Source organism: Citrus sinensis, chromosome 5 (assembly GCF_022201045.2).
Source record: "Citrus sinensis cultivar Valencia sweet orange chromosome 5, DVS_A1.0, whole genome shotgun sequence".
Lineage (NCBI taxonomy): Eukaryota > Viridiplantae > Streptophyta > Magnoliopsida > Sapindales > Rutaceae > Citrus > Citrus sinensis.
In genome coordinates, this window is record NC_068560.1 from 24,048,821 (window position 1) to 24,120,909 (window position 72,089).

The 72,089-nt window shown below is 33.3% G+C and overlaps 2 protein-coding genes and 2 pseudogenes across 2 annotated transcripts; 3 read left to right on the forward strand and 1 right to left on the reverse strand.

The window, feature by feature from the left end:
• Nucleotides 1–1,397: 1,397 nt before the first annotated feature.
• LOC102615685 (uncharacterized) lies at nucleotides 1,398–9,113 on the forward strand (annotated as a pseudogene).
• A 1,996-nt stretch (nucleotides 9,114–11,109) lies between these two features.
• On the reverse strand, nucleotides 11,110–14,153 carry LOC127902064 (uncharacterized). The gene has a single exon (XM_052440483.1). The coding sequence runs from the start codon at nucleotides 13,820–13,822 to the stop codon at nucleotides 11,111–11,113; it is 2,712 nt and encodes a 903-aa protein (XP_052296443.1). The 5' UTR covers nucleotides 13,823–14,153; the 3' UTR covers nucleotide 11,110.
• Nucleotides 14,154–14,252: 99 nt separating this feature from the next.
• LOC112497650 (importin subunit alpha-1a-like) lies at nucleotides 14,253–18,013 on the forward strand (annotated as a pseudogene).
• A 12,321-nt stretch (nucleotides 18,014–30,334) lies between these two features.
• Nucleotides 30,335–38,180, forward strand: LOC127902125 (disease resistance protein At4g27190-like). Its single transcript, XM_052440738.1, has 5 exons — nucleotides 30,335–33,074; nucleotides 35,121–35,210; nucleotides 35,801–36,235; nucleotides 36,684–37,502; nucleotides 37,669–38,180. The coding sequence occupies exons 1-5, from the start codon at nucleotides 30,678–30,680 to the stop codon at nucleotides 37,738–37,740; spliced, it is 3,813 nt and encodes a 1,270-aa protein (XP_052296698.1). The 5' UTR covers nucleotides 30,335–30,677; the 3' UTR covers nucleotides 37,741–38,180.
• The last annotated feature ends 33,909 nt before the right edge of the window (nucleotides 38,181–72,089 follow it).

Below are 72,089 nucleotides of genomic sequence, written 5' to 3' on the forward strand. Positions count from 1 at the left end.
ATTTATGTTAGAGCGGTGTATATCATCAAAATTTTTCAACAAAAAAATATAAAAATATAAATTTCACTCTTATTAATTAATGAGCACGAAGACTCAATTTATACAAGTATTTAGAATATGGAAAAGGAAACGATACAATTAGCATAATTTGAGAATAATGATTGATTATCAAAGATTGAGTCAATCAATCTTTCTTAATAACTAATTAAGATAGAGACAATTAATCATTTGATTAATTGTTTTGACTCCATCAATATTGCTTGATTCTTATCATATCAAGCATTGGATGAAATGCCCAAAAGACATGAAAGACCATCCTCTTCTACTACCGGTTTATATCCTATTATTTTATTGAGGTACTATAATTTTAAAGTTGCAGTTGCTGTAACTATAAAATAAAAGTTAATAGTATGTGGTAAAATATAATTTCTAAGTAATAATTTTAACAAAAATAATAAATATGTTAAACATTTCTCATCATAGAAGTGGTTGATCAAATCAACTTAACTTCTAAACTACAAAACTAGTGTTTGACAGACAAGGCCATAGTCTTATTCCTATATAGACCTTTTTTTAATATTTTGATTTGGTTAAAATCAAACATAAATGGTTCATTGATTAGCAATTCATGCAGCTGTGTTGATCAGTTGACCAAACAGAGTTTCCACATCCTCCCCCGCGTATAAATATTACAGATATATACAAAGCTTGTTGACTAAGAAATGCTTGCAAGAAATCGACCCACAATACAAACACGGTTTTAGCATATTAGCCTGCTTCATCTTCCACGCTTACTTTTCCTTAGAGGGAAGCAATGGACATTTAAAGATTCGCGTTTGGACAAGATGTTGGAAAATTTTCAAAATAAATGTGTCTTATGGTAAATACATGTCCTATTAATTGTGCCTTATAGAAAAGGTACCTTTAACTAAAGACATGTCTAATTAAATAATGTCTTATTGTAAGGACATGTCCATTTAATTGTGTCTCCTAGAAAATGTATCTTTTTACTAAATGATATAACTTTTCATGGCAACATTTCACTTAGAGATGCATCATTTCATGGTGACATTTCATTTGAAATAGTGATGGTTCAATTTGGACCATTGATTAAAATCAAATCTAGATCTAATGGCCATGAATGAAGGGGTATCATGAAAGATGACAACCCAAATGAGGGAGCACAAGCATATCTATAAATAGGGGTCATGTTTAAGCCATTTAGATATGAAATTAATGATCACACACCACTCTTTTCTTAGCATTCTTTTCTAGTACGAATTTGTTGTAAACATTACTTTACGTAATAAAGTTTCACCATTATTGTTGTATTTCTCTACATTTGCCATTCCCCACAAATTTACCACCAACAATCTTAAGACGTTATTACTGCAACAATGGCACCAAGTTCATGTTTTCGACAATTCGCAGTAGATTTTGTCAAATTGGAGTGGTTCGATGGTGGCAACTTTATTCGTTGGCAGAAAAAGTTGCATTTCTTGTTGACAAGCCTCAATGTGGTCTATGTTCTCACAACACCAAAGCCTCAAGAACATAAGGATGAGACATTAGGGGAAACCAGAGTGCGACATAAGTGGGAGCAAGATGACTACGTGTGTAAGGGACACATTTGCAATGCCATGTCTGATACTTTGTTTGATCAATATCACAACAAACCTACAGCAAAAGAGATATGGGACTCATTAGAGGCTAAGTACATGATGGAAGATGCCACAAGTAAGAAATTCTTGCCTTCTAAATTTTTTAATTATAGAATGGTTGATAATAGACTTGTGGTTGAACAATATAATGAGCTTTTTCATATTCTTGATCAATTCAACCAACATAACATGAAAATGGATGAGTCTATTATTGTCTCTTCAATTATTGATAAACTTCCTCCCTCTTGGAAAGATTATAAGAAAAGTCTTAAACATAGCAAAGAGGAAATTAGTCTGGATGGCTTAAGCTAAAGTCTTCGTATTGAAGAGGAACTCAAGCTTAATAGTCTTGAGGATCAGACTACTACGTCCTCTAAAATTAATATTGTAGAGGAAGGGAAGGAGTTTAAGCATTCTAATCACCCTAAGAATAATCAAAAGAGAAATTTTGATTCCAAAGATAATAAAAACAATAAGAAGAAAAAGAAGGGTACATGCCACCACTGCAGAAAACCTGGCCACTTCCAAAGAGATTGTCGACTTTTGAAGAAATAAAAGGAAGTTTCGAACACAAATTTTGTGGCCATGATATCTGCGATTAATGCTCTTGAAGATGATAATGCATGGTGGATAGATTCTGGTGCAACTAAGCATGTATGCAAGGATCGTAACCTTTTCAAATCTTATAAAGCAATGGATGATGGAAGTGTTCTTTACATGGGAAATTCCTCCACTGCAATAGTTAAAGGAAAAGGCAATGTGCAACTAGAGTTTACTTCTAGAAAAACTTTAACTCTTACTGATGTTTATCATGTTCCTGAAGTTAGGAAAAACCTTGTATCTGGTAGCCTTCTTAATAAGTTTGGCTTCAAACTTGTTTTTGAGTCAAACAAATTTATATTATCTAAGGGTGGTACCTTTGTTGGGAAAGGATACATGTATGAAGTAACGTTTAAACTCAATATCAATAATATGAATGTTTCTTCTGCTTATATGGTTGATTCATTATCTTTGTGGCATAATCGTTTAGGACATGTGAATATTAGAAGATTGCATGATATGGCTAATTTATAGTTAATTCCTAAGCATGAAAATGATATGCATGAAAAATATAAAGTCTGTACATAGACTAAAATCACAAGATCTCCTTTTTCAAAAATTGAAAAAATATCTTCTTTATTGCATTTAATTCATAACGATGTGTGTGATATGCATAGTAATCCTTCTAAAGGTGGTAAAAAATATTTTATAACATTTATTGATGATTTTTCAAAATATTGCTATGTGTATTTATTACATTCTAAAGATCAAGTGTTAGAAAAATTCAAAACTTATAAAAATGAAGTTGAGAATTTTTGTGATACTAAAATTAAATGCCTTAGAAGTGATAAAGGAGGTGAATATGCTTTTTCTGAATTTTGTGAATCTGTTGGCATTGTACATGAAACTAGCACTGCATATACTCCACAACAAAATGGTGTAGCTGAAAGAAAAAATAGGACATTAATAGAAATGGTTAATGCTATGTTTTTTAATGCTGGGCTTGGTAAAGGTTTTTGGGGTGAAGCTATTTTAACTGCATGTCATATCTTAAATAGAGTGCCTAATAAGAAAACAAAGGTGACCCCATATGAATTATGGAAAAAGAGAAAGTCTAATCTTTCTTATCTAAGAGTTTGGGGTTATTGAGCTATTGTAAGACTACCAAAACCTAAGATAAAGAAATTAGGAGAAAGGGGCATTGAATGCATATTCTTGGGATATGCTAAGCATAGAAAAGCTTATAGGTTTCTTGTAACAAAACATAATAGCTTTATTGAGATCAATACTATAGTGGAATCTAGAAATGAAATATTCTATGAAAATAGATTTTCCATTATACCAAAAAGTATTAATTCTCAAGAGAATGATAAACAAATAGAAATTGGTCAAAAGCGTGATGCTAATAATGAGCAAAATCATTTGAGAAGAAGTAAAAGAATAAGGACTATAAAATCTTTTGGACCAGATTTTAAAGTCTATTTAGTTGAAGGGACAAGATATTCACAATCAAAACAGACCATGATCACATCTACTATAGAGTCTGATCCCCTCACCTATGAAGAGGCAATGAAGTCTCAAGATGTTGCTTTTTCGAAAGAGGCCATTAATGATGAAATGCACTCTATTGTGGGTAATAAGACTTGGAAATTAGTTGATTTACCACCTACCTCTAATCCTATAGGTTGTAAATGGATTTTCAAAAAGAAGAAGAAAGTTGATGGAACAATTGAAAGATTTAAAGCAAGACTAGTAGCAAAAGGCTTTACACAAAAAGAAGGCCTTGATTATTTTGATACTTATGCACCTGTTGCAAGAATTGCTACTATTAGAGTCTTGATTGTTTTGGCTTCAATTTATCAATTTGAAATCCATCAAATGGATGTAAAAACAGCTTTCTTAAATGGAGAATTAGATGAGAAAATTTACATGAAACAACCAGAAGGGTTTGTTATGCCAGGACAAGAACATAAAGTTTGTAAACTAGTCAAGTGTTTATATGGTCTTAAACAAGCTTCAAAGCAGTGGCACGAAAAGTTTGACAAAGTGATTGTCTCAAATGGATTTAATATTCATGAATCTGATAAATGTGTCTATAGCAGATTCAATGGAAATAAATGTGTGATGATTTGTTTATATGTAGATGACATGTTAATTTTTGGTATTGATAGTGAGAGCATTGAACTCACTAAATCATTATTGTCATCTAATTTTGATATGAAAGACGTGGGACTTGCTGATGTGATTTTGGGGATTAAAATTATAAAAAAGGAGAATGACCTAGTATTGACCATTGAGAAAATTTTAAAGAAATTTAATTATTATGATTGTAAGTTTGTGTCAACACCTTTTGATTCAAACATAAGACTATATCCTAACACTGGCATATCAGTATTCCAATTAGAATATGCACGTATTATTGGGTGTCTTGTGTATACGATGACTTGTACTAGGCCTGATATTGCTTTCTCTGTTGGAAAGCTCAGTAGATATACTAGTAATCCAAGCCAACATCTTTTTGCTAATAGGATATACAGCAATAGCATCCATTGATGATTTGTTAATGTATGGTATGGGAATGGGTTTATTTCAAGGTGTGAATAAGATGCAAGTAGCACGAGCTCGAGCACACGGATTGGTGCACAAACTCAAAGCTTGTTGCATGTTTTCCATGCATGACGTCGTTCGCGATGTTGCCATTTCAATTGCATCTACTGAACAAAATGTTTTTTCAGCGACAGAAGAGCAGGTTAGTGGTTGAAGGGAATGGTCGGACGAAAGTGCAATAAAGCTATACACTTCAATAGTCTTACATGATGTCAAGACTAATTTGCTTCTTGAAGTAGTGGAATGTCCTCAACTCGAACTTCTTTTTATATGTGCTGATAAGGAATCTTCATCATTAACAATTCCAAACAAATTTTTCGAGAGGATGATACAGGTCAGAGTTATAAACTTCAGTTACATGAATCTACTGTCACTGCCTTCATCACTTGGTCTCCTGTCAAACCTTCAAAACCTGAGTTTGTATAATTGCAAATTGCTTGATATAACTGTTATTAGAGACTTGAAGAAACTAGCGGTTCTTTGCCTACGAGGTTCTGATATTAAGAGGTTGCCTGTAGAAGTAGGTGAATTGACTTTGCTAAGGTTGCTTGATCTGAGAGATTGTATGGAACTAGAAGTTATCCCACCAAACATTTTATCAAATTTATCCCATTTAGAAGAACTATATATGGGTCCTAGAAGCTTTGACAAATGGGAGGTGGAGGTCGAAGGGGTCAAGAATGCTAGCCTACATGAGTTGAAGCATTTGATCTCTTTAGAATTACAAATCCAAGATGTCAACACTTTTCCGAGAGGCTTGTTCTTGGAGAAGCTAGAAACGTTCAAAATACTTATTGGAGGTGTTTGGGGATGGGAGTACGCCGACATCTGGTGTAGAGAATTCAAAATCGATCTGGATTCCAAGATTCGATTGAAGGATGGGCTGATCCTGAAACTAGAGGGAATTGAAGATCTTTGGTTATCTTATTTGGAAGAGCAAGATGTCAATTATTTCGTTAATGAATTAGTCAAAGTGGGTCCTTCACAACTCAAGCATCTCTATATCAGGGGTTCCCACCTCACCCTCAATCCGGCAGAGTCAAATGTATGATCATTCCTAATTTAAATAATTGATATGAGAGGATTCTTTTGGTGTGTGTTTGTGTGTAGATACATGTGTGAGTGTGTGTCTATGTCTGTCCGTGTGTCTGTGTCGGTGTCTGTGTGTCTGTGTTTGTGTCTGTCTGTCTGTCTGTACGTACGTACGTTAGGCTAAAGCTAGGAATTTCTAGTGCATCACAGTATTTACTAGTAATTAACTTTGAAAAGTCTTCAAATATTACACCATCCTCATTTTCAAAGTAAACAATTTTGAAAAATCTTTAATGTTCGCAATTTAATTAATATTTTAATTTTTTAGCTTCATAATCATACCACTTTAATCTTTTAGCTTCAGAATCTACCTCCCTACAAATAACATAATAGCCCTTGTACTGCATGAGCTTCATGCTTTATAATATCCTTTTTCTCTTTTCTCTCAATAAAAATATATCTATATCTAAAATTAATATTAAAAAATGTGAAATTAATGGTCTTATATATTCTCAACACTCTTACAATGTCATATTAAAGAGCATGACCAAGTAATTTTCAAATAGTTGTGTTTGCATAACCACCTCAGTCTGAATCTTAAGGAAAGTAATAGAGTAATTAAAAATAAATAAATTTAGGCTTTGCCCATTCCCTTGCCTTGAAAAAATTATTAAGAGAATATTCATTATTTATCTAATTTAAATCCATAGTTAGAGGTTTAATTTTTCATATTTAATTTTTATTTTGAAATTAACTCTATTAAATTTTTATTAAAAAATCTGAATTATGGAATCCAAAATATCAAATTTGAATCTAATGCTAAACTAATTGTACTAAGTTTTAAAGATCTTCTGTCTATCCTTTAAGATTATGCTCACAATTAAGTTTATCCCTAAAATTGCGACACCTTCAATGTCAACAGACACAGGAAGAATCAACAAATGATATGTGGTCACATGAAATCATCTTGGAGGACAATGTCAATAGTTCTAATACACTTTTCATTGAGAAGGTCAGTTATTAATAACCCAATGGTTTTGATAATTCTCTATAAACTTTTTTTGTTTGGTATATTCCTGTTTGTCAGCAAATATGACAAGAGTGATTAACAATTATATTTAACAATTATTCAGAAGTTTTCTTCAAAGTGTTGTAGGGTGTAACAAATACATTCTCAAAGAAAAGAAAAGGTACTTGACGCAACAAGTAAATTAATAATAATAATAACAACAACAACATCATCATGTTACGAAATACTAAACGTGTTGTAATTACTAAATAAAAAACTTTGGCCAATAAATTCATTCATACTATGACTTGTCATTTTCTTTAATATATATGTCTTTAGAATACATATGTCGATTTAGTGAGGAATAATTTGGAAAACTTGATTAACGGTTGTTTGTACGAAAGACTGAAAAGAAATTTGACAAGAGAAAGCGTAATTTTATTGATTGTCTGTCAACAGAAATGATTGTTACTTGTAATTAACAAGTTAATTTTTTTTGTCGAGCAGGTTGCATTACCAAATTTAGAGAACTTGGAGTTGCATTCAATAAACGTTGAAAGGATTTGGCAAAACCAAGTTGCAGGCATGTCTTGTGGTATTCAGAATTTAATGCACTTGGTCCTATACAACTGTGTAAATTTAAGATGTCTATTTTCACCTTCTATAGTTAGCAGCTTTGTTCGACTCCAGCGTATTGAGATAGAAAAATGTCGCGTCTTGGAAGAGTTAATAGCCATGGACAACCAAGAAGAAAGGAAGAATAATATTGTAATATTTCCTCAGTTACAATATCTGAAGATGTATGATCTTGAAAACCTCACAAGCTTCTGCACAGGAGATTTAGATATTCTTGAATTGCCATCCTTGAAAGAATTACGGATATCTAGATGTTCTGAATTCATGGTGAGATGTACTAATATCTTGACAAAAAAGGTACGTACAAGAATTTTATAATCAATGTTTCAATTCTTATGCACGTACGGTGAAATTTATGTTATATAGCTCAGAGTTAAATTGCCCATTGTCTTCATCGCATGGTTTCTTCCTGAAAGTCAAATTCTCAGCAACGTAACTCTCATATTAGTATACAACATTCATTCATGATTGTAATTATTCTGCATGTTAGCTGTATTATTATTATTAATTTGTAAAAGGTAAAATTTATTGAATAAATATATTGCATAAGCCAGTTGCAACCTATAATTCCCTTCTATTTTTTTAAATTTCCTTCAAAGTGTATTGTATTAATTATTTGAATTGATCCTTCTTCTTCTTCTTTTTTTTTTGGTACGGATTGATTGCCCAGGTTTTCTCCAATTTAGAAGAATTGATAGTTGATGCAAAGCATATAGTAACAAACAAAAGTGTATTTTCAGAAGACTTACTTTGAAAACTTAAATGTCTTGATGTCGAGTTTGTTGATGAGTCAACTACTATTTTATCACTTGATGATTTCCTCCAAAGACTTCACACCATGAGAGTCCTCCAAATAGAAGGATCTGACGCTTGGTTGTCAAAAGAAATGGTTGAAAATGGGATGGAGGTAATCATAAGAGAAGCAAACAAGTGTTGCGATCTGAAGCACATTTTGAAACAAGAGTTCTCCATTTTAAACAACTTGGTTATTCTACGTGTAAAGTCGTGTCCATTTGATCAATCTAGTCCCATCCTCGACTTCCCTTCAGAATCTTGCAACTTTGGAGATATCGTATTGCAATGGATTGAAAAACCTATTAACATCCTCAATAGCTAAGACTCTGGTGAGACTCAGAGAAATGACAATAGAATCATGCGTTACGATAACAGAAATAGTACTGGCAGAAGATGCAGCGAAAGATGAGGTTGTTGCTTTTAGTGAATTGAGGGAGTTGAAGCTTTTAAAAATGCAAAATCTGACAAGCTTCAGCACTGGCAATTATGTCTTCAAATTCCCATCTTTGGAAAGATTACTGGTGGATGATTGCCCCAATATGAAGATTTTCTCTGGAGGAGAATTGAGCACACCCATGTTACACAAAGTGCACCTGAGAATTTGGCATGAAGAACATTGGATTTGGGTGCACGACCTTAATACAACCATAAAATACCTATATCTTAAGAAGATAGGTGAATTTCTTCAATCCCAGCAGTTTCCAATTTCTACTCCTGCCGCAAGTCTTAATCTCCAAACTGAGTTGGAAATTTTGTGGTACACTTTACAGCTAGAATTCAGAAATTGTACCAATGATCGAGCACTCTTCGAGCGAGTGACGGCTCCAAAATAAGAAAAAAGAGAATAAGACAGAGGTGAAAAAGGAGAACTTTTCATTCATCCAAAACATGCCTTACACAATATTCCCTTTTACATATATATCTCGTGACTCCTCTAGAGTATTCTAAGGCTAAAAGACAAATACGAGCTGGCAATTGTAAAGTAGCTAAATTATAATAACAGAATTCAGATAATTGTTAAGAGAAATTATCCATCCACCCTTGCTGTCCTGGTTCACGTGGCATAGTCCTTCATCCAGCTTGGCTGTTTCTTGGCTCTCTCGGGTCTAAAGTGGAGCTGTTGTTTTGCTTCCGTGAATTCATCATTAGGTTCCTTAGTCACGGTTTTGGCTCCTTCATCCTCTCTTGGCAAATTGTCCTTTGCATCCAATTCAATTGGCAAGCCTGTATCATTTCCCCCCTCTTGGAAACTAACCTTGTCCTCAAGGTTGAAAGCAGGATATTGTTGACAAAAAGCACCAAAATTTTCCCAAGTGGCGTTTTCAGGAGCACCATCTGTCCACTACACCAAGACTTGTGGAACCAATTTTCCTTGCTGGAACACTATGCGAGTAGCACAAATTGCTGCTGGTAAAGTCAAGGGGTGATTATCAATGCTATATTCTGGGAGTGGAGAGATTTCTTGAGGAGTGGAGCCATGAAATGGCTTAAGTAAGGAAACATGAAAAACATGATGAATTTTCGATGCCGGGGGTAACTCAAGCTTATAAGCAACAGGACCTATGCGAGCGATGACTACAAAAGGCCCATAATAGCGCTTGGCCAATTTATGACAGGAACGTGAAGCTACTGTATACTGGCGGTACGGTTGGAGCTTGACTAGTACATTATCTCCGACAGAAAATTGAACTTCCCGGCGATGAGTATTAGCTTTTTGGGCCATCCGATGCTGAGCTTGACGCAAGTTATCTTACAAGGATTTCAGCAGCTTATCACGCTCGAGCAGGATTTCATCCAAAGCTTGGATTGAAGTAGAGCTCTTCACATATGGAGGAATTATGGGCGGGAGTCGACCAAACAAAGCCTGATATGGGGTCATTTTCAAGCCACTATGGTAGCTGGAATTGTAACAGAATTCTGCCCAACTGAGAAGTGAAACCCAAGTTTTCGGCTTGTCTTGTGTGAATGCACGAAGATATTGCTCAAGACTACGATTGACAACCTTCGTCTGGCCGTCCGTTTGCAGATGATAGGCCGTACAGTGGTGTAACGATGTGCCACTAAGAGTTAACAGCCGATTCCAAAACTGACTCAAGAACACAGAATCGCGATCCGAAATAATAGAGCTGGGGAAGCCATGAATTTTAACCACAATTTCGACAAATAACTCTGTAGTTTTATGAGCTGTGAAGTTACCTGGTAATGGTCCAAAATGGGCTGATTTTGTTAGCCTATCGACCACAACCAAAATAGCCGAATAACTGCGAGACAAGGGCAAGCCTGTGATGAAATCCATAGTGATTTCGTCCCAAACCAAACTTGGGATATGTAACGGTTGAAGGAGACCAGCAGGGGCTTTAGTTGAATATTTTGTTTGTTGACATATTACACACTCTGTGACAAATTTCTCAACATCCCGTCGCATGTGAACCCAAAAAAAATTTGCTGACAATCGAATGTAAGTTCTATGGATGCCAACATGCCCGGCCAGTGGAGTTGAATGAAATTCCTTTAATAAGATTGTTTTCAAGGAAGATTCAGCACTTATAAAATATTTTCCTTTGTAGAGATGTATTCCATTATGAATAGAATAGTCAGCCATGAAATGCCCGGAAGAAACTTGGTGATGAAGCTTGAGAATATCATGACAAGTTGAATTTTCCCGTAATAGTTCCGTAAGGAGATTGAAGGAAGGGCTACTGTGAAGAGATAAACAAAAAGAGCTCGTGTACGTGCTATCAATTGGCTCTATTTCGTCATAAGCTGCATGGACTCGGGATAAAGCATCAGCTGATCGGTTTGTATGCCCCGGTTTATACTCAATCCGAAATTAAAAACCAAGTAACTTCCGTAGATAAACCTGTTGATCAGGAGTCTGAATCACTTGCTGTAGTAGTTCCTTGATGCTTCGATGGTCTGTGCGTATTACAAAGAACCTACCCAAGAGATATTGCCGCCATTTAGAGATTGCTTCTACGATAGCGTGCAATTCTTTTAAGTAAGTGGATGAAGCTTTTAGTTTGGGCCCAATTTTTTTGCTGAAATAAGCCACGGGATGGCCTTGTTGCATAAGTACTGCTCCAATCCCCATGTTACTGGCATCTGTTTCAATTACAAATTCAGAATCAAAATCTGGTAGTTTGAGCACCGGAGCTTGAACCATTGCTTGCTTCAGAGATGCAAATGCTGTTGTGGCTTCAGAATTCCAGTGAAATGCATCTTTACATAGCAAGTCAGTTAAAGGGGCAGCCAATGAAGCGTATCCACGAATGAACTGCTGGTAGTATCTCGTAAGGCCTAATAAACCTCTCAACTGCTTGGTACTTTGCGGCAGTGGCCACTCGAGCATGGCAGTCACCTTTTGGGGATCCGCTTGTACTCCCATAGCAAAAATAATATGGCCAAGATATTCAATACTTGGCTTACAAAAGAGGCATTTGCTCAATTTAACAAAGAATTTATGCATTTGCAAACATAACAATACCTGTTCAAGGTGAACTAAATGGTCAGCCATGGTAGCGCTATAAACCAAGATGTCGTCGAAGAAGACGATCACAAATTTTCGAAGATATGTAGCAAAGATCTGATTCATAGCGGCTTGGAAGGTCGAGGGTGCATTCGTCAAACCAAACGGCATAACCAGAAATTCATAATGGCCTTCATGTGTCCGAAATGTGGTTTTGTAAATGTCTCGAGAGTGGACCCGAATCTGATGGTAACCAGCCCTCAAATCCAATTTACTGAAGACCGTAGCCTTGCCAAGTTCATCAAAGAGTTCGTCGACAGTAGGAATTGGAAATTTTTCCGGTATTGTAACCGCGTTTAGAGCACGATAATCCACACAAAAACGATAAGTGCCATCTTTCTTTTTTACTAAAAGCACTGGGGAAGAGAAAGGGCTTTGGTTGGGTCTGATGATTCCCTGGTCAGACATCTCTTTAATTAGTTTCTCCATTTCATTCTTCTGGAAGTGGGGGTATCGGTAGGGTCGCACATTGATAGGGGAAGTGTTAGGGAGGAGGTGTATTTTGTGGTCTATAATTATGTGTGGTGGAAGTGTTGTGGGTGATAAAAATAGATGATGATGTTGTTGGAGAAGGTCACGGAATTGGGGTGGTAAATCAGTTGGAAATTCTAAATGGGAGAGAAGTGTTTGGCTTGGAGGGGGCTCTGTTGGTAGTGAAGGTAACGGTTGAAGAGCACAAAAACTTGAAATCGCAACGCGGTGGATCAGAGCCCGAAATTGGTTATAAGTTACTAAAGTCGGAGATGTGGACAAGTCACCTTGAAGAGTAACTGATTTTCCATTAAAAGAAAATTCCATGGAAAGAGCCGAATAATCATGTGATACCCGTCCTAGTTGTTGCAACCACTGTATTCCAAGAACAATATCAGCTCCTTCAATGGGCAACACAAAAAGGTCCATGGGAAACTCCGTGCCTTGCAATGTTAATTGAACGTGCTGGCAAAATTGAGTGCACAACAAAAAATCACCATTTCCTATGTAGACGCGAAACGGAGTTGTGGGCTGAATCGCGACGCCGGCACGTTCCGCCATTGATGGTTTGATAAAGTTATGAGTACTGACGCTATCAATTAATATTTGGAATGTTTGGGATCCAATCTTGCCCTGTAAACGAAGGGAACGAGGATTTGCTTGTCCAGCGAGAGCATTCAGACTTGAAATATCACCAGTGATAGCGGAGTCTTCCTCGTCTGGTGGTTCCCCTTCATTGGCTGGATCTAAATGATCATCTTCAGCTTCGATAAGTAACAAGAACCGACGATTGCAACGGTGATTGGGGCTGTATTTCTGGTCACAAGAGTAACAGAGACCTTTCTCACGTCTCTCGTGTAGCTCAGCAGGGGACAACCGACGAATAGGCAAATTTGGTGTAGAAAGAAGTGCGGGTAAAGTGTTTGTTTTAGTGTGAATGGGAGGTGGTGGAGGTTTTGATGATGGTGGGTTAGCACTTATGGTGGAGGAATGTGAATGGGAAAGCAGGGGTAAAGGAACGTTTCTGGTTTGTGTTGTTGTCATGGAGGGAAATGTGGATTGTGGCTGCCATTTAGACCAGGAGCGAGTGTGTGGTTTAGTGTCATTAAATTTGGCTTCGAGTGCTCGAGCCATAGCAAAGGTGGCCATGAGTGTTGCTGGCCGATTAAAGAGGAGTTCTCTCCTGATGTCTTGCTGCAGGCCATTTATGAAAAAACTGATGAGAAGTTGCTCGGAGACGCCATTAACTCTGTTCATGAGTTCTTCAAAAGCCGACTGAAATTCAGCAACAGTGGTGGTTTGGGTGAGTTTAGACAGTTCACCTTGTGGATCATCATAAAGAGTAGTGGCAAAACGATACTTCAGATTAGCCAAAAATTCTCTCCAAGTGGTGAGTAAATTGTTGGATTTCATCCACTGATACCAGCCAGCTGCTCGACCCTCCATGTGAAAGGAAACGATACGGAGGCGTTGGTTTTCTAGAGTACCATGAAACTCGAAATAACTCCTCCACTCGAAATACCCAGCCGTGTGGATCAGAACCATCAAAACGTGGAACTTCCATCTTCATGGATTTGACCATCGGAGAGAGATCTCGCCCATCGGATGGGCTAGATGAAAGTGGTGGCACTGTTAATGGTTGTTTCGAAGAACTAGGCACGTTTGTTGGAGTATCAAGTATTTTAGATCGAATTTCATCAAAACGGGCATCTACTGCAGTCATAAATTGCTGCATCATCTGGTGAAAAGATAAGGCTTGTTTGTCAATTTTCTCACTAAGTTCCTTTAATGTGCTGCTCTCATGAGAATCGGCCATGGCAGGAATCAATGAAAGCACCAATGGTACACTTTACAGCTAGAATTCAGAAATTGTACCAATGATCGAGCACTCTTCGAGCGAGTGACGGCTCCAAAATAAGAAAAAAGAGAATAAGACAGGTGAAAAAGGAGAACTTTTCATTCATCCAAAACATGCCTTACACAATATTCCCTTTTACATATATATCTCGTGACTCCTCTAGAGTATTCTAAGGCTAAAAGACAAATATGAGCTGGCAATTGTAAAGTAGCTAAATTATAACAACAGAATTCAGATAATTGTTAAGAGAAATTATCCATCCACCCTTGCTGTCCTGGTTCACGTGGCATAGTCCTTCATCCAGCTTGGCTGTTTCTTGGCTCTCTCGGGTCTAAAGTGGAGCTGCTGTTTTGCTTCTGTGAATTCATCATTAGGTTCCTTAGTCACGGTTTTGGCTCCTTCATCCTCTCTTGGCAAATTGTCCTTTGCATCCAATTCAATTGGCAAGCCCGTATCATTTTTCCCGCGATGGTTGCCGGGGTTTGGTCAGATGACAACAACTTGCAGCTGGAAGCAACTACTCTGTTCCGAAAACTGCTTTCATTTGACAGGAATTCACCAATTGAGAAAGTCATACAATCTGGCGTTGTCCCGCGCTTTGTTGAGTTTCTTTTGAGGGAAGACTATCCACAACTTCAGTTTGATGCTGCTTGGGCTCTTACAAACATTGCTTCTGGAACTTCGGAGAATACTAAGGTAGTGATTGACCACGGTGCTGTTCCAATATTTGTGAAGCTACTTGCTTCTCCAAGTGATGATGTCCGCGAGCAGGCTGTTTGGGCATTGGGAAATGTTGCTGGTGACTCGCCTAGATGCCGTGATCTTGTGCTTAGTCAAGGGGCTTTGATTCCATTGCTGGCAGAGTTAAATGAGCATACAAAGCTTTCAATGCTAAGAACTGCCACATGGACATTGTCTAATTTCTGCAGGGGCAAGCCACAGTCACCATTTAATCAAATAAGGCCAGCTCTTCCGGTGCTTGCACAGCTTATTCGTTCAAACGATGAAGAGGTCTTGACTGATGCCTGCTGGGCACTCTCGTATCTTGCTGATGGTACGAATGACAAAATTCAAGCTGTGATCGAGGCAGGTGTCTGTCCGCAACTTGTTACGCTCCTTGGTCATCCATCAACCTCAGTGCTCACTCCTGCCCTGCGGACGGTTGGAAATATTGCGACGGGGGACGATTTCCAGACTCAGGGTATAATTAACTGTGGTGCACTGCCATACTTTTTGGACATGTTGGTCAATAATCAAAAAGAGAGCATCAAGAAGGAAGTATGCTGGGTTATTTCAAATATCACAGCTGGAAACAGGGAACAGATTCAGGCGGTAATTAATGCTGGCTTAATTGGTCCCCTTGTCAATCTGCTTCAAAATGCTAAATTTGATATAAAGAAGGAGGCTGCTTGGGCAATTTCGAATGCTAGCTCGGGTGGTACTCGTGAGCAAATCAAGTACCTTGTGAGGAAGGGGTGTATAAAACCATTGTGTGATCTCCTTCTATGCCCTGATCCAGGGCTCGTCGCTGTTTGCCTAAAAGGATTAGAGAACATTTTGAAGGTTGGGGAAGCTGAAAAGAATATGGGTACAGCCATTGGAAATGTTAATCAATATGCCCAGTTGGTAGAGAAGGCTGAGGGATTAGAAAAGATAGAAAATCTACAAATTCATGACAACAACGAGATCTATGAGAAGTCGGTAAAGATTATTGAGACACACTGGCGTGGCCGAGTGGTTGGAAGAAGACGATGATACAGTCAGCTGCAGGTTTCCCGCATGCAGGGAATGAGGATCAAGGAGGAGGAGGGAGATTCACAGGGCAATGATGCGATGACTAATGGTAAGGTCTATTAATTATTATTATTATTACTTCGACCAGGCTTTCAGATTGTAAAAGCAACACTCATGATCTTGTTTCTTTCACTTGATAATTTCAGGTTCAATGGTGGAACAGTCCCCTATCCATGTCGTTGCAGGATATACGGTAGCCAGATTCATTTCTTAGCATTAATTGTATTACCAAATTTCAATTTGTAGGCACCCCAAAGACTTTTCAAGTACCATTTTTAAGTTGAGATGCATGTGTAGTGTGAACCAATAATCATGCTTGTTAGAGTGTTTCGGTTGTTAACTTGTTATAATGAGGAAACTAGCCATCAAATGAGCTTATAATCATTCTAATCATGCAATCATTTTTCACAAAGATATTTTAGTATTTTAATAGTAAAATTCATTGAAGTAGTATTCGAACATTATTAGCGTCATTGCACTAGAAATTACATGAATGATAACCATTACATATTTTTTGAAAAAAATTAATTTCTTTCCAGCTATTTTTTATATAAATATGAATTAGAATATAAGAAATTAAAATTTATATTTAAAAACTAATATATTTCTTTCATCTATTAATTTAGAACATTATTATATGCATGAACTAAAAACAAAAAAAAAATTATTAGATGTTATATTATTTTGCATTAATTATATACAATCCTTACTATCTACACTCGAAATAAAAAGGACGGGGTGATAAGAATTTGTTGTACATATGATGGAGTGCTCCTTTGATACAAGATTCTAGACTTTCTTAAATTTTGTGAAAATTGTTACTCCACATTGTCACACAATATGGCGTAACACCTTTTTTGAGCTCTAAGAAAGTCTAAGTTCTTGAATTGGATAATTTTGTGAAACTTGTTACTCCACACACACAGAGGAGCGCATGCGCGCACACGCGCGCCCACCTCTTATTTGGGGGTAAGAGGTGGAGGTACAAATCCTAGCCCTCACGAATTAATTAGAAAGAAAAGAAAGAGCAAAGGAACGGAGGGCAGTTTTTGGAATTATTGTTGTGCCATTGGATTTTTTATAACTTTTTAATATTTTTTATGGGGTATCTTTAGGATACTGTCTTAATAAGGAAATTTGAGGTGTCTATACATACATACATACATATATTCATATTTTCAGGTATGGATGTACTCTTTTTTTTTTTTAATTGCGGACACACTCAAAGCCATGGGTTTTAATAGCCTTATTTTTTAGAGTTGGACTATTGGCACCCCTTCATTAATCTTATAAAACCCCTATGACAGAAATAGTGGCAGATGATGATGGTGCAGCAAAAGATGAGATTATTGTTTTCAGAGAATTGAAGGAGTCGGAGCTTATTTAGAGAGCCCGACAAGTTTCTGCTCCGGCAATTGCGCCTTCAAATTCCCTTCTCTGGAAGTATTAATTCTGGTAAATTGCCCCAATATGAAGATTTTCTCTGGAGGAGAGTTAAACCCACCCAAGTTACACAAAGGGCAGCTAGACGAGTATGTGAAGAACGTTGGACTTGGAAGCGCAACCTGAACACAACTATACAACAGCTATATATATCTTAAAACAAAGGTACGTATACATTCGTTAAGTTACTAATTAACTGAGGGACATTGATTGAAATTTACAACTTCTGTTTTGAGTCTTGCAGCTGCCTGACTTCATATGTTTGATGATGGTAAAAATTAGGAAGATGGCAATAAAGAAGGTAAGATAATTAATGAAGTGAAGAGCGAAGATCAGAACATGCACAAGGCAGTGATAACTAATGGTAAGGTCTATTATTATTATTATCTCGAATCGGCTTTCGGATTGTAAAACACAGCACTCATCTTTTAATTTCTTTCACTGACGATTCAAGGTTGAATGCTGGAAAAGTCTTTCATCCAGGTCTTTGCAGTATATAATAATGTGTTAACAGAGCTGCCGTGCACATTTCAATTTGCAGGCACCCCCAAAAGACTATGTGTGAATGAATAACCATGCTTGTGCTTAAATTTGTATTTGATTTGTGACGCGTATCGGTAGTTATAACGATGAAACGTGTAGTCATTAAATAAACTTATAATCATTCCAATCATGCAATCTCTTTTCATTAAGATCAATGAGTATTTTAGACTTTTAGTAATAAGTTCATTGAAGTAGCATAGTAGCATTCGAACATTAGTATCAATGTGCTAGAAGTTCAATGTACACGAATGATACCTATTTCAGTTAAAAAAAAACAAAATCTTTCCAGCAATTTTTTTTCATTTTTAATATAAGAATTAAAAATTAATGTTCAAAAACTAATCCAAAAGAGAACTAAAAACATTTAAAAATTTACTTTCCCTTTGCTAACTATTAAAAAAAGGGTCTTAGTAAGTCACGTCATCTGTAATTTATATTAACTCAAAATTAGGTTTTTTTAATTATTCAATCGTTCTTTGTCAAAAAACTAGGCGGTCATAAAAAGTATTTTTGGGTCAACTTTAACTTTTTAATAATGTAACTTAGTAGCTGCCCAAAAAAAAAAAATCTAAATATCTTAAAAATTTTAAAACTTTGGGCATAGATTAAGCCAATTCAGCATTTTAATTCCATCCCTACTTATGCTAAGGTATATGTATTTAGATTTGAACAATTATTCTTATTCTCAAAATTAGATTTTGAAAAACTATTTTTTCATATTTTTCAAAGTTATTTGTAAGATAAGGTGATTTTGTATCATTCTAAACCTTCTCAACTGTATCCCCAAGTGATCTTTAAGTACAAGTAAGAAACTAAGTTTAAAACTACGTATATGAAGTATGTATAAAACTGAATTAGATCCAATTTATTGATTTATCATTTATGTCTAGTAATATAAGAGTATCTTTTTATTTTATTTTGGTCTGATCCACATAAAGAAAAATAACCTTGCTTAATTAATCTGTGTAGTAAACAATATTATGATAAAAAATGAAAAAAAAATTATGAATGTCCTAAAATGATTAAAGAATTTATAGTTAAACCAATTCAATAACACTTATTCCAATTGTTTTCGATGCAATTTTTCTTTTCAATTGATGAATGGCTTTTTTCTTCATTTAATTAAATTAAATGAATAATCCATTTTTTGTTTAATGAAATTTTAGTATTGATTTACAAGTTTTATATTATTTGTACAAGTGTTTGTTCTATTTGTAATTTTAAAATATCAATTTGTAACTCTTATATTAGTTTACTTGTTTTACCTTCCATAATTTTTTGTGTAATTTACAAAATGTATATTTATCACAACATTGATACAATAGTTTTTATCATGGAATCCTAAAATTTTCTACAAAGATAAGTATATTTGCATATAAATAAATTTATGCTCAAATTATTTGGTAATTATCATTACATAAACTTGAAGAATTTCGAGCTTTATCAAAATAAAAATATTGGAAAAAGGACATCTATAACCCCACAGTTTGGAAAATGGTCATCAACACCCCCAAGTTTTCAAAGAGGGACACCAAGATCCCCTTTTGACGGTTATACCCTTTACTTTATTATCCCAAAAGAATTGACTCTAATATTTTACAATAAATAGAAATATAATATTAAATAGATGTAATAATATATACATTTTAAAATAATTTCAATATTTAAAAAATATTTTAATATTTTATAATCTATTAGATATATTTCTTTATACTAAAGTAAATGTTGAGTAATGAAAAATACCAGCTCGGCCATGTCCTCATCTCTCAACCTGAGGTGAGTCCCCTCAGCTGAGTGGTACGAGCAGAGTCCTGGTGAAACATCGTAACATCGTGTACGGGCGCGTACCGACCAGAGATATATGCCGGCCAAATGCTCATCACCCAAAGAAAAGACACACGATCTCACGAAATTGCGACAGTTTCGCTATGTCCCGAACCATTGGGAAGAACATGGCATTCCATGTTTACCCACGATCTAGTGGTTGGAGACCCATGAGAGTCTGTCATCACCCGAAAATGGGGGGCATGAAGAATACGCAGAAACGTGGGGCAACGGCTATAAGAAGCCAGGAGACCGATGAAGAAAGGGATAGAAAAATTGAGAGTAAAGGGAAAAGTTTGCCAAATTGAAACTAAATTACATTCCATACAAATTCTTGAGAGCATTACAAGAAATCACACAATGTAAATTACATAGTTTTCCTGTAAACACCTTGTGCTAACTTAAGCATTGGAGGGTTTACGCCAGTAAAACCACCGGCGTCTCTGATCTATTTTTTGTGAACATAGGCTTAGAAGTGATTCCAACCCCAGGGACTCAAGCAATCGTTGAAACAGAAAGAATGCAACATTTTCTCTATTGACCACATAAACGTTGGTGAAAGGATCTGGTCGGGTAAAGGGTGAGCAGATTTCAGCACCAACATTTTGACGCCGTTTGTGGGGACACGGTGCAAAAAGCCAAACTTTTATCTCTGTCACAGCGAAGGAGGAATATTATCATGCACGAATTAGAGCAAGTTTGCAAGCTTCAAATCGGTAATTTCCTTCAATTTACTTATCTATATGCGTGATTTATTGTATTGAATGATCAATTTCGTATCTCACAGTCTTGGTATTGCTTAAATTTATTTCTCCATGAGTCTAATGAGGATTAATTTTATTTTAATTCTTGGATTCAATTGTGCCATTCCAAGAGCTGTTTGTTTAAATCGTAAATTTGGTCAATTTAAGCATGTTGACCGATTAAACAAGCATGCATGCATTTAGTCAATGCACTTAGTCAATGAAAGTCATGCAATCGCCTTGGTTTTCTTGATTGGTGGGACTGAATTACAGTTGATCTATTCCACAGTAGATAATCAAATGGAACAATTAGCTTGAGTTTGCTTAATTTATATGCATGAATATAGTAAAATCTGTGGATTAACATGATACTAATTGGAGAAGTTCGGTGTGCTTCTTACCATTCCAATTTATGATTTCATTTACGTGAGCATGAGAAATTGATTACAGAGCACAAGTTTAAAATAAACATATATTGAATATATGAAATCATATCACAAACTAGTGCCCACATGCTTATTGCTGTATAGGCAACTTTTGGTCATGTGCTTGCCATTAAAGTTTTGCATAAGTTCCAAGTTTAGATGCTAAGATCTCATCCAGTTTTACAATTGGATTATGCCATGGTTTCAGCATAATTGTGATGGATTAAAACATTTGGAATGAGGATTTAATAACTGATTGGATGCAGAGAAGTGGAGTTTGTAATTTGTGAAACAGGTTATTAGAGAGGATTTTTAGAAGTAGTGATGCAAAATAACACGCAGAAGACGTTCGACAAAATGACCGCAAGAAATGAAACAAATCGGTTGCCTTAAATTGTTGTCAGTGCCATGTCCAGAGGCACCTCGGGATTCAGAAAGAGCTCAGGAGTCTACCGGAAAATACTCGGAATTAGATCGGTAAACTCACTTAGCTCTTAATCAAGCTTCAATTTGGTCGTCAAGTCATACATTTATCTAGAATTTCTGATTCTTTTGCATGATTATTCGTGAAATCTCACATGCAACGGTATGAGGTCCATATTCTTGTTATTAGTATTATACAATAAGTCATTTACTTGCTTTGACAAAAGCGTACATTTATTGACTGTTAAGCATGATAACGGTATCATATATGGACATAAATCCAGATCCCTGATTAATTCTTTGATTGGGCATGCTTCCTCGAAAAATCAGTCTATGAATCGATAACATACACATCACAGTTCGAGTTTTGCTTCAATCTTTTTTGATTGAATTGGATTATATATGACTTTCAATAAAATAGATGCAATTGAAAAAAAAAATTCAATCTTTTTCTTTTCAAGTTTAAAATTGTTTAAGTTAGTAAAAGATTAAAAGCCTTAAAATATGCTTAAGGAAGGACATAAAACCTTAAATTGACAAGAGTTGTTAAATTTGCTTAAGTCGGTACAAGATTAGAAGTCTTGAAGGCTATTCTAGGTAAGGCATAAGACCTTAAGCAAGTGCAAGGTTAGAAGCCTTAAAGGCTATTCTAGGTAAGGCATAAGATCTTAAACCGATAAGAGTAGCTTAAAATTGCTTAAGTCAGTTAAAGGTTAAAAGTCTTGAAACATGCTCTAGATAAGTCATAAAACCTTAAATTGATGATACATGCTCACCCATGGCGTGGTCAGTAGAGGAAGTAAAATAAGTTGCTTAAGGCTTTAAGTTTGTAAAAAATTATAAACTCTATAGTTCCCAGTCTTGATTCATTTCACTCTCAATACTAAAAATTGGGGGACTGATGTTTGGTAACGGAAAAAGGAGAAAGAAATGGAGAGTGGAGGTGTGACTTTGACCTCATCCTTAACTTCTGAGAGTGGGAAGAGAATAAAGGGGAAAGAGGGGAGTGGGGAGTTACCTGGGGGGACTATTTATTTATTTTTTCTCTCTTCTCCTGGGGATCTTTTTCTCTCTTCCTCTCATGGAAAATTCTTTCTTTTACACTCTACTTTACTTTCTGTAAATTACTCGAAAAGCTTTGGGTTTTAAGGCAATATTTATTAAGCCAAATGAGTGGTGGCACAAGTTTTTCCGAAAGGCCTAGAAACTAACTTGAGCGTCGGAGGGTTCACACTGAAAAAACTTCCGGCGCCTCTGACCGTCTTCCGTGATTTTAGGTATTTGCAGTTTAATCGCCAGTGGTCACAGGACATCTTGACAATTACCCAACCGAATCTCCGCCAAATAAATTTAATGCTGATGCGGAAGTATGGTATCAAGTCGCTAACCGACTCAATCGGATTTCGGCATCAACAGTAAATTTTATGATAAATAGAATCATAATATTAAAATAAATGTATTAAAATTTTATATTATTTGGAGTATTATGTAAAATAATAATTTTAACAATATTAGTATGTGAGAATGTTTTTAATTGTAGAATGTATTTAATGCAAATATTTATTTAAAATCTCTACAATAAATAAAAATTTATTATTAAAATAAAAATAATAATTTAAAAATTGAAATTTAATTAAAATATTAAATATTGTAATATTGTTAGTCTATTGCGTAGATTACATTATTTATATGGTATTTTTATTTACTAAAAATTTTAAAGTCAATTGTTTTTTAAATAATAGAGGTAAAGGGTATAATGGTCAAAAGGGGGTCTTGATGTCTCTCTTTCAAAATTTGAGGGTGTTGATGACCATTTCCTCAAATCTTGAGGGTGTAGATGTCTTTTTTCCTAAAATATTTAAAAGAAAACACACTATTAACTATATGATTAAAGTACAATTAAGACATTTTAAACTGGAGTACTGAATGATAAACCACATGTCCTTCCCCACAAATGTTGTAGTAGAAGATTTTTGCATGGGTATTTTGAAGTAATCAATGATGTTACAGGCTTAGAGATACCTTCTAAGTGTGTTATTCTAAGATGTAATAGGCTTAAAAATACCTTCTAAGTGCGTTATTCTTAAGTTGATATAAGAAATTCTGAGTTCCAACATACTTCTTGTAGTATTAATAAATTTGGTTTGAACAAAAACAAAAAAAAACTTATACTCAACAAATTGTCTTTACATATTTATAAATATAGAAGTTGAAGAGTATTGATTTGTTCTAAAATTTTAACCTTTAAAATTTTAAAACATTATTATGTTATATAATTTAATAGTATAATGCATTAAGATCAATTAAAACAATTCTATGAAATTGAAATGTCAAAAGACATGAATGACTGACGCCACAGATTTTAGTCTCCTTTAAAATATTTTAATTTTTCTTTTCTTTCTTTTTATGTTTACTTTTGAAAAAGGAGATTCATATTAAATCACAATTGAGTCTCGCGTGAAGACTTTTCATTCATACTTTTACTTTCGGCGGTTTGGCCTCGGAATCGCGGATACTTTGATGAGTGAGTCTAGATATTTTGACGTAAGCAATTGTTAGGTACCATTTCAAAACAATTAAAAAAAAATTGCTGCCAAATTAACAATCAGTAAAATTGATAATATTATAAAATTATGTTATTTAATAATGTTATTAACTATTGTGAAAATAATAAAGAATAAGTGGTACATATTAATATCAATAGAAGAAAACTGTCAATCTCCCCTTTAAAATTTATCATAATTTTTTTGAAGTTGCAATATTAAACAATCCAATAAATTTTTTAGAGGGCAATTCCATCTGTTGTGCGAAAAGAAAAAGGAAAATTTAAAAATTTAAAAAATGAATCAACTTTAGTAGTAATTTTGAAATAAAAACTTTGACAGTTAACAAAATATTTATTAACAAAAAAGAGAGTTTGGTGGGTTTTATAATTCAACTGTTAATTTCATCAAACAAGTTGCTCACAGTAAGGTAGCAATATTGTCATTGTTAATTATAGCTATTATAGAAAGTTTGAAAATGCTGATTGCCGACAGGATTTTGTTTCATTATTTGCACTTTTTTTTTCTTTTTCAATGTGGGAATGCAGATTCAATAAGGATCCCAAGTTTGAAAATTTCGTGATCAATTAAGGTAGCGTTTACTTTTTGGATTGGATTGAGAATATTGAGGAGTGGGAATTCTAAGATTGAGAGTGTGGAGTGGGAGTGGAAGTAGGTTGTTTACTTACACTGGAATGGAAACATGGAATGGAGATTAGAATCCAATTTATGTGTTTACTTTGTCTTGGATTGGGAGTAAATAGTTTCAAATTACAATTTTATCCTTATTTAAAGAATTATAGTTTTTAATTACAAAACTAATAAAAAATATATTTAATGAATAATATTTATTTTATTATATTTTTAAATTTATTATAATTATTAATATTCTTAATTATGAACAATAAATTATTAATTTTAATATCAAATGAAATGTTATTTTATTTTATTTAATATAATTATATTAAATTTATTATTATATAAAATAATAATATAATATTATTTAGTACAAAATTAGTATTTTCTTAGAATAAACTATTTATTATTATTAATATTAAATAAATATAGTACTATTATTTTTAAAATAAATATAATAATATTATTTAAATAAATATAATATTATTTATTTTATTTTATTAATTATAAAACATAAAATAAAAAAAAAGGGTAGAAATGGGAGAGGTGGGAGTGAGAATCCACTCCCACTCCCCCTCCAAAAATGAGTGGGGCCCACAGATTGGGATTCCCAATCCCTCCCCATTTTGAGTAAGTAAACGATGGAGTGGGAGGAATCCACACTCTTCAATCTCACTGCAGCAAGTAAACACAGCATAAGTCTTTTCACACTCATGGCATTAACTCACTATGAATTCAGATTGGTTTGTAAGGAAAGAGGGACATTATAGTATAGCTTAAGGGCTTACTTCACTCTTTTTTTTTACTATATGATATTTATTAAGAGTACAACTCATATTATATGAAATTATAATTGATATTTAAAAATCAAACTATTACTGGGACTAGTTTACATAAGTTCTTATGAAGCACCGCCGAGATTTTTACCCTCTCTAATATTCGAGAGACATCTACTTCACTCACATTTCGAAAGAAAAAGAATGTCTTCAATCAAATTGAGGAAGGAAATAAAATCCCATGAACTTACAATTGTGAAGTTTGGGTTCTAACCACTTGGCTTACCTTACTTCACATGGTTAAAATATTTAAGCATATTCTAGGTAAGGCATAAGACCTTAAGCAAGTGCAAGGTTAGAAGCCTTAAAGCCTATTCTAGCTAAGGCATAAGATCTTAAACCGATAAGAGTAGCTTAAAATTGCTTAAGTCAGTTAAAGATTGAAAGTCTTGAAACCTGCTCTAAATAAGTCATAAAACCTTAAATTGATGCTTTAAGTTTGTAAAAAATTATAAACTCTATAGTTTCCAGTCTTGATTCATTTCACTCTCAATACTAGAAACTGGGGGATTGATGTTTGGTAACCGAAAAAGGAGAAAGAAATGGAGAGTAGAGGTGTGACTTTGACCTCATGCTTAACTTCTGAGAGTGCGAAGAGAATAAAGGGGAAAGAGGGGAGTGGGGAGTTACCTAGGGGGATTATTTATTTATTTTTTCTCTCTTCTCCTAGGGATTTTTCTCTCTCTTCCTCTCATGGAAAATTCTTTCTTTTACACTCTACTTTACTTTCTGTAAATTACTTGAAAAGCTTTGGGTTTTAAGGCAATGTTTATTAAGCCACATGAGTGGTGGCACAAGTTTTTCCGAAAGGCCTAGAAACTAACTTGAGCGTCGAAGGGTTCACGCCGAAAAAACTTCCAGCGCCTCTGACCGTCTTATGTGATTTTAGGTATTTGCAGGTTAATCGCCAGTAGTCACAGGACATCTTGACAATTACCCAACCGATTCTCCACCAAAAAAATTTAATGCTGATGCGGGAGTTTGATATCAAGTCGCTAACTGACTCAATTGGATTTCTGCATCAACAGTAAATTTTATGATAAATAGAATCATAATATTAAAATAAATGTATTAAAATTTTATATTATTTGGAGTATTATGTAAAATAATAATTTTAACAATATTAGTATGTGAGAATGTTTTTAATTGTAGAATGTATTTAATGCAAATATTTATTTAAAATCTCTACAATAAATAAAAATTTATTATTAAAATAAAAATAATAATTTACAAATTGAAATTTAATTAAAATATTAAATATTGTAATATTGTTAGTCTATTGTGTAGATTACATTATTTATATGGTATTTTTATTTACTAGAAATTTTAAAGTCAATTTTTTTTTAAATAATAGAGGTAAAGGGTATAATGGTCAAAAGGGGGTCTTGATGTCTCTCTTTCAAAATTTGAGGGTGTTGATGACCATTTCCTCAAATCTTGAGGGTGTAGATGTCTTTTTTCCTAAAATATTTAAAAGAAAACAAACTATTAACTATATGATTAAAGAACAATTAAGACATTTTAAACTGGAGTACTGAATGATAAACCACATGTCCTTCCCCACAAATGTTGTAGTAGAAGATTTTTGCATGGGTATTTTGAAGTAATCAATGATGTTACAGGCTTAGAGATACCTTCTAAGTGTGTTATTCTAAGATGTTATAGGCTTAAAAATACCTTCTAAGTGCGTTATTCTTAAGTTGATATAAGAAATTCTGAGTTCCAACATACTTCTAGTAGTATTAATAAATTTGATTTGACCAAAAAAAAAAAAACTTACACTCAACAAATTGTCTTTACATATTTATAAATATAGAAGTTGAAGAGTATTGATTTGTTCTAAAATTTTAACCTTTAAAATTTTAAAACATTATTATGTTATATAATTTAATAGTATAATGCATTAAGATCAATTAAAACAATTCTATGAAATTGAAATGTCAAAAGACATGAATGACTGACGCCACAGATTTTAGTCTCCTTTAAAATATTTTAATTTTTCTTTTCTTTCTTTTTATGTTTACTTTTGAAAAAGGAGATTCATTTTAAATCACATGATTGAGTCTCGCGTGAAGACTTTTCATTCCTACTTTTACTTTCGGCGGTTTGGCCTCGGAATCGCGGATACTTTGATGAGTGAGTCTATATATTTTGACGTAAGCAATTGTTAGGTACCATTTCAAAACAATTAAAAAAAAATTGCTGCCAAATTAACAATCAGTAAAATTGATAATATTGTAAAATTATGTTATTAATAATGTTATTAACTATTATGAAAATAATAAAAAATAAGTGGTACATATTAATTTCAGTAGAAGAAAACTGTCAATCTCCCCTTTAAAATTTATCATAATTTTTTTGAAGTTGCAATATTAAACAATCCAATAAAGTTTTTAGAGGGCAATTCCATCTGTTGTGCGAAAAGAAAAAGGAAAATTTAAAAATTTAAAAAATGAATCAACTTTAGCAGTAATTTTGAAATAAAAACTTTGACAGTTAACAAAATATTTATTAACAAAAAAGAGAGTTTTGGTGGGTTTTATAATTCAACTGTTAATTTCATCAAACAAGTTGCTCACAGTAAGGTAGCAATGTTGTCATTGTTAATTATAGCTATTATAGAAAGTTTGAAAATGCTGATTGCCGACAGGATTTTGTTTCATTATTTGCATTTTTTTTTTCTTTTTAAATGGGGGAATGCAGATTCAATAAGGATTCCAAGTTTGAAAATTTGGTGATCAATTAAGTCTTTTCACACTCATGGCATTAACTCACTATGAATTCAGATTGGTTTGTAAGGAAAGAGGGACATTATAGTATAGCTTAAGGGCTTACTTCACTTTTTTTTTTTTAATTACATGAGAATATTTCTAAAGAGTACAACTCATATTATATGAAATTACAATTGATATTTAAAAATCAGATTATTACTGGGACTAGTTTACATCAGTTCTTATGAAGCACCGCCGAGAATTTTACCCTCTCTAATATTCGAAGGACATCTACTTCACTCACATTTCGAAAGAAAAAAAATATCTTCACTCAAATTAAAGAAGGAAATAAAATCCTATAAACTTACAATTGTGAAGTTTGGGTTCTAACCACTAGGCTTACCCTAGTGGCTGCTTACTTCACATGGTTAAAATATTTAAGCCAAGTACTTAACATTTACCTGAGAAGAATTAATTTTTGTTATGCGAAGGTTATCATTTTACCTAAAATCTTCACATAAATTTATAATCATTGATCTTTAGATTCAATAATAGAGAACGCGGCTGATTTGGCAACTTAAATAATAGGAAAAAAGCAACCCACATCTTGAAGGTTAATTTGCTTAAATGGTCACATAAACCCTGTTAGTTTCATAAATAGCCACACAAACTCTCTTAATTTCATAAATAAATATTATATCCTTTGATTATAACAACCCAAATAAATATAAATATAGTAACAAAATAATATTAAATAAATAAATATAATATGATACAAATAAAATATTATAATAAGTATAATTATTTTAAATGAAAATTATTTTTTATATTTAGTTATTATTAGTTTATCCCAAAGGATTTTATTAATACTAAAATCTATTAATCTGAAACTTGCCTTTAAGATTTATACTAATATAGACATAATTAAAAACGATATTGTAAATAAAATAATATAAATTTCATAAATTACTGTGAATGTTAGGTAAGTTATTTTAATATTATTAATATGTCAAATATATTTTATTATTATTAAAAAATAATGCATATTAATAATATTAAAATAACTTTTCTAATATTCAAAATATTTTATAAATTTTATCTTATTTTATATATTATATTATTTTAAGTTTAAATTATATTTATTATAGAAGTTTATTTAAACTCAATTATTGGGTTGTTGTAATCAAGGATATAATAATAAAAGGGGTCTATTTCACTATTTATAAAACTAAGGGATCTATGGGATCATTTAAGAAAATCTTAGGGATGGGGTGGCCTTTCCCCCAAAAAATAGAAGAATAATTACTTTAATTTAAAAGATGATAAAGCAAGCAATACTAAAGACTGTTTTTTACTTCAAAATATCTACGTATATACCTAATACATCATCACATGTAATTGTTAGTAACAAATAATCATACTCAATGAATTTTTCAGCCGAAAAATGCTTATCTCTACTTAAATTTTTATTTTAGTGAACTCTTCTTACACATATGAAAGTAGCAGCCACCACTCATCTTTTTAGATGAATGGCAACAAATAATAATTAATATTTTTTAAAAAAATACTAATATTACAATTGGACTACTACTTATGAAGTAATGTTCAGATTTTAACTCTCATTAATATTCGAAGGACGTTTATGCAACTTACATTTTATAAGTGAGAAGACTACCTTCACTTTTATGAAGTACTATCCGGATTTTTTTAACTGTCACTAATATTTGAGGGACGTTTGCTACATTCACATTTTGTAAGGGAGAAGACTATCTCTACTAAATTATTTGTGGTCGAACACTTGTTCTCACGCATTGTGAGAACACTCGTTCTCATAAAGGAGAAGACTACCTTCACTTTTATAAAGCACTACCTAGATTTTTTTAATTGTCACTGATATTCGACAAACGTCTACTGCATTCACATTTTATAAGGAAAAAGACTACATCTACTAAATTATTTTGGGTTAAACGCTTGTTCTCATACATTGTGAGAGTAAGTGCTCTCCCACCCTGTCAAAGGCCGATTGGTAATAATAATAAAAATTAGGGTCTTGCTCTTGAATTTTACTCTGCAAATATATATATATATATATGTCCATTGTTGGATTTCTATTTGCTAATCCAACGGACAACGGTTATCCAACCGTAAAGTTATAGGGATTACCTCCAAAGGACACGGCCCACAAATAAAAAGTAAAAGAAGGCCACAAAGCATAATTCTTCAAAGTTCAACTCAGTCTTTCTTTGCATTCATTAATTTTCAATCGACAAACCCTCTTCGTACTTCCATCTTTCGGTCATGTACAAACACATTTTTCTTCTGTCTGTTGTGTTCGTTGTTGTTTGTTATTCATCTTTTTCCATCAACTCTTTTGAATTTTCAATCTTCTAATCTCAATTGGTTTAGCTCTGTTCTTTATCCAGTTGTGTCCAGCTGTGCCGCTGTATCTGTTTTATTCTGTATCTACTCTTTGTATTTTATTATTATTGTTATTAGTCTACTCTGCCCCATCTCATGGACTTGTGTTTAATCACCCAGTGTGCTTCCTAACTAGTCAATTGTTTTTCAAAAATTCAGAAACAAATAGAGAGAGAGAGAGACACAGAGGAAAAGGATTGAAGATGGCTGAAATCATTCTTACTACTGTTGTACAAGTTTTAAAGTGCTTAGCTCCTCCGGCATATCGCCAAATTAGCTATTTGCGTGAGAGTAAGTACACTAGCAACTTACAGAATCTCAAGACTGAAGTTGAGAGTCTGAAGTCTGAGAGGGTGAGTACACAGCACCTGGTTGATGAGGCTAAAAGAAAAGGGGAAGAGATTGAAGAGAACGTTGAGAATTGGCTTGCAAGCGCGAACAATGTCATTGTTGAGGCAGATAAATTTACAGACGATGAAGCCACTGCAAATAAGCGTTGTTTCAAGGGGTTTTGTCCAAATTTGAACACCCGCCGTGGGCTTAATAAGGAAGTAGAGAGGCAGAAGAAGGCTATTGTCAAAGTCCGAGAAGCTGGAAGATTTGATAGAATTTCCTACCGTACTGCTCCGGAGGATATACGGCTTATCTCTAGCAAAGACTACGAGGCCTTTGAATCAAGAATGCCTACTTTGAGGAGTATACTCAGTGCACTGGAAGATCCTGATGTCAACATGCTTGGGATTTATGGAATGGGTGGCATTGGAAAGACAATGCTGGCGGAAGAAGTTGCTAGGAAAATCAAGAGTGACAAAATCTTTGATCAGGTGGTTTTTGCTGAGGTGTCCCAGAGTCAAGACATACGAAAGATTCAAGGAGAAATCGCAGATAAATTAGGGCTGAAATTTCATGAAGAAAGTGAACCAGGAAGGGCAAACAGCCTATTTAAACGAATAAAGGAAGAGAAGAAGATCCTGGTAATTTTGGACAACATTTGGGAAAATCTTGATTTGCGGGTTGTTGGAATTCCTCACGGAGATGACCACAGGGGTTGTAAAATATTATTGACTGCAAGAAGTCTAGATGTATTGTCCAGGAAGATGGATTCCCAACAAAATTTCGCTGTTGGCATTTTAAAAGAAGTAGAAGCTTGGAGTCTATTCAAGAAGATGGCTGGTGATTATATTGAAGGTAGTGAATTCCAATTGGTAGCAAGGGAGGTGGAAAAGGAATGTGCAGGTTTGCCTGTTTCCATTGTGACTGTCGCAAGGGCATTAAGGAACAATAAGAGTTTATTTGATTGGAAGGATGCATTGGAACAGCTAAGAAGGCCTCCCTTAAAAAATTTTATGAATATACAGCCAAATGCACATAAAGCCATAAAGTTGAGTTACGACAACCTAGGAGGGGAGGAGCTCAAGAACGTCTTTTTGCTAATAGGATATACAGTCATAGAATCCATTGATGATTTGTTAATGTATGGAATGGGATTGGGTTTATTTCAAGGCGTCAGTAAGATGGAAGAAGCACGAGCTCGGGTACATACACTGGTGCACAAACTCAAAGCTTCTTGTATGTTGCTTGACCATCTAAGCAAGAATGAAGAGTTCTTTTCTATGCATGATGTCGTTCGCGATGTTGCCATATCAATTGCATCTAGCGAGCATAACGTGTTTTCAGCTACAGAGGAGCAGGTTGATGGTTGCAGGGAATGGTCAGAGGAAAGTGCAGTAAAACTTTATACCTCGATCGTCTTACGTGATGTCAAGACTAATTTGCTTCCTGAGCTAGTCGAATGTCCCCAGCTTAAACTTTTCCTTATACATGCTGATAAAGAATCTCCATCATTATCAATTGCAAACAATTTTTTCGAGAGGATGATACAGGTCAGAGTTATAAACTTGAGTTACGTGGATCTACTGTCACTACCTTCGTCACTTGTTCTCCTGTCAAACCTTAGAACACTGAGTTTGTATTATTGCAAATTGCTAGATATAAGTGGTATAGGAGACTTGAAGAAACTAGAATTCCTTTGCTTAAGAGGTTGTGATATTAGGCAGTTGCCTATAGAAGTAGGTGAATTGATTTGTCTAAAGTTACTTGATTTGAGAGATTGTAGCAAACTAGAAGTTATTCCACCACATATATTGTCAAATTTATCCCATTTAGAAGAACTAAATATAGGTGATAATAGCTTTTATCACTGGGAGGTGGAGGTGGACGGGGTCAAGAATGCTAGCCTTAATGAGTTGAAGCATTTGACCTCTTTACAATTACGAATAAAAGATATCAACTGTCTCCCAAGAGGCTTGTTCTTCGAGAAGCTGGAAAGGTACAGAATATTAATCGGAGATTTCTGGAATTGGAAGTACAACATTTGCAGTAGAGATTTCAGAATCGGGCTGAGTAAAAGGATTTGCTTGAAGGATGTGCTGATCGTGCAACTGCAGGGAATTGAACACCTTGGATTATATGGATTGCAGGAGCACGATGTCGAGAGTTTTGCTAATGAATTAGTCAAAGTGGGTTCTTCACAACTCAAGCATCTCTGGATCGAAGGATGCCACGAGGCCCACGACGCCCTCAATTCGGCAGAGTCAAAGGTATGATCAATTTTGCGAATTATAAATCATTTTGTTAATTTATACGTTAGACTAAAACTAGAAATTTCAAGTGAGTCAAAGTTAACTTTCGAAAGTTGTCAAATTATCATATTTATACTCATTTTCAAAGTAAACAAACTTTGCAAAAATCATTTTTACATGGGATTTAATATGAAAATATTTAATAATATTATAATAAGGATGCGACTTTATGTATTGAAAATTACTTTGAACACTCAAATTTAATAAATTTTTTTTCCTAAATTACCCATTGAGTTAATTTACTATTAATGAAAATTTTATCATTACCCCAAAAAAAAAAAAAAACACTTTACACTCGTTCCACACATTTGACAGATCACTGTGTTGTGTTTTTCTTAATCTGAACAGTACTGCCTGTAGGTAGAAATTAGAGTATTTACTAGGTGAAGGAAAAATAAATTTCTTGATTACCATAAAGACACAATTACTTTTGATTTGAAGGCATGGATCCTAATTTCTTATCTTTGTCCAGGCAGTAGAAAAGACGCCTGATCTATTTTTTTCTTTTTTCAATAAACATTATATTTAAGCTTCATGTGCTTTTTCTTTCGATGATGAGAGATATGAATTCGTTACTTATGAGTAATCACAAGAATGGTATTTTAATCGTTCTAAGTTTTTTTAACCTAACTTTGGTGTCGTTCAGAAAAAGGAAATCCTAGATATTTTATTAAGTTCCTTCGTTTATGGCTTACATGGAACTCTTCCAATTATAAGTATCATGGTGCGTTCACTAAACTAAAATAAGAATGGGTAGAAATGAGTATGGACTGAAATGGAATGGGGAATTAGAATAAGTTATCTATTTGAACTTCAGGAATCGAATTGGAATGAGTTAGATTGCTATAATGTATTTACTTCATCTTAAAATTGGGATCATAATGAGTTAGATTGTAGTAAATTACTAAAAAGTACTTAATGAACTATTGTCATAATTATTATTTTCTATTTTAATTATTGTGATTATTTATTCAATAATAATAATTATTATTGTTGTTGTTGTTGTTAACAATATACTAATTAATTGTCAATTTTTTATCATTAATTATCATAATAATAATAATAATAATAAAAAATCAAAATTTATTAATAATTAGAATAATTTTATTAATTAATTATGATAATATATTAATTAAGTATAATATATTAATTATTTAATAATATTATTAATTAAATAATTAACATTAATATTTTAATTATTATTATTAATAACAACAAAAAATTAAAAAATATAAATTAATTAGAATAATTATATTAATTAATTATAATAATTTTCTTTGTTGAGGACAAAATGGATATTTTTTATTTTGTGGGGGGACAAAATGGCCAATCTTGGGAATGGAAGAATGATTCCCACCACCTCCTTGGGAATCAATCTCCCATTCCCCATGATTCGAATTCTGATTCTTGACTCCATTTTGCGAAGTAAACGTCATCAATGATTCTGATTTCGAATTCCAATTCCCCAATCAGGAAGAAAACGCACCATCAAAGTTATAGAATGAGAACCGCGTTAACGGTGCTAAAGCATCAAAGAGAACAAGTTTTGTGGGTGTAGTGAGAAAATAAAAATAAGTAATGCAGGGGTTTGATTTGGGGCTATTTTAAAATTTTCAAGACTGTTCTCAGTAATTAATTTATTTTAAAAAATTTCATAGAGCCTAAGTAGAAGGGTGTTCAGAAAAAATTTATATAGTATAAATAGCCCCCGACCCATATTATTATTATTAAAAGAAAAATTTTAGTTTACAATGATATATTAAGAGAATATTTGTTATTATTTAATCAAAATCGATAACAAGTTTAATTTTTCATATTTTATTATAAAATTCACTCTATTAATTTTTTTCTAAAAAATTATCTTAATTGTGGTATCCAAAATATCAAATTTGGATTTAGTGTAAACTGACTTGTACTAAATTTTAACCTTGTATCACTATGCATTCAGATTATGCGCACAATTACGTTTATACTCTAAACTCAAGATGCCTTCAATGTCAACAGAGACAGGAGGAGTCAACAAATGATATGCGGTCAAATGAAATCATTTTGGAGGACAGAATCAATATCTCTAATATACTTTTCAATGAGAAGGTTGGTTATTGATAACCTAATGGTATAAGTTATTCTTCAATTTATTTCTTTTATTTCTGTTTGTTATTCTTATTTGTTAGCGAACATAGGAAAGAGTAATTAATAATTATATTCCAAAATTATTTTAGAATTTTCATCTCAAAAATCGTAGGGTGTAACAAATACTTTCTTAGAGAAAAGAAAAGTTCCTCTAGACACACTAATTCAACTAATAACAATAAAAAATAATAATAATAATAATCTGTTAGGAGACACTAAATATGTTGCAATTACTTTATAAAACAAATATCTTGACTAATAAATTGATTTGAGTTTTTTGTGTGGTAAAATCACTTTTGTGACTTGCCATTTTCTTTAATATTTGTCTTTAGAGTACACGTCTATTTAGTAAGGAATAATTTGGAAACACTTGAATGCTTATTTCTATGAAAGACTGAAGTAAACTATAACAAGAGCATTAAAGAGATTCTTATTGATTTGTTACTGTGCAGAAATGATTATTACTTGTTTAGTTAGTTTATGTGGAAGAAGAGCTAGGAAATAGGAAGAAAATTGTTAACTGAAAAGAGGTTAATTTTGTGATGGAGCAGGTTGCCTTAACGAAGTTGGAGACCTTGTTCCTGTACTCATTGAATATTGAGAGGATTTGGCAAAATCGAGTTGCAACCATGTCTTGTAGTATTCAGAATTTAACTCGCTTGACCGTATGCAACTGTAGGAATTTAGGATGTCTATTTTCATCTTCTATAGTTAGCAGCTTTGTTCGACTCCAGCACCTTCAGATATGGGGATGCCCTGTCTTGGAAGAGATAATCGTCGTGGATGACCAAGAAGAAAGGAACAAAAATATTGTAATGTTTCCTCAATTACAATATCTGGAGATGAGTAACCTTGAAAAGCTCACAAGCTTTTGCACTGGAGATGTAAATATTATTGAATTTCCCTCCTTGAAGGAATTAAGGATATCTAGATGTCCCAAATTCATGGTGAAATATAAAAGAATTACGAATGACTTAATGGAAAAGGTACGTATATGACTTTTATAATTAATTATTAAATTCTTATATATGTACTTGAAAATATATATTTATCTGCGATAATAGAGCTTAGAGTTTTGTATGGAAAAAAAAAGAAAAGAAAAGGAAAGGAAAAAGGAATTAGAGCTTCGAGTTTTATTGTCATTACCTTCATCACTTGATTTCTTACTAACAAAAGGTCAAGCCATTTAACTCTTTCTTACTTATAACATTCGTTGATAATTAATCTGTATGTTCAGTGCATTGTTATTACTTTTTGAAAGGCTAAAATTTATTCGATAAATATATTGTATAGTGCTAACTACAAATTAATTTTCTTCTATTTTGTTATATTTCCTCCACATAGTACAGTACTAATTTCATGAAATTTTTAGAAAATGACGTCAAGTAATTAATCATTCTTGCAATTTTTTCACTGTTCTAATCTATCACCTAGGGCCAAGTATTCCCCAGTTTGGAAGAATTGAGCGTTGATGTAAAGCACATAGCAGCGATTAATAAATGTCAGCTATTTCGAGAAGACTTGCTTTGCAAACTTAAATGTCTTGATGTGGAGTTTGGCGATGAACGGACGAGTATTTTATCACTTGATGATTTCCTCCAGAGATTTCACGCCATGAAAGTTCTCAAAATAGTTGGAGAATGTTATGTTGGGGAGTCAGAAGAAAAGGTGGAAAATGGAATGGAGGTAATCATAAGAGAAGCAAACAAGTGTTGCGATCTGAAGCACATTTTGAAACAAGAGTCCTCCAATATGAACAATTTGGTTATTCTACATGTAATAAGGTGTAACAATTTGATTAATCTTGTGCCATCTTCATTATCCTTTCAAAATCTAACAACTTTGAAGGTATCGTATTGCAAAGGATTGATGAAAGTATTAACATCCTCAATAGCAAAGAGTTTGGTGCGACTTAAAGAAATGAGGGTAAGTGAATGCAATATGATAACTGAAATAGTGCTGGCAGTTGTTGATGATGCAGTAGATGAGATTATTGTCTTCAGTGAATTGAAGGATTTGGAGCTTTGTGAATTAAAAAGTATGACAAGCTTCTGCTCTGGCCATTGTGCCTTCAAATTCCCATCTTTGGAAAGAATACTGGTGAATGATTGCCCCAGTATGAAGATTTTCTCTGGAGGAGAATTAAGCACACCCAAGTTACTTAAAGTGCAGTTGGATGAGTTTAATAAAGAACTTTGGACTTGGGAGCGTGACCTTAATACAACTATACAAACGTTATATCTTAAAACAAAGGTACGTATTCGTTAATTTTCTAATCAATTAAGAGGTATTGAATTAAACGTACCATTTCTGTTTTGAATCCTGTACTGCTGCATGACTTTATATGTTTTGCAAAATTAAGTGTTAATGGGATTAGTTTATCGGTAATTACCAAATTTTTGTTGTTGGTAAAAATTAGAAAGATGACAAGGAAGAGTACGATAGTAAAGTGAAGGACGAGGGGGAAGATGCACGAGGAAGTTATATCTAATGGTGAGGTCTATTATTATTATTTGTATTTCGAATCGGCTTTCTGATTGCAAGACAACACTCATCTTGTTTCTTTCAGCCGACGATTTCAGGTTGAATGGTGGAAGAGTCCTTCATCCATGTCGTTGCAGTATGTATCTATATATATAGACCGTAGCCAGATTCATTTCTTAGTATTAATTATGTTACCAAATTTCAATTTGTAGGCATCCCAAAGACGTTTCAAGTACCATTTTTCAGTTAATTAATTAAAGATGCATGTGAGAATCAATAATCATGCTTATGAGTCGTGCCTTGTGTTAATTATGCGTTTATTTGTAAGATTGAGGAATTTGAATCAAACATAAAAATCATTAATTTTGTTTACTTGCTGCAATAAAATGGGAATGGTAATAAGAGTAAAGAGCCCCACATAAATTTGGGATTAGTGAATAAGAAGTTGTGAGGTTTGCTGGTGAATCAAACTCATCAGCACTAGACGGTGACGTTTTGGCAAACAGAAGAACATTCAAAGCTCACGGGAAAAGCACGTGTGTGGTCACTTAAGTTCGAGCTTGAAACGACAGTCCAATCATGTCGTCTAAAGGAGGCTTTAAAGTGATGCACATGACAGCCATGTGAGGAAGCCTGACTCAGTTCGTTAAGTTGTTATGCTACGTGTAAGCAGACTGTTCGATCTGGGTTTAGCTGGGAAGTTGCTCTGTTAGCTATAAAAACCAACTGGTATATCAATTGTGGTTAAGCGTGTGTATCCGTAATTCAGAGAGAGAAAGAGTTCAGGGAATGTGTGTAGGGTTCTCTGGTATCTTGTAAACAAATCTCTGTAATTGGGATCCTCCATTGTTAAGTAATAAAAGCTTTGCATAAAACTTTTCCTGTGGATGTAGGTTGTACCATTTGGTGCAACTGAACCACGTAATTGATTCTTGTGTTGTCTGTGGTTGTTTGTTTTCTTGTTTCGATTCTTTCTAGTTCTTGGGTTACATTGTTTCTTTGCCTGGGTTCGTTCTTCAAATATGTGCATCTTGGGTAGTTCTTTATCAAAGGTCCTGGTAGGTGTTTTTTGTCTTGCGCATTATAAAGCAGATTAAAACACTACAGAAGTTCCCATTCACACAGGTGATTTTTTTGTTCCCAACTAAATTTGACGAAACGGAAACGTTATTGAGTTTTCTAATAGAAAAAACTAGATTTCTGAATAACGATAAATTTTATTGAATGTCTGAATAAATAAAACTATGGTTTTGAGCCCCTATTATAACAAGCCTAAATATTGTGAGTTTACCAAAATAAGCAAATCCATAATATACTATGATAATTAGATACCCCCAATCAAAATAAGAAAAGGAAAACAAATGGCACTAAATCTAAATTCTAGAAAAAAAGATAAAAATCTTAGAAGAATCAAGAAATATATAAAAGAATCTTAAAACTAGAAAACGACTAAGAAAGAAATAGAATTTCCGGCTCAACCACGAGGAAGAACGGTGCAAGCTTGTTTTGGATTTTGTTCGTCTCACTGCAAGTTTCGAAACAGTATATTATACACAAAAACAAACACATGCCGGAAGGTACTCTGCTCGAGACACAAAACACCCTACATCAAAATTTTTCATTTCTCACTTATATTTTGACTCAAGGGTCATTCTATAATGCCATGATTAAAATTACAGCACAATGCCGTAATAGGTATGGACTGTTAGATTTGACTGAAAAATCTTCATAATTAATTCTAAATAAATACGTAACCAGTTACCTAAGTAACATGTAATTATCCTTTTTAGATCAAATAGTAGTTTCATTTACTAATCTTATATGCGATTTACAAAATTAATGTGTTTTTGATACTTAATGTTGATTTATAAGTTTTATGTAATATTTACAAATTTTTATTTTGTTTACAATTTTGAAGATCAATTTACAACTCTAACATCAATTTTTCTCTCTTACATTTAATTTACTAGTTCCATGTGTGAATTACAAAAATTTTGTCTTATTTCGTAGTTAATGTCAACTTACAAGTTTTATGACATTTTTCTAAGTTCTCTTATTTTAAAAAACAAAAAACAATTTCGAAGAGTCATTCACTAGTCCAACATTAATTTACCCTTTTTCCCTTCAATTTACTAGTCCTATGTGTGCTTTTCAAATTTTTTCGTTTCATTTCCCACTTAACGTGAATTTACAAGTTTTATGTTATTTTTCTAAATTTTTATTTTTTAAATCCGAAAACCAATTTACCACTCCAACATTAATTTATCCATTTTTCATTCAATTTACTAGTCTTATGCATAATTTATGAATATTTTGTTTCATTACACACCTAATGTCAATTTACAAGTTTTATGTAATTTTTGTAAGTTTTATTTTTTTTACAATTTGAAGATCAATTTACCACTTCTGCATTAATTTACCATTTTTTCCTTCAATTTATTAGCGCTGTGTAGTTTATAATTTTTTTTTTGTTTCATTGTACATTATGTCAATTTACAAATTTTTATGTCATTTTTCATTTTTTTTTTTACAATTCCAAAGACCAATTTACCACTCTAACATTAACTTACCTTTTCTTGAATTTACTAGCCTTCACACTTAATGTCAATTTACAAGTTTTATGTTATTGTTCTAAGTTTTTTTAACAATTCTAAAGACCAAGACCAATTTACCCCTCCAACATTAAATTGCCCCTTTTACTAGCCCTATGTGTGGTTTACAAATTTTTTGTTCCATGTCACACTAAACGTCAATTTACAAGTTTATGTTATTTTTCTGAATTTTTGTTTTTACAATTCCGATGGCCAGTTACCACTAAAACATTAATTTACCTATTTTTCCTTCAATTTACTAGTCATTTGTGTGGTTAACGGAATTTTTTGTTTCATTAGATATTTAATGTGAATTTATAAGTTTTATGTCATTTTTCTAAGTTTTTGTTTATTTTACAATTCCAAAGACCAATTTAGCACTCCTGCATGAATCTGCCCTTTTGTCTTCAATCTACTAGTCATATGAGAGGTTTACAAGTTTTTTTTTTCATTTCATACTTAATGTCAGTTTACAAGTTTATAAGTTTTTGTTTTTCTTACAATTTCGAAACCCAATTTACCACTCCAACATTAATTTACTCATTTTTTTCTTTGATTTACTAGTCCAATATATAAGTTACAAATTTTTTGTCATTTCACACTTAATGTCAATTTACAATTTTTGTCATTTTTTTCACAATTCCGAAGACCAATTTGCCACATCAACATTAATGTACCCCTTTTTTCTTTAATTTACTAATTCTATATGTGGTTTATAAATTTTTTGTTTCATTTTACCGTTAATGTGAATTTAGATTCATTGTTTAGGTAGGTTGACCCGATTCAAATCCAATTGGACTATTGGTATTCTTTTGAAAGTTTTTGAAAACGTTTTTTTGCATTTTATAATTTTAGATAGTATCAAATAGAGGTGGGCATAAGTTGGGTTTGATAGGGTTAGTGAAAATTCAACCCAGTATACTATTGAATGGGTTGAGATAAAATCAACTAAGCCCAACTAAATAAACATGTTTAACCTAATCTAGGCCATCAAAATTTAAAATAAAATAAAGAAAATGATATAAACTTAAAATGAAGCCTATTAAAATCACATATAAATATATTATAAGATGAAAATTCCATTCACTGTCTAGTGTTCTATAAAGAAAGTTGAAAAATCAACTTTCTTAAACTTAAGAAAATTTCAACAATGAGCATCTAGACTTTATTCCTGGATTCTTGCATCTCTTTTTTGAATTCCAAATTCAGACCTTTAGACAATTAGCTAGCATCATGTCCAATAACAAATGAAAGTAATATATAATTATGTACTGTTAAATGTTTACTAAAAAATAAAGAGAAATTGAAACCAACTTGCTTTCAAAACTAATCTTGTAAGATAATAAATTTACTTATACGAGAGAGTGATTTTAGTTTTGGAATTAGAGTCTAGAGTAGCATATACGAGAATGAAATGATCTTTTCTATAAAAAAAAATGAGTTAAAAATTAAGTTAGTCGTGTAGGTCTTTAGAATTTTACAATTGAGGATTACCATATTATTATTATTATTATTATTATTATTATTATTATTAGTATTATTATTAGTATCATTATTATTTACGTGGATTAGATTGGGTTAGATAGGTTCTTCATAATTAACCCAAACCAACCCAATTATTAATTAGGTTCGAAAAAATTAACCCAAGTAACCCACAATAATCCACTCAATCTCATCAAAATTAAATTGGGTTGGATTCGGTTAGATCATGTCCATTTAGGGATGGCAAAATCTGGATCCAGGCCTGCGTTTGGCCTTCTCGATTTTGGATCTGGATGCCAAAATGTTGTACTGGACCCAAATTTAAACCCAATTTTTATGACTCTAGGTCAGATTAAGGTTAAACCTGGAAAAATCTAGGTTTTCAGATTGCGGGGTTTTAAACCTGAATCACATACAAATAAAAAAAGGAAAAATCAAATGCAAATACAAACTTTGTATTTCAATTTTTCAAAGCTATAAACCATTTATAAATACAAATCCATGATATGACATTCACAAAATACAAATCCACGTCTACAATTCAAAATCACGATTCACGGATTCAATTCACGAACTTCAAGGATCGGCGTCTGACAAAGCAACGAAAAACAGTTACTAATGATATGATGATGATGATGAACACATCACAGCTGCGAGCGTGATTCACAAAGGTAGACAAACAATGGCCAAAACCAAGATCGCGATGGATAAATGACGGCCAAATGGAGGCTGATGATGATGATGAATATGAATACAAGGAAGTGAAGCAATGACAAATGATGATGATGATTTGATGAAGAGAAGAACTGAAGAGAGACAAAAAGGATTATTTGATTAAGAGAAGAGAAAGGGTGAATAGAGAGGAAAAGAATGACTTAGCGGCTGTGAAAGTGTGAATTAGGATTTAGGGCATTGGCTATTTTTTTTCCTATTTATATTAAAGTTAATTAAAAAATAGTACTTAATAAAGATATTCGGGTTTGGGTTTCGGATATGCGGGTTCATCTGAACCCAAACCCGAACCCGAGTATGTTCAAATCAGTAAATTATATCAAGATGCCAGATTTATTTTAATCCAGTAAGGTTAAACCTAGCATGGATTATCCGAGTTCGTCCGAGTCCGGGTTGGGTTTGAGTTAAATTACCATTCCTAGGTCTTTAATTTGGATTGGGTTTGCCACCATGAGATTAAAATGATAGTAACACATTTTAATTTTAATTTTAATTTTAATTTTTATTTAGCTGAAAAGTGATAACTGTTATATTTTAGCCAATGAATTAAATAAGTTTGTACAAAAATTTGTGACTGTATCATTATTCATATATATATAGTAGTTTCTAATCTGAGATCTTATAGCGTGATAAAAAATTAAAAAAAACTTTAAAAATGTGTTTGCCCGAACTTTCCCGCACTTTAAATTTTAATTGGAACATTTACATATATATATATATATATATATATATATATATATATATATATTTGCCGTGTCTTGGCCAAATAAATTATAAAAAAACACATACCGAAATTATATATATATATTTTCCGTGTCTTGGCAAAATAAATCACAAAAAAACAGATACCGAAATTAACAAGAATGCAAATGCGGAAGAGGAGAATCAGTGGCTTGGAACTTGGCTTGCCTTCTCTTCCCCTCGACAAAATTAAGGACGGCTACAACAACTTATGATGAACAGCTGGTCCTCCGCTTCAGGCACTGTCACAATCTCATCAAAATTTCTTTGTCCCTCAATTTTCTCGGAAAGCAAACAAAAACCACAATCAAAACAGAAGCGCATTATCCCGAAATTATTAAAATGCCATTTAAAAAAAAAACTTTAAAAAAGTCTTACGAACACGAACTATTAACCTCTTGAATAGCCAATGCCGAGTCATTATTGTCATCCTAAAACCCCTTCACGAGCACAAACCCAGCCCGGTTCTCCTCAACGACGTCGTTGTAGAGCTTCTTCTTGTAGGATTAAATACTTTAGTTTAAATCCGCATCTTTTTCACTTCAAGCAGATCTTAAAGTGGTGATTTGCTGGGAAAGACGATCGATCAAGGAAAATGCAATCCAGGTTAGCCAGCAAACCCAGTTGCTTCGAAAATACAAGATCTGGCGTGCAGCAGCTTCTTAGATTCAATTCTATGACATTCAAGTTATGACAATACTATGATTTTATTTTGGCTTTTGTAGATTTTGTTTTAAAAAAGTAAATATAATTTTTAAAATTTTAGTCGGTTAAAGAAAAATTTTAAAATTTTTTTAATTGTATTATAATTATTGTGCGCTGTTAGTCTAATCCAACAGTACACAATAACTACAGTATTGTTACTGTCATTTTTATTACAGCATTAATTCATTTCAATTCTAATTTATTTCGATTAATAAATACAATACTGGATTTCTGGTGTGTTTCGATAGTTATAACGATGAAACTTGTCAATAAATGAACTTACAATCATTCTAATCATGCAATCCTTTTTCATGAAGATCATTGAGTATTTTAGTAGTAAAAATTGATTGAAGTAGAATTCGAACATTAGCGTTATTGTGCTAGAAAGTAACGTACATCAATGATGCCAATTACATAATTTTTTAAAATTATTAATTTCTTTGCAGTAATTTTTTATATGAATATGAATAAGAATATAAGAATTAAAAATTAATATTTTAAAAACTAATACATTTCTTTCACGCCTTAATTACGAAAATTATTGTAAGCATAAACTAAAAACTAAATAAAATTACTAGATGTTATTATTTTGCATTAATTAAGTACAATACTTACAATCCAAACTCGACCAAAAAAAAAAAAAAAAAAGATGCGTTCATAAGAATTTATTGGAGTATATACAGGGGTGAAGATACGTGTTGGCTAGGGCGGATCAAATTTGTGAAAATTTTCAGTTTTATTTACAGAAATGTCATTATGTACATAACTGCCAATGTTATATTTGCAAGTTTGACACTCGTAATTTACAAGTTTGCCATTCCATATAAATTTAATTTAGGAATAGATAACCCGTCACATCAATTAAAAGCCCACCTCAAATTTTTCTTTTTACCCATTTTAATCTAAATAATTTAAAGAAAAAAAAGAAAGTTACACTCCAAAGTTGAGGAAATGGTTGTGCATACCCTTAAATTTTCAATAAAGGATACAAACATTCCTTTTTAATTGTAACACATTTTGAATATAATAACTCAAAAATTGACTTTAAATTTTTTTTAATAAATACAAATTCAATATAAAAATTTAATTTATCTAGTAAACTAACAATATTAAAATAGTTTTTAATATTTAAAGATTTTACAATTAATAAAATATATCTCACATGTAATAGTTTTATTATTGACAGAATATATGTTACATATTAATGATATTAAATATTTTTTATGTAATGTTTAATACAACTTAAAATTTTATACACTTATTTAATATTATTTTTATTTTTATTTTAACATTTTCTTTAATTGAATAAAATATATCTGTTAAAATATTTTTAAATATTGCAATTATTAATGTATGTATTATTACAATTTATTTTAATAATATATTTATATTTATTAAAAAATGTTGGAGTCAATTTATTGGGTTAGTAGAGCCAAAAGGGGTCAAAGGGAGATGATCTTGGTGTTCCTTATTGAAAATTTTAGAGTTTATGTGATTATTTATCCAAATCTTAGAGTGTAGCTATCCTTTTCCCTAATTTAATTCTTAAAATCCAAAACCCAATAATTATATGAATACGAAAACAAAAATTGTAACCAAAGTCAAATAGAAATTAAAAGACTGAAAATCTATTAGCCACGCGTTAGAAAATAAGATAGTCATTTTATTTATTACTTATTTACATAACTACAACAGCAAGAAATTGAAAGGAAAAATTAGAACTAATTCCTAGTCTATTTAAATTCCTAGCGACAACTTCATACTGTAGTACGGTACCAATTAAAGAAAAAAACTGCCCAACCTAAAAAAATCATGGCTTTGATATTACTTACAAAACAATTATTTTTAACTAGTTATCCATCAATGGTTGAGTCCGGTACGTGTTTAGCCAAGCCTTGCCCAGTTGGGGCCCATCTGCCATCCCTACAGTTGTGCCAAGATAAAGGTGTTTTCTAGATAAGAGTAATGATATAGCCACAAACTCTTGTACAAACTTATTTTGTACAAATTGATGTGGCATGATAAGATTGGTTGAATTAAATATCACTTGGCCCACATGATTTATTTTTACTATTTTATATTTTCATTCAACCAATAAATTAATGCCACGTCAGTTTGTACAAAATAAATTTGTACAAGAATTTGTGGCTATATCATTACTCTCTAGATAAATAAATGAAAGCACAAAATTACTTGACAGTAATTAATCAATTAAATTCAAGTCAAATTAAATATGAGTAAATAATTGTTTAGTCTTTATATTTTGATTTAAGTGTCCGTTTATCTCTGTATTTTAAAAAATACCTCAAAACATCATTATAGTTAAATTATATTACATTCTTAACCTTAGTTTTTCTTTTCTTTTACAATAATAAGCTTTCAACAATATTCTTGATATTAATTAATTTATCTATAAAAAAAGCTAATTAGTAAATTAACCAATAAATATGAGTGTAAAAGAATTGATTTTTTTTTTGTACCTATGAGACAATCTTATTAATAATTATTTATAAATAAATTAATATTAGTCAACTTAAAGAAGTGTTTAATATCCTTACAACGATCTAATGAATAATTGTTTTATAGAAAACAGATTTACCAAATCCTAAAAGTAAAATAATAATATAAAACTTTGTGTAAATTTTTATGATACTTTTAAAATTAATTTGATGAACTATCATTTTTATTTTTATTAATATCCCAAGAATATAATTGCAAGAGTTGTAAAAAGAAAAAAAAAGTGAGGGTATAATTGTAAAATGATTAATAAAAGAGGTGTCTTGAGATATTTTTAAAAAAATATAAAACTAAATGGATACTTAAGTCAAAATATAGGGACTAAATAATCGTTTATCCTTAAATATTACTTATCATTCCTCTCTTTAATAGTTACTTGGTGAGTTTGCAATAGGTAGGCTTGGCAAAACCCCGGGTCCGGTCCGGGTTTGGTGCAACCCGGGACCGGACTGGATGCCAAAAAGTGAAACCCGGACCCGGTTTTTGCATGTTCGGTCCGGGCTTGAGCCCGGCGTGTCTCGGGTCCGGGTTTTGTCTTCCAGGCTTCTAAGCCCGCAAACAAATATTTCAAAAAAATGCAAAATGATAGATGTGTAGAGGTAGTGAGATGTTACTTGTCTATATTCACTGTAGATCGGTTTTAGATGAAATGGAATTGGCCGGGATGGAGAAAAAAAGAAATGGAGAAATTAAAAAAATGCTGGACGTATACAAATCATAAAAATTAAGTATTACACGAGCAGGCAATAAGGATCCCTCACAAAATTGGCCATATTTTCCTCATATTCTACGGTCAAAACCACTTAGCCTCACAGCAACAGCAAGTCAGCAACCATGCACAAAATTGGCCGAAAATAAACACGAATAGCAACAACCAACACCAACAGAGAAGCAATCGGAAAAAATGCAACTGGGAAGACAAAATATGGAAGGAAAAAAATCAATACTTGCGGCTGGTAGTGGTGGATGTGATGGCAGAGTGATGGACTGATGGTGGATGACAAAGTGGCAATGGAGAGTTGGAGACGGTGGCGCTGGGCTGACGGCGCCGGAGGGGGCTGCACTCCGCTGCTGCCGCTGCACGAACGAGTCCCGTCACAGCCGCAACTGAGCAAAACCGAGTTAGCAAATGCAAATGAGAAGAGATGAAGCCGACTGCCGAGTGCCGAGAGGAGATGGTGACGGACTGATGGTGGGTGCTAGCCGACGGTGACGGTGGCAGCGTTGTTGCTTATGCCTTTGGGTGTTTTGCGATTTGGGGAATTAGGGATTTTCGGATTTGGGAGTTTTATGATTTGGGTTTGGGTAACTCGTAACTGGTTTTAGGTTTTTTTTTTATTAGGAAAACGGGTCCGGGTCCGGGTCCGGGTTCCGGGTTTTTGGTGCTGAACCCGGACCGTGCCCGGATATGTCCGGGTTTTAAATTTTAAAACCCGGATCCACTTTTCTTGTATATGCGGTCCGGGTTTTGCCCGGACCGGATTGGCCGGGTCCGGGCCGGATCCGGTCCGGGCGGGTTTTTTTGACACCCCTAGCAATAGGGTTTATATATAGACTCAATTAGATAAACTTGAAAAATTCAGGCCTTTTCTAAATAAAATATTTACAAGAAGACACACTATTTCATTAAAAATTAACTAAGATATTCTGAACTAGATGATGTGGAAACGAGTTCAAGTCTCACGTGTATTTTAGTGGGAGAAGATTTTTGTATGCATATTTTGAAATAAGATTTTGTTGACATGAGCATTTTTCTTTCTTATATGGAATATACCCCAGGCGATAGGGACATATTCTTTACACCACATTTATTTCTAAACTAGGAAATAGAACCGAACTTTGTGCGGCTTTAAAAAAAGAATTTAATATTATCTTTTTTTCTTATTTTGCACTTGATGAAACTAATAAAAAATATGAATTGATTTTTTTTTTAAAGATGACGCAGTCTTATAAACTAATGTTATTTATGAAAGTTAATCATTTTTTTGTTAACTTTAAAAATATATATTAATATGTATAATTAAGTGTACACAACCTTTTCATCAATAAAAATTATGTTCACACTAATCAATTCTCCATTCTTCTTGGTATTAATAGACTCCCACATCCTACAAAGCCCATTTCTTATCATTCAACTATCTTTATCATTGTTCAACTCATGAAGAAAAAAGTACTCCATGAAATACACAATACTAAAAATTCAAATAAGTCAAAAAACAAAAACACAAGAACATTTCTAAAGAGGATGTTGGTTAAATAACAAACAAAATCCAAACATAACAAATCTTAAATACTTAATGTTTATAGAGTTTGAAGAAGTCAAAAGACACTAAATAAAAAGTTGCATAATTAAATATGAGATTATGACATTAAAATTAGGCTCTAGTGACATTGGTGAGGGAAGATAAAGGAACCTTCCTTCCTATATTAATTAGTTGATGTATTTTAAACTACTAAAGTTTAGTTGTTGGCTTAATAAAATAAATGAATGTTTCAAAACTTATAATTAATTATTATTCATGGTTACATATTGTTGAATTTAAATAGATAGAGGAAGAGACATGTAATTTTTTGTAATCTAATAATTATTTTCTATTTTTAATATTTTGTAATGTAATTATTTTTTAATCTCAACCAATATATTAGATAATAGAGAATATAAAAAGATAAGAAATAATAACGTCACAAATCTTAATTACTTAATATTTATAGAGTTTGAAGAAGCCAAAAGGTATTAAACAAAAGGTTGCATAATTAAATTTGGGATTATGACATTAAAATTAGACCTTAATGACATTGTTGAGGGAAGATGAAGGAACTTTCCTTCCTATATTAATTAATTAATATATTTAAGTCACTAAAGTTTAATTGTTGGCATAATAAAATAATTGAATGTTTGAAGACTTATAATTAATTATTATTAATGGTTACATATTATTGAATTTAAATAGAAAAAGGAAGAGACATGTAATCTTTTGTAATCTAATAATTATTTTTTATTTTTAATATTTTGTAATGTACTTATTTTTTTAATCTCAATCAATTTATTAGATAATAGAGAATACAAGAAAATGAGAAATAGTGATACTACATCATCTCCTCTAGTCTCAGCTTTATATATATATATATATATATATATATATATATATATATATATATATATTTGCTTAATCAACCATTTTGACACTAAGAAATGATCATTTTACCCTTAAATGAATTAAAAGACTATTTCACTCTACAAAATTTAAAAAAAAATTATAATTACAGGAATACTCCTTAATTTAATAAAATAAATAGATCTCAAAATCCAAGATATTAACTTTTTATAATTACATAATTTCATTTAAAAATTATCATGTTAATTTTTATAATTAAATTAAGTGTGCGGAAGTTTACAAAAATTAACATGAAAAGAAAAGCTCCTTGTAATTGTTATAAACTTCCCTATAAGTAAAATTAAGAACCTTCCCTATACAAATTAAACAAAATTATAATTATTAAAATTGACATGATAATTTTTTAATGAAATTATAACTATAACAAAATTAACATCTTAGATTTTGAGATTTATTTATTTTATTAAATTTTGGGGTATTTTTGTAATTATAATTTTTTATTTTTTAAATTTTATGTAAAATAAAATAGTGTTTTAATTCACTTAGGGGTAAAATGGTTATTTTAGTGTCAAAGTAGTTGACTGATACAAGTTTATAAACAAAGGTGTTGTAAAAAACTTGTCAAAATTTTGTGGTGGTTAGATGTACGTATGACAAAAAAAAATGGTGCTAAGATAATTTCTTATTTTTAACTTAATTTATTTAATCTACTCTTGTAATTTTCATATTTATATTTTTATATAAAAAAAAGAACATAAATTTATATCGATCTGGCATTGCTATGGAATGGATGGGGCTATTTACACCTTAAAATTTATTTTAAACACTTATTTTATAAAAATAAATATTTACAAAATTTAAAGATTCAGATTTTACTTGATCAATATAGCAAAATGCCGAGAATACCCGCAAACAAATCTGTTAATCCTTTTATTTATATTTTTTTATCTCATACTTTTAAGGAGCTCTCCCTCTCTATCAAAATTTGTACATCAAAAACTCTCTCTCCTTTTAAAATAACTTATTAGTTGTCTTATTATCTTAGCAAAATTAATTGGTGTCAGTTGATTTTGGAACTTTAAATTGTTTTGCTTCTTAGCCAATTTCACTTAGGATACTTTTGGGATTGAGGTTAGGCAGCTGTAGCTTAAAAGTTACAGTACTAAAGTGTTTGGTAAACACTAGCTGCTGTAGCTTTTAAGTTATATTGATATGATTTTTCACTTGTATAATATAAAATTTATTATATCTTTAATAATTTTATCAAAATTATTATTTAAAATTTATTTTTATTATATATTATTAACTTTTGTTTCATGATTACAGCTTTTTTTTCACAACAGCTATAACTTAAAAGTTACAGCACCTCAATCCCAAACGCACCCTTATAAAAATGGAGCAATAGCAGGTTCTCTACATCACTACAAGAAGAGAATAATGGTATAAAGTATTGAATATCAATATGTTTGTTAATCGAAAGAACTCGTTAAAATGAAGCAATAGCAAATTCTTTCGTTGAAAGAGAGAAAAAATCGATGCAACGTACGAAAGGGTGCAAAGACAAATCCTATTTGATTTAATTTTATTAAGTTTTAATTAATAGTAAATTACTTTATTATTATTTTAGTAGTAAAAAATTTAATAAAAAATAAGTGTTCAAAGTAATTTTTAGAGTACTAATATATATATTGTCTTTACACGTTTACAATTATTAAATTAGAAATGTCAAAATATATGAATGACCTAAGCCACAAGATTTAGTCTCAATTAGGAATGTCAATGGGCACCGTCCGCATCAGATTTGCTATTAGCAAATCCAAACCTGCATAAAATTTAAATTACAAAATCCACTTGCAACCTGCTGTGGATTTTAATTTTTTAAAAAAAAACCCACCCGCTACGGGTTTTGAAAATTACCAAAACCGCAATGGCAGCCCGTGGATTTTTTGCGCGTTTTCACATTTAAAATCACAAATGTTTAATATGTAAATTTATAATAATAACCTAAAATACCACATAACATACTCAATTCTAAATTTAACCAATGTAAATGGAAAATGAAAAATTTCAGCATCAAACTAATACAAATTCTCAAATTTAAGTATAGAATACGTGAATCCAAAAAAAGAAAAACCCGAGCCCAATCTGGAAGCTATCCCCCAAACTTGTCCCATACCCAAAAAATTGTAATGGAGGATAGTTTGGGTATGTCCTCGAAAATCCCCGAATTAAGCAGGGACCTGATCCCCATTTTTTAAATAATAATTTCTAAATATTTCAATTTCCACTTTTTTATAAAAAAAATAATTGTAACAACCTCCATATTTAAAAATAAAATTAAAAATGATCAAATTCCATATTAGAAATAAAATTGTATAGTGATCAAATTTTAACAACCTCCACATAAATAAAAACATAATAATTCTAAGCTTTCAACATAATTACAAATGATCAAATTTTATACGAAAAATCAAAATAATTTTAAGTCTTCAACATAAACTTGTAACCATCACCATTGATGCACATTCTAAGATTCTTCATAAACCTATAGCAACATAAACAAAATAATAATAATAATAATAATAATAATAATAATAATAATAATAATAATAATAATAACATGTTTTAACAATTCAACTTAAAAAATATTTGACAAAATAATACAAACTAAAACTATATACCTCTAAAGCCTCTACATCTGTTTCAATCTCTGACTCTTCATCAAGAATCTTGACATATGCCGGAGAGGTCGATGCCACAACTACTTAAAAAATATAAATATAAAAATCAAGAAAATTATTAGTTAATTTAAATAAATAAATAAAAAATTAAAATGCAAACCATATACCTCCACAAAGAACTTAACATATTAAATGTCGAACCTACAATCAAGCCAAGGAGCAAAATTTAAAAAACGAATATAAGTATTATTGAATATTTACTTTTACCATGTACTGGATTTAAAACCAACTAGTACTAACATATTAAGTATTATTGAATATTTATGTGGGGAAGGCAGTAATAAGATATTACCACCGTTCAGTGACGACAAACGGTAGCGGCTGACCGGCTGTTAGTGACGACGGCAGCTCACGAGCTGTTAGGGTTTTTTTTTGGGGGAATAAAAATTGATTCGATAGTATTAGAATTTCTAATTTAAAAGTTTAAAATATTAGATAATTTTTTTTGTTTTTATTTTTGGGTCGGGTTAAGGGATCCAGAAAAATCCCCAAACCCGAACCCAAAAATTTTTGGGGTTTAAACCCATACCCAAACAGACCCGAATTTAGTTTCATTTTTTTTCGGGGCCCCATACCCACCCCAAATTAATCGGGCCGCCCCGGGTATTGTTGCCAACACTATTAGACCCTTTTTATTATTTTGATTTGTTATAATCAACCATAAATGGTTCATTGATTAGCAATTCGTGCAGCTGTATTGATCAGTTGACCAAACAGAGTTTCCATGTGCTCCCCCGCGTATAAATATCATAGATATACACAAAAGTTTTTGACTAAGAAATGCTTGCAAGAAATCGACCCACAATACAAACACGGATTTAGCATATTAGCCTGCTTCATCTTCCGCGTTAACTTTTCCTCACAGAGAAGCAATGGACATTTAAAGATTCACATTTGGAAAACTTCACCAATGAGTGTTATATGTATATTCAGCACAACAGCTTTAATCGAAGCATATTTACGAATATGATGGCTCTAACTTTAATTAACATTAAATTATACATGGCTGAATCAGCATTATTGTTCCTGGATTTTTTTTCAATGAGCAGAAAGGAATTTCTCTCCTTGAACTTTTAGCAAACTATTATTCTCCTCTGTAGATTTTAACATTTAATTTTGTTTTTAACTACTCCGGTATTCGGGATTTTAGGTACCAACTGAAATCACAAATATTATGTTCTGCATTTCAACATTTATAATTGGTCTATCATTACTAGCATAACAAATTATCATAATTAAAGCTTTCACCTTCCCATCGTTTATCTTTATTTATTCATTCTTTTCTTCGATTCTAAATTAAATTAGCCAGGAACTTTGGCTTTACGGCATAGCATGCACTTAAAAAATAAAATGGGTCACTTTCAACTTTTGTTCCTTTCTTGACTTGTTGAATTTGTGGAGTGTCATTCTTAAAACTTTTCGCAAACCATTGTCGCTTAATACCAGTCATTCGTCTATTGCAATTAAAAAATCCTTTCCTTATTTATACCCTTGTGATCTCATATATTTTTTGCTCCTGATTATTGTGCTCACTGGCTGTTGTTTTGTTTGTTATTCAGCTTTCTGCCATTAACTCCTTTGAATTTTTAACCCCTCAGAAGAGTCCAATCATTTGTTTTGCCTTCTTTAAATACAACTTCATTTTCTCTCCTCTTGCCTGAAAATGCTCATTGAGCTGATTATAGACCAGCTGGGAATCCGTTCGGATCTCTACCCTTTCTGCTCATAGTGCATGTGCCAGCCTAAGCCCAGTAGTGAAGGCTTCGTACTCCGTCTGGTTATTCGTTAGCTGAAACTCAAACTTTACTGCATAAGAGACCTCGACCCCCTCTGGGCTCCGTATCACCACCCCTGCTCTGAATACTGGTTCACTACGTGATCCATCAACCATTATCAACCACACCCCCTCTGGCCTTTCTTGTTCAGCCGGTTGCTCCTCGTGAACCCCTTCCTCTGACTCTGTACAGTCCACTACAAAATCAGCCAAGGCTTGTGCTTTGACCGCTCCTCGGGGTCGGTAAGTTATGTTAAACTCACTCAGTTCCACAGACCATTTTACTAACCGACCAGATGCATATGGTTTTAGGAGTGTTTGCCAAAGGGGTTGATCAGTCATCACAATTATCGGGTGTGCTTGGAAGTATGGTCTGAGTTTACGTGCAAAGCCAGCGGCCATTTCTCCATCCTGGGTATTTAGTTTCCTCGTCCACCAAGGCCTTGCTGGTGTAGTACACTGGGTATTACTTTCCTTCATCTTCTCTAACTAACACCGAGCTGGTAGCCTCCTTGGAGACAGCCAAGTACAAGTACAACTTGTCGCCCTTTCTCGGAGTTGATAGCAGTGGGGCACGGGCGAGATACTCTTTTGTTAGCCTATATGGCTATAAATATTGATTTTGATGATAACAAACCACATGTTTTTATTAAGCAAAGATTTATAAATTATGCTTCTATAATAATAAAATGATGTTATGGAATTTAAGCATTAAAATGAAAGCTTTGTTAAAATATTTGATTGTGTTTTTTAAATTTCGGAGTTGGACCTATTTGAAATTATTTAAACGTTTTTGGGTCATTCTATAATTTCACAAAGTTTGGGCGAATTCATAATTTTAGAAAATTTTGGGATTGACAAAAGCATTATTTAAAATTATGAAATTAGGACCTATTTGCACATTTTTACAACGATCTGGGCCATACTACAGTTTATAAGATTTTGGGGTCAATATTAAAAATTCAGAAAAATATCACTGTAGCAGATACTGTAGCACTGTAGCATCCGGCTTACTGGATACAAAATCCGGAAATCCGGTTTCGGGGCAGAAAATTTCCAGTTCGTATCCGGCTTACCGAATTCGAAATCCGGCAAACCGGAAACTGGGCAGAATGCACCCAGATTGAATCCGGCTTACCGGATTCCAAATCTGGCAGACCGGATAGGAAAATTTTGCCTTAACGGTAATAAAAATTCGGCTTACCGGATTCCATAAACGGCAGACCAGATTCCCCAGAAATGTGAGTAACGGCTAGTTTTCGAGCTCAAACTATAAAAATTCCAATCCAACTCATTTTGAAGCTCTCCAACAAGCAAGAACAAAAAGCACACGTGATATCTTGGATCTTCAACTTGTAAAACACAAAAATCATTGAATCATTCATTGTTCTTCATCTTCGATTATCTACTCATTAAGTGAGCTTTATTGTAATCTTCATTTCTTCATTTCATTTGTAAGAACTTGAGTGTGTGAGACACTTGAGGGAAGAGATTGGGAGATAATCTATTCGTTGTAAATGTTTATTGACACCTCGAAGTCAATTGTATTTGTTGAAGCCTTGGAAAGGCTTGGATAGTGAAATCCTCGAGCTTGGATCGCTTGGAGGCGTGGACGTAGGCGGGGATTGCCGAACCACGTAAAAATTCGTGTGTTTGTTTCTCTTCTCCCTTACTCTTTAATTATTGTGCCATTATTGAACTTATTGTTTTCAATTATTGTTAAGACATTAGATTGCTTGTTGTGTGGATTTGTTAGGTTAATTTTTAAAAATCCAATTCACCCCCCCTCTTGGGTTGCACACTTGTATTTCATCTTTCAGCTGCTCAAATGCCTCCTTGCATTCTGCTGTCCACTCCATTTTTCTTCCCTTCCTCATAATTTGGAAGAAAGGATGGCATTTATCCGTGGCCCTCGAAATGAATAAGTTCAATGCTGCCAACTTCTCCGTAAGGCTCTGCACCTTCTTGACTGTTCGAGGGAACTTCATCTCTATCACTACCCGTATTTTCTCTGGGTTGGTCTCTATTCCTCGATGGCTCACCAGGAATCCCAAGAACTTTCCTGAACTTACCCTGAATGCACACTTTTTGGGAATCAATTTCATTCGATACTTCCTTAGTAGATCAAAGGTTTCTTCCAAATGTTGTACGTGATCTACTGAGTTTTTGGACTTCATAATCATGTCATCCACGTATGCCTCCATGGTGTGTCTGATCAACGGCTTGAAGATCTTATTTACCAAGCTCTGATAGGTTGCCCCTACATTTTTTAAGCCAAATGGCATCACCTTGTAGAAAAATAAACTCATGTTAGTTATAAACGTGGTGCTCTCCTTATCTTGTTTATCCATAGAGATCTGGTCATATAAAAAAAAAGGCATCCATGAAACTGAGTAGGTTATGTCTAGCCGTTGAGTCAACCAATTGATCTTTCTTCGGCAAGGGGAAACCGTCCTTTAGGCATGCTTTGTTGAGGTCTGTGAAATCCACACACATTCTTCACTTTCCATTTACCTTATTTACCAGCACCACATTGGAAATTCATTTTGGATATCTAGGCTCCCTTATGAATTCCGCTCGCAACAGCTTCTACACCTCAGCGTTAATAGCCTCGTACCTTTTCCGGTTAAAACATCTCTTTTTTTGTCGCACCACCCTGGCTCCCTTTCTAGTGGCTAACTTATGACAGGCGACCACGGGATCAATCCCTGACATGTCTTAATGTGACCAGGCAAATATATCTGCATGGGACTGTAGACACTTATTAGTTCACCCCTTATTGCTTTGCCCAAACTGGACCCAATCTTTACTACTCTACTCGGGTCATCCTTATTCACCAGAACCTCTTCCAGACTCTCAGCTGGTTCCTAGCGACCCTTCCTAGAGTCTCCTCGACTATCAAGTGTTGTAACTTGTAAAGTTTCCTTGGCGGCTATAGCATAGCAACTCCTTGCCATCCTTTAATCACCCTTCACCACGCCTACAACCCCATTCACTCTATACTTCAATGCCAGGTAATGCGTGGATATGATACATTGGCTTACCTTAATGAATGGTCGCCCAAGCATTATTTGGTATGGACTTTTTTCTTCCACCACTATAAAGTCCAGCATCACTATCTTTTCAAATGGCTTTGATCCCACAGTAATCGGTAGCTTGATGATCCCTATGGGAGTCAACTGTTCTCCTCCAAACCTCTTCAAGGATGTGTTCGTCCGTTCCAACTTTAAGTCTGCAATTCCCATCTCACCTAAGGTCGACTTAAAAAGTATATTGACCGAGCTACCTGTGTCCATAATATCCGCTGGAACTCTTTACCCGCCACGGTCGCCTTAATTACCAGTGCGTCCTCGTGGGGGTATAAAACACCATCTTCATCATGATCTGTTCACATAATGGGAATTTGTCTCACCTTTGCCTTCTTAGCTGCCGGCAAATTGAAAAACACCTCTTTACTAGTCAGAGCATATTGTCTATAATTCTTTCTTGCCCTATTTGAATCTACAGCCAATATCGGCTCTCCTGTTATCACCCGGATGGTTGGCTATTCACGCTTCAAATTTCTTTCAGTTCTATCCCCCAACGTATACTATGACTCTATGACAGGAAATGCCCCATCTACATACTCATCCAGATATCGGTTTCTCACTAGATCCTCCACTTGGTTTTTCAAATCACGGCACTGGCCGATAGTGTGACAATGAGTATCGTGGAAATTGCAAAACCTGTCTTTATCCCGTTTATGAGCTGGTTTGGTTACAGAGACAGGGGGATACATGAGGCTTCATCCTTCAATCCTTCTATATAATTCTTCTATAGAAACTTTCAGTGGGGTGTACAGTTTATACACCAGGCTCTGGTCAATCAGTTGGACTGTTCGGCTGTCGTGAAAATTGTCTCGAGCTGGTATTGGGGGTGGATGGTTTGATCAGCCAACCTTGGGGTTAAATGCATTAAACGCCCTGGGAGTGTTGTGATAAGAATGGGCAGCCATTTGTCAGAATTCTCGCTGCTGCTCTGGGAATGGGGAGCGCTGAGGCTGAGCTTGACTGTATTGGAACTGTTGTGGTCTTTGAGTTATCGGGTAGGGGCAGGGCCGAGCTGATGCTCCCCCTATTATTGATGATTCCCCAGCTCGCTTACCGACCCGTTCCCACTCAGTATTCTCTTTTTCTTTCGCCTCAGCTCTTCTAGCTGTTCACTCTTTATCCTCGTCATTTTGTCCCCTTCAATTTCTATATCTCTCTTCGCCTGCTCATATCCCGCTGAATAACTCTGAATGGCGGGATTTCTTAGGTTGTACCACAATCGGCCAATCCTCACACCTTCTTTTAACCCTTTCAGCGCTTGTGGGTGATTGAAAGCTCCTAAATTAAGCACGACCCGATGATATCTCTTCACGAAATCCCAAAAAGATTCGTGCTCCTCTTATTTCATCTCCATTAACTCCATCATATCATCATCTGGGGCTACCTCTCCGCAGAACTGCTCGGCCAACTTTTGGCATATTTGTTCGTAACCCCTTATACTTCCGCGCAGCAACTTACGGTACCACTCTCGGGCTCGCCCCTCCAATGTCAATGGGAACACCCTACACCTCAGAGCTGGTGTTAACTCCTACACACATGTCATGTCATTGAAACGTTTGATATGCACCAGCGGGTCGCTTCTCTCGGAATACTTGAGGTCAGGGAAGCGGAAATCTCTTGGGATCACAGTACCCATGATCTCGGCTAAAAACGGAGACTCATCATCCAACATTATCCTCCAGCTCGGTGGCTTTCTCTTACCCTGCATCTCATCTATCACATTCGCCAACCGTCGCACTTCTCCCTTCAATTCTAAAGCCCGATTAGGATCGCATGCAGCTACCAGGTCACGCTCCCGCTCAATGTTATGCAGTCGTTGTCTGAGCTCATTTTCCTCAACATTCGTCCCTCGGTTATCATTTCCCAGAACCCGTCCAGATCGAGACTGGTCTCTCCCTTCATCCACATACTCTCCTAGGATCCGAACTGCACTTCTATAGGGATGTATCCCATAAGGTTGCTCCCCCAACGGAGGAACTTCCTTGTTTCTATGCCTCCGATGGTTGGGTTCCGTAGTGGCCTCATCTTTCCCGGCGGTGGTCTCATAATCCTTTCTCCGCTTGTCATTCATCTCATGCAATATAGTTGTGAGAGTCTCCATTTGCTTCTCCATCTGTTCCATTCGCTCTTGCATCATTCTCTCTCTAGCCTTATTTGCTATCTCTCGGAGAGTGATTGTCTCGCCGGTTTCATTGTTGCCCCTTAGGGCATCCTTCTTGTCACATCCATAACTGATCGTTCGCTGCTCTTCTGATGGTTACAATCCTGGTGGTAACTTTTTATCTAGCTTCCCACAGACGGCACCAAAATCTTGAGTAGAAATCTAGTCGCCCCTTGTCCGACCAGATTGGATCACCAACGGTTGTATTGCTGATGACGAGAAGATTGTACTCCACAAGCTCTTGCAATTTCCCGAGCTCCTCGGACTCAAATGCCTTGTCTTCTTTTTCCCAGATCTGCGTGTACATAAACAAATCAGAGGCGTCGGTGGTTTTTTCAGCGCAAACCCTCCGATGCTTAAGTCAGAATGCGGGGTTTACGGGAAAACTATATGATTTCTGTTTATGCACATTAACTATCATGTGATTAGAGAAAAGTGTATTCGAGATGCTTATATTGCAATGCCTGATATTAATTTGACAGAATTTCCCCACCCTCTTTTTGTTTATCCCTTTTTTTAATCAATTTCTCAATTTTTTATAGGCACTCATCCCACATTCTCAGAGTCTTTTTCATGTTCGTTATATTTAGGTGATCAAGGACCTTAATGGGTCTTCAATCAGCCGAACGTGGGTAAACGTGGGGCATCGTGTTTTCCCAATGGTTTGGGGTGTGGCGAAATTGTCGTGTGTTTGTGAGATCATGTCCTCTCTCTAAGTGACAAGTACTTGGTCGGTATGAACTCCTGGTCGGCATTTGTTTCTGGTGTGCATGTGCTCTATAAAAGATATACTATCAGAAATCTGCTTATGACATTCAGCCAGGGAGATTTGCCCCCGGGTGGGAAATGGGGAGGTGCTTGATTGGTACTTTTTGTTACTCAACACCAGACCCTCAGTTTCTAGTATTACGAGTGAAACGAGTTAAAACCAGGAATTAAGAGTTAAACTTGGTTGCTTCTTCCCAATTTTGAGGCGATGTCTTATGCTTGGGGGATTTCTAGTCGAGGTATAAATATACATAAGTGTTTCCTCATTCGCTGCCAAGCTGATGACTTGTCACGTCGTCTTAAATGCTGATGACGTGGCACTTTTACCCTCTGCTTTTGAAATTTAAAACGACGACTTATTTATCCTCAATATACGGTGATTGAACTAACACATGCGTTACTCAAACGCTTCAATTCTCTCTCTTGTGTTAAATCCCTAATTTGAGTAAATCTAAATTCCCTTTTGTCAAATGTAAATGAAAAAGAAAAAAATGTAAGTGAGACCAAAAACTGTGGTGATCATTCATGTCTTTTGGCATTTTACATTCGATATTTGTAAATATGTAAAAACAATCTATTGAGTATGAGATTCTTAATTTTTCCTTTTCATCTAATCTATTAATATTATTGATTTTTTTTCACCCAAACTATTAATATTATCATACGTAATTGGAACTTAGAACCACTTATGTCAACTTTAAATTATATCAACTTTAGAATGACACACTTCGATATCTAAGTTTATAAAATTATTGATCTACTTCAAGCCCAAAGTTTTTTTTTTTTTAAAAAAATTATCAATTAATAAAGAAATAAATTTTAAACTTTTTAGTAGCCTTCTAGATTGGGCCTTGAAAATCATAAAATGGTTAATTTATAAATTAAAAATTAATATATTTAGAAAACAAAAATGTAAGATTAATAACTGGACCCAGACTCAGCCTCGTCCGGGTCTAAAAATTTCAAGCCCAGGTCCATCTCTCCCACCAACTGCTGGACTGGACGTTCCATTCACATGTTGTTGCCTGTTGATATATATATATATATATAGAGTTTCGCTTTTAGCACCCTTATGAAAATCCTTACGACACCTCTTTTGAACTTTATTTCTTAAAATATCTTAGTTTTAATTTATAAAGTGTAAATCCCTATAAAAAAAAATAACTATATTCCCACAAAATGTCATCCTAAAAAAAGTCTCTTTAAAGTTTTAATTACAAAATACATATAAATCCTAAAATTCTTTAATTATTTTCTTTAATTATTTTACTTATATCTCCATAATTCAAAACACTTTTAATTTTTTTTTTAAATTCAAAATCACTTTTAATTTTTTTTAAATTCAAATTAAAATTTAAAATATAAATATAAATTATGAAATGGGGTGGGTGTAAAAATTTTGTTAAAAGAAATTTTATTTACGTGTTTAATTGAATTTTCACTCAAAATAAAAATAAATTAATTTGTCTTTGGTTATTTATGTAATTTCAATAACAAAGGGGTTTCATGAGGAATTTTGAGAAAGGCATACTCGTACGTCATACATGTGTGTGTGTGGGTGGGTGGGTGGGTGCATGTGTTTTTGTGTGCGTAGACTATGAGTGGGTTTATCCAATAAGGGATTCCTGACTTTTTTAAAGTTATGAATAAGATAAAAACTAAAAAAATGTTGGGAAAATTCAGGTTTTTAAAATTTTTTTATAATACCTTTTGAAGATCGCTCTCATATAATATATAAGAATTTGTATTCTAGAAATCGTACCTTGAAAATCCGAGTTAGCTTTTTCCGCTAAAGTGATTTAGGCTCCTAGATCACGATCCACCACCACCACTCTTGTTAGATCATGATCCGTCACCACCACGCTTGTTAGATCACGAACTGTCACAAATGATCTTCCAGGTTATGACTTAGGTTCGATCTGCACTTGACGTGTGGGCGCCTTTATTACTACCAAAGCAACTAGCACAAGAAAATTTTTCTCTCAACAATAGAGAGAAAAATCTTATTCTCCGATTTGAATAAAGTGGCTTCTACCTTTTTCTTTTGAGAAAATAAGCCTTATATATCTCCCTTTAGTGAAACCCTAGGCTCCAAATAATGCCCTAAATATAACTCACGTTACTTTTCATTTAATAGGGGACCCACCATGTAAAATAACATAAGGCCCCTTACACATAAGCTTATTAAATGGAGCCTCTCACTAAATGATATATTTAGGCTTTTGACCCAAATAGCTAGTTATCTTTCTTATTAGTCCAGTAGTGGTGCAGTCAATTAAATGAGCTAACCCGGGGATCATTTGGGAACATACAATAGTGGCTATAACAATTAGGCCTGTAATTAAACTAGCCTAATTATTTAATTTCAAATCTACTCCACTAAAAGATTGGAACTGACTTCCATAATTGTATGCTCGAATAATAATTCGTCCCAAGCCACATTGATTTCTTTACTGCACAATCCTTTGTACCACATCGTTAATTAAATTGATATCTCAATTGTCCAATCAATTTAATAACATCTTATTCCTTGATCCGTACTGGTTTTCTCTAATGATCATTTTCAACATACTAAATATGTTGACACACTCTGGCCAGAGAATTCTATGATCAAGTGCCGAAAACCCATCAAGAGATGTGTTGTACAAATTCTATATTGTTAATCCATAACTCCAATACTCATAATTGCTCCCACCAAAACCAAGATACCGGGTAATCTTGACCACAAGGATGTGTCGTGCCCATTGGTAACTCAAATGGAATAACAATTACAATCATGAAATCATAATTAACTCAAGATTAAGATTACAGTAAAATCAATGCCTATGAGATTTAATTAGTCTGACAGTTATTACAAAGTTAATTAAATCTCATATGTGATCCTGTTCAATGTAGTCGTACTACATCAACAAATTCATACATGATTAAGACAAATCATTCAATGAATTTATTACAGTCTATACCTAAATAAAGTGCCCAACTTTATTTATCAACTGCGAACTAAATTTATTTAATCATAAGATAACTTGTATTTATATCTTCTGTGAATCCACATGGTGATCACATAAATACATATAATATGATTGAATGGACTTTAATACAAATATTAATGCAATTAAGATATTTGAATAAAATACCTCATCTATTTTATTAATCAGAAAAATTGTTTATTACAATTAAATAAACACATATGCTTTTAAAGAGCATATTTTCCCAACAAAAAAAACACCGATTCCAATATACTACATGACAAAATATAATGTATTGGAGTCTGTATTTTTTATTTTATTTTTTAGTTTATTCCTGACTTTAATATAGTTGGGGATCTTTAATCATATGTGTGTGTGTGTATATATATATATATCCCTTATAAAACCCCTCTCTTGAAGTACCCCATAAAAATATTAAAAAATTATAATAAATCTAATAGCACAACAACAATTCCAAAACTACTCTCCACATTTATTCCTTTACTTTTTCTTTTCTTTCTAATAAATTCGTGAGGGCTAGGATTAGTACCTCCACCTCTTACTTGATGTCAAGATTAGTTTAGTTAGAACAAAAAACACAGATCTATAAAATTTTAATTTTTCATTCAAGTTAAAATTGTAAACTTTACATAGGTTTTTATCAAGATTTTTGAGGGGTGTGAAAAACTCCACTCATATATAATGAATAGACCACAATGGTGTTTTCTCGCATATTTTGTACAGCTATTGTTTGGCTTAAATTGAATTGTAAAAAATAATGCCATTAGAAGAAAACAGACAATAAATAACAGACAGTTTGTGACAGATTCTAGACAAAATAACTTAAATCATAGCACTATGAAGGATTCGTAATAGAAATTTCAATCTATCACAGATCAATGATAGTTTTGTAATAGAAATATTTTTTTATCATGAATATATGATGATTTTGTGATAGTATTATCGTTTATCACGAATTTATGATAGAATTGTTATGGAAATTTGATCTACCAAGAAATTGTGATAGAATAATGATTTTGACCGCGTTTGACTGAAATTTGATGTATTATTTTATTTAAGAAAACAAAAGGTACATTTTAATAATTGAAAAAAGAAAGAAAGAAAACTCTAGCAAAATGCTACCGTTTTTGGTACTTAACACTCCTTTTCTTTTTCTTCTCTAAGTGTTAAACACACACACTTGGAAATCAAAATCCCTGAAAGCTGCTTTTGTAGCTCGTATCTCCTAGCGAGAATTCTTAATTCCCAAGTTCACCGGTTAATCATTTTCTTTATTGCTTTAAGTTTTGTTTTAGAAAACTGTTTGATGTGAATGGCCTTGGTCTAGTTGGAATAAAGAATTAAATCCACAAAGATTGTGAATCCTATATCTTTCATAGTTTTTTTTTTGTTAATTTGCTTGAACTAGAAAGACTGAATTGTTTTGTGTATGCTTGAGTTTTGTTGGTGCTAGTTTTCCTCTACGTAGCTCGATAATTCTGAAACTAAAATGTTGAAGGGATTATTAGTGAATATTGTTGAGAATTTAGAATCTGGTGTTGTGTAGCTTTTTATGACGTTTGATCAAAGTGGGGTAAATGCTCTTCCTACACATTTAGTCCTCCAATTATGAAGTGCTTCATTTTACATAAGGTAGTGCCATTAATGATTTTGTTCAAGGCAGCCGAATTGGATTACTTTAGAAATTTATAATTAGGTATTTGAATAAATGGTTAGATATCTGACTTTTGCTTGAACTCTGTGAATTTTTATTTCACGTTTTATTATATTTTCTTGATGTTTCCATGGGTTTCATTAAGTTTTAGTCTTTCAATGCTTTGCTTTCTTCAATTTTAGAACTAGTTTTGAGATGATACCCCTATTGCAACTGACAGAATTTGATTGCTGCTACAAATACTTCATTTGTGAAAATGGTTTTCTAATTTTTATGTGCTGGCTTGCGGTAAAATTGCTGATTTAGAATATAGCGGCTGAGACAGAGTTCTTATGAAAATGTGAATCAATGATAATATATATTGGCATTATATTAGCATGTGATGAGCTTTTTTTTCCTTTTCTTAAAATTAGGCAATTGAATTGTCAAATTTGCTTTCTTTTAGCTTCTATGTTCTCTTTTTCTTTAGAGGTACGATAGATGTTTTCATTTGGATAGTTAAGCTTATAAAAAAATAGCTATGTGCAATTATTAGACTGTAAACTATTATTAAGGTATGCATGTTTGTTCATAGTTACATTGGTTATTGCTCTAATTCTTTTCTTGAGCAGTTATGGGACTCGGAGTTACGGAACTAGTATTCTTGAGGCCAACAATTGCAGGCTATTTAGGATAAGTTGTGAAATTTTGGATTGTTGTAGTTTGAATACTTCAATGATGTGGATTGTATGGTTAAATGGATATACAAGTTGTACTAATTGGTGTTTTGAAATTTTTGTATCATATTTAATATTTATTTTAGATTTATAAATTTACTCTAGAAACAAATTTGTAGAATTTGAGAATTCTAATAGCAGCAGCAACAACGACGATGACGACGTTAATATTAATTCAAGACAAATAATGATAACAATGTAATTCAAAATAATAATGCTTCTAATTAATTTTAATATTGAAATAGTGTCAATTTTCAACCAAAATATTAAAAAAATTCCAAAAATTTAAATAATTTTAATTTCCCATTAAAAGATTGAGTAACAGATATATGACTGTGAAAAACTATCATGAATTCATGACGGAAAATATTCTATCATAAATTAATGATAGTGATATAGATGACGGATAAATTGTTTGTCATACACTCTCTTTTATGACAATTATTTACCATAATCTATTGCTTATTTTCTTGTAGTGTGCTTTTGTAAGTAACATTATATATTATAAATCAGTCCACGATCTTGTTCTTAAAGTCTAAAAAAGATATTATGTCATATGGTGTAATTATGTGGCGTAACAATTTTCCCAAATTTTAAGAAAGTTCAAAATCCTAGATCAAATGAAAACTCCATCATATATACTCCAATAAATTCTTAGCAACACATCCTTTTTATTTGGAGTCCATATCGAAAGGATTTTATTTAATTAAATGCAAAATAATATAAAATCTAATAATTTTTTTTAGTTTCTAGTTCATGCTTATAATAATGTTCGAAATTAATAGATGAAAGAAAAATATTAGTTTTTTAAAAAAATTAATCCATATATTCTAAATCATAATTTATATAAAAAAATCGCTGGAAAGAAATGAATCTTTTTTTTTTTAAATATATGTAATGGGTATCATTTGAAAAAAATTGCATGATTACAATGATTATAACTTTATAAGCTCATTCAATGGCTAGTTTCATCATTATAACAACCGAAACACTGCAGCAATCCAATGCATTTAACACAAGGCACGCGCACACAAGCATGATAATTGATTCACACATGCATGTTTAATTAATTAACTAAAATATGGTACTTGAAAAGTCTTTGCGGGTGCCTACAAATTGATATTTGGACTGTTCCACCATTCAACCTGAAATCATCAAGTGAAAGAAACAAAGACGGCACTAGATTAATCAAATTGTGCCACCTCCTTACATAAGAATAACCAAATTGTTCATATTAGAGGACTCTTGTTCCAAAATGTGCTTCAGATCACATCACTTATTTGCTTTTCTTATGATAACCTCCATCCCATTTTCAACCTTTTCTTTCGACAGCCATTCATCATATCCTTCTATTTGGAGAACTTTCATGGTAGGAAATCTCTTGAGGAAATCATCAACTGATAAAATTCGTATTGTAATTTTTAGAGAGAATTTAACAAAAAAGAAAAGAATTAGAAGCTACGGCTAGCTAAAACAATACATTTATCCAAAAAAGAACTACCTTTTAGAAAATAATAACAATACACCTAACATGCAGAAAGTATATATATAAGAATTGAATAATTAATTATAAATTTCATACACGTACCTTTTCTGTCAAGTCATCTCAAACAGAGGCCAAGTATTGTTGAGATCAGAGGATTGATAATAACAAAAGATTGTTGGCAAAATCGGAACAACAAAACCGAAGCAAAGTGTGTCTCTGATCAAAAGATGGAAATAATAAGGAAAGGGTTTGTTGATTTTTAGGAATGAATGCAAAGAGAATGACCGATACTAAAAATTATTTCATTAATGGAAGAGAGGTAGAAGAATAATGGACGTAAATAAGGAAAGGATTTTGTGGATTGCAATGACACTTTACATCAAGAAAGGATAAAAAATTTGAACGTGAGCACTTTTATTTTTTAAGTGCATGCTACGCTGTAAAGCCATAGTTCAATTTAATTTGGAATTGAAGAAAAAGAATGAATAAATGAAGATAAAGGATGAGAAGGTGATAGCTTTAATTATGATTATTTGTTAGCCTAGGGATGATAGACCAAGTATAAATGTCAAATTCAGAACCGAATATTTATGATGTCAGTTGGCACTTGGTACTAAAATCCTGAATACTTGAGTAGTTAAAAGCCAAAATTAAATATTAAAATATACAAAGGAGAACAATGGTTTGCTAAAGGTTTAAGGAGTGAGATTCCTTTCCGCTCATTGAAGAAAATCCAGGAACCATAATGCTGATTCAGACATGTATAATTTAATGTTAATTAAAGTTAAAGCCATCATATTCGTAAATATGCTTCGATTAAAGCTGTTGTGTTGAATATACATATAATAATCATTGCTCAAGTTTCCGAAATGTGAATCTTTAAATGCCCACTTCTTCACTCTGAGGAGATGTTAAAGTGGAAGATGAAGCAATTGTGAAAAGAGGTAAGTTGGCACCGCCCTTCTAGATGGGGTGCCAGCCATGCCACCCATTGTCAACATTCAAATCTTTGAATGAAGAAAAGAAGCAAACAACTTTGACAAGGAAGAAGAAAAAGGAAGAGTTGAAGAAGATAATGGCGGTGGAAAATATAATAGTATTTTAATAGCCAATTTTGGCTATAAAAAGGGGTGCAGCTCATTTGGTTTGTGTATTCAATTCTCGGTTTCTCTTCTTCCTTCAGAGAGTGTTTCTTTGGGGTGTATTTGAGAATTAGGTGAGAGAAAATTATTTCTGAAAGAGTGGTTGTAATAATTTTCCACATAGTGAATATTTTTCTCTGGTTGTCTTTTTGACAACGGCCATGGTTTTTCTCCAGATTTAGAGTTTTCCACGTAAATCTTGTGTTGTGTGATTGGTATATTTTCCATTTAATTTTTCTTATTAATTTGTTGCTTGATAAATTGCTTGGAGAGATCTTGGGAGGAAACTCAATTTCCTAACAGTGGTATCAGAGCCATTGATTGAAGTTTTGGTGTCGGGGCACTGTTCGTGTATACGGTACTATTCACGTGAAGTAGTGGGAGCCAATCCAAACAGTCCGTGGTGAAAAGTAAAAGCTGATCTGCAAAGCAAATATGTCAGGATTAAAATTTTCAAGTCCGGTGAAATTTGAAATAGAAAAATTCAATGGGAGAATTAACTTTGGCTTGTGGCAAGTTCAAGTCAAAGATGTGTTGATTCAATCTGGGTTACACAAGGCATTGAAGGGGAAGCCATCCCCTGCTTCCAGTAGTGGCTCTGGAAAAGCTAGTATAAGTGATGAAGATTGGGAAGAATTAGATGATAGAGCTGCAAGTGCCATACGACTGTGTCTAGCAAAGAATGTTATTATAAATGTAGGAAAAATTCCTACAGCGAAAGAACTTTGGGAGAAGCTAGAAAAGTTGTATCAGACAAAGAGCATCTCAAATCGATTGTACCTGAAGGAGCGATTTCACACACTGCGAATGGTTGAAGGTACAAAAATTTCCGATCACCTCAGTGTTCTCAATGGTATTGTGTCAGAACTAGAAGCCATTGAAGTTAAAATTGAAGATGAGGACAAGGCGCCTAGGTTACTATGGTCACTTCCAACTTTCTACAAAAACTTGTTACCTACTTTGATGTACGGGAAGGAGACAGTAGATCTTGAAGAAGTTACTAGTACTTTACTCTCAGAAGAAAGAAGACTGAGTGGTGAAAGTACTAAAACTATAGATGTCTCAGCTTTGGCAGGGTTAGGGAATTGGCAGAAAGATAAATCTAAGAAGAAAGGAGTATGCTGGGGGTGTGGACAATCGGGGCACTTAAAAAGAGATTGTCACAGTAGAAATGGAGTAGGATCAGCAAGTGGCTCCAGATCAGATACTGATAGTATTGCTAGTGGTAAGTCTCTCATCATCGTGGGAGACGATGATCCCTTGTAAAATGGATAATGATGACATCCTCATGGTATACCGCTAGTACAATGAAAGAAGATGTTTTACTACTAGCGAGTCCACAAGATTTACACACAAGGCATGGTTGGCATTGATGTAGGGTGTGTGGTGGAATTTATGTCAATGGCTGATGAATTTCCAGGAAAGCCAACATGGAAGTTGCACCATAAATTTCAGCAGGATATTTCGACATGTGCCGATGTAAAATTCTTAGAATTGGTAATTAATTCTAAGTGGTATACTCTTTATGGTGGAGTATGATAATTCTCTATGGTGAGGATTATGACTAAGGTGAAAATATTAAGCTTGGTGTGGAGATTGATTGGTTCTCAATCAAATCTCCAAGTGGGAGAATGTGAAAAGAGGTAAGCTGGCACTGCCCTTCTAGATGGGGTGCCAGCCATGCCAGCTATTGTCAACATTCAAAGATTTGAATGTTGACATTCAAATCTTTGAATGAAGAAAAGAAGCAAACAACTTTGACAAGGAAGAAGAAAAAGGAAGAGTTGAAGAAGATAATGGCGGTGGAAAATATAATAGTATTTTAATAGCCAATTTTGGCTATAGAAAGGGGTGCAGCTCATTTGGTTTGTGTATTTAATTCTCTGTTTCTCTTCTTCCTTCAGAGAGTGTTTCTTTGGGGTGTATTTGGGAATTAGGTGAAGTAGTTTTTTATTACATGGTTAAGAAATGCGATAAAGCCATCATAAAAGTTATTGACATTTAACAAACCGATGGGTTTCTGGTGAATGTGCAGATGAGCCCAAGATGCTAGTGTGATAAGTGCCTCTAGTGTTGCAAGATCTCCTGGAAGGAAAATAAAAGCATCCATATGATTAAGCATTTCAGTTATTCTTTCTTGCATACCTGAGACAACTAACTCTTCTCCAGTTGATGAGTCAGACGAACTGCCCAATGGTTTTAGAACTCTTGGGATGATGCCTAACACTTGGCTGCCTCTGATAAAAGCTGCTTCTGAGACCATTTTTGATAACCCTCGATTACCTCCTCCATACACCAAGTGTAATTTTCTTGCTGCTATGCTTTGACCAAGATCTATGACTGCCTCCACGAACTCTTTATATTTGCCATAATTAAATCCAGAAAGCATACAAATGTTCTTGAATTGTCTATTGGGAGTAGCTGCCATTGTGATACTTCGCAAAAACAATTTGTGAGTGCTTGACAAAAGAAATCACATTTAAGAGTCTTGGTGATAATGGGTCACAGTTGTGTATGAGGTAATATGTCAGTGTCAAATAACGCGTAAAGCACGTGGCTTGCGAGTCAAAAAGGAAACAGTAAAAAAGGAAAAAAAACAAACAGTAATAAGGAAAAAACAAACAGTAATAAAATTATTAAAGACAATAATGCAAATAATAAAACAATAGTAAAATAAAATAACAGTAAAGTAAAAGGATATTTACAGGTAGTTGCGACTGTGGCTCACATCTTCCTCTGGTTTTACGTCCAGAAACGGCTTGAACGCCCTCTATGGGTCGAGGATAGGCTTCCCATCCAGTTTTCTTATAAATTGGCAAACAGGGTCGTTTATAGTCAGATTCCCGAGACTATATCGTGTATGCTCTTTTTAGAATAATGGCCATAACTGGAGAATCGCTCCTTGCACATATCCACTGGGATGCATTTCAAGAGACAAAAAGATATCATCCAATGACTCCTTATTCAAGTCATCCCTAATGAATTGAATCTTATCTTCCCTGTTATTAGACACCATTCCTAAAGAACATGGGTTTCTATCGCAACTCATTCTGGCACACTTATGACAAGCAACAGAAATTCTTCGAGCTCATCGTTTTCTTGCATAATTTCCTTTACCACAACCAGGCATGTATGCTATAAATTTTGGAGGTAACTCACCTGCCAATCATACTTTTGCCTCGATTAACCAACGGATGTCAGCAGGTATGTTATTCCTCATGAGCAATCGCATGCGTTTGGACCGAGCTTTATAGATCGTAAGGAGGGTATTCTGAGGAAGTGAAGGGAATCGCTTGTGAAGCCTTGCTAGAATCTCGTTTCTGTCCATACTTTCACCTCAGAATGTCAGTTATTATGAGAAACTGAAGTAACTGACTTGATTGTCACGGAGTACCGTTATCCGCCACTTCACCGGGGTAACAAACTAAAGCACACAAATAGAAAAAAAACAAATTAAAACACACTAAGAAAATTAAAACCGCCCTCTTATTGAATTTATCTCAAGCTCCAACTGGATGTCGTAAACACTTCTCTCAATGTCTCTGAGTTGGCTTTCTAAACCTTCAACATAGGCTACTAACTCTGGTGGTTGTAGAGCCCAAATGCGATGTGTTTTACAAAATTGAATCTGCCTTTTGAGATGAGTTTTGACACGTTAAAGTGGTTTAAGAATGTTCAGGAGGAACGGTCTAAGTAAGGTACTCATGATTAAAAATGATAAAAGAAAATTTAATAGTTAAACAAACACACTTATGCAAAAATAATTTCAATTAGTAGAAGAATAATATAAAGAAAGAAAAAAAATCAAATCAACGAAAAGGAAAAAAAATCAATTCAAATTTGGTGGGTCACTCAAATTGATTTCGGTGTTTTCTCCATGTGGTTGGTACTCTAGATATGGCTTTAATCTTTGACCATTAACTTTAAACGTGACACCATTCTTTGGGTCCT

Coding starts and splice junctions, on each gene's coding strand:
- LOC127902064 (XM_052440483.1), bottom strand. CDS start 13,822: ATGGTTCTGATCCACACGGCTGGGTATTTCGAGTGGAGGAGTTATTTC.
- LOC127902125 (XM_052440738.1), top strand. CDS start 30,678: ATGGCTGAAATCATTCTTACTACTGTTGTACAAGTTTTAAAGTGCTTA. Junction 33,075..35,120: donor TCAATTCGGCAGAGTCAAAG/GTATGATCAATT, acceptor CAATGTCAACAG/AGACAGGAGGAGTCAACAAA. Junction 35,211..35,800: donor ATATACTTTTCAATGAGAAG/GTTGGTTATTGA, acceptor GTGATGGAGCAG/GTTGCCTTAACGAAGTTGGA.